The sequence below is a fragment of the Sprattus sprattus genome, assembly GCF_963457725.1.
Source record: "Sprattus sprattus genome assembly, chromosome: 11".
Classification (NCBI taxonomy): domain Eukaryota; kingdom Metazoa; phylum Chordata; class Actinopteri; order Clupeiformes; family Clupeidae; genus Sprattus; species Sprattus sprattus.
In genome coordinates this window covers 2,443,061-2,515,149 of record NC_137909.1, presented here as the reverse complement: position 1 = coordinate 2,515,149, position 72,089 = coordinate 2,443,061, and the positions used below count along the sequence as shown (strand labels likewise).

Here is a 72,089-nt window from a genome sequence, read left to right as displayed (position 1 = left end):
AGCATAACGTTAATCCACCATGCCTAGATTCCTCTCCACTGGCTGTCACAAAGTCACCTGTATGAAGTCTATTAAAAAGCCTATTACAACAACTGGTGGCTGCCTCAGAGTTATCCTTATTCCAAAGCAGCCTGGAAGTCAACCAGTCTCAACATCGAGTGCCTCACAGGCACCCAAAGCCAATTGGCTGCCTGAGAGTTACCCAGTGTTAGTAAGCAGCCTGGAAGTCAACCAGTCTCAACAAGTGCCTCAAAGGTATCTAAAACCAATTGGCTGCCTGACAGTTACCCTTATTCCAAAGCAGCCTGGAAGTCAACCAGTATCAACATCGAGTGCCTCACAGGCACCCAAAGCCAATTGGCTGCCTGAGAGTTACCCAGTGTTAGTAAGCAGCCTGGTAGTCAACCAGTCTCAACATCAAGTGCCTCACGGGTATCTAAAACCAATTGGCTGCCTGAGAGTTACCCTTATTCCAAAGCAGCTCAACGTCATTTGAAAGATAACCACTAACCATTAACAATCACTAAAATACATATCTACAGTAATTAATCACTTAAATACATATCTACAGTAATTAATCTTACTTTATAGGCTTACTGTTACCTAATGTTTTAACCAGATTTAGCTAGCTAGCAGGTTGAAATAACATTACCACAGCTAAAATTAGATTTAGCTAGCTAGCAGGTTGAAATGACATTACCACAGCTAAGATTAGCATAATCTATCTTTATGTTAACATATTGCATGGTAAAGATAGCATTAGCCGGCCCATTTTATACAGTGATTAATCTACAGTAATACATTTTACTTTGTAGGCTTACTGTAACCTAATGTTTTAACCAGATTGAGCTAGCTAGCAGGTTGAAAAGACATTACCACAGCTAAGATTAGCACGATCTATCTTTAAATATGGTTAACATATTGCATGCTAAACATAACATTAGCTGGCCCATCTTACATGTATAGCCCTGAAGCAAACACAATTAGCCATTTCATGTTTAAAATAGAAATATATTAGCTACATACTTTTGTAAAGTTGGAGCTTTCACTCGTTGCTGAGAGGTAGAATGAAGTTGGAGCTGGAATGAGAGCACTATACAGAAAGTTTGAATTTGGGCTCAAAGTGTTTGGATTGGACCAGAGGTTTGGGGGCGGAACCAGAGGTTTGGAAGTGGGAAGCACATTGATTGGATAAGAGTTTTGCGGGCGGAACCACCTTCCAGGCAGCCGCTGCCTGGCAGTCGAAGTTGAGGGCTCAAAACACCATTGAGCTTATCAGGAGGTTGATGTTTAGTGTAATGAAGCCTATGAGATGTATAGGTTTATGTCTATACTAGTTATTATCATTATGATAAACAGGAGGGAAATGTGAAAGAAATGTTCTTTATTAATTTTATCATAATGTGTTTTAAGGATTTAAATGGATTATCCATCTGTTTCTATGTTCTGTTAAGAGGAATGCTGAGTCTGTGAGAAAGCAAGGATTGTGAAACTTTATTACCTCAACAGAAAGCTCACAACCTGATAAGAAAGGGGGTTGCTTGAAGTCACCTGAGAACAGCATTGTTTAGCTGCAACTCCTAGGCTGAAGCACTGTGTGAACTGAAACTGATGTCATGTAATGTTTACTGAGATAGTGATTGATGATGCCATGTGGTCTGCGACATTTCTGTGACTGTTGGTTTTTAATCAAGTAAGCTAAGCAAGCTACTCAGAGGTTGAGTGAGGGGGGTTAAGCAAGGTTCCTTATCTTAGAAGGACAGAGGCCAGATGGCAACTCCGGACAGAGGAGGGGTTAAAATGTATTTTGTAAGCTATGCTGTGAATTCTAATAAAAAGTCTTGCGCCAGGAGCAAGAGCTCAGAGGTGATGCGAGACGGCATCAAATACCTCTCCGCTTAAAGGCCTAAGCGTAATAGATCTGTTATAAACTTTGCTCTGGTTTGTTGGTGTCATTTTATTCTAAGTTATTCTAACAACTTAGCAGAATTCAGGATTTTTTCCTGACGGTTATTTAGGGGTCTTTGTGTCTCCCCGGCTTCCCCCACTGACAACCCCGCATCAGTGAGGTGTACTAGTTTAAAGGAGGAGACCCTACAGAGTTTGAGCGCTGTCTTAGGTGGCAATATCTCTGCATGTGGCCTGGTTGACGGCATTGACTACAAATGGGCCTGCCATCGGAGGTGTATTGATGCAAATGCTGTGCTCGGGGCGCAAAAGACTCCTTGGCTGGGAATGAAGAGGTTGGTAAACTAGGCCGACGCTCTCTTTGGTAGTCATATGACTGGAAATGATGTCCAGTGGCACCTCTAGGGGCTAGTTTGATTTCTTCCCGGAGATCACTCACTATACCTTTTGTTAGTGACAAGGGCGTAGGTTTGGTCTCAGCATTGGTAGGGACACTGCCCGGCAGACCCCCCCACCCCCACCATAAATTAAACAATTTAGTTGATGTTATATTTAACAGGCAAACTTTATTAGAATATATTAACATTTGTGTACTAACTTGTGGAACTTGGAACTGATTTAAACATAATAAGAATAATAAACCCTTAGTTTAAATAAAAAACTAAATGTTCTCCACATTTCTTGACATCACATGTTTTTGTTGTCCTTTTTGGATATCCCAAACATGAGTAAGACCTCATCTGAAGCCCTGATGGTCCAGCTGCTTCTTCCTCAACCTGCACTACATCTGCACTGGATTTCTTAGTTTCCTGAATGCATTTCAAAATATTGCCTTAATGAACAAAATTACTTAATGAGAAGTGCAATGAAATCATGTATTCATCAATTACAGGGGCGGCGCCAGCTCCCCCTGGATTAGCCATAGCACCCCCAAAGCACCCCCAAGAAAATAATGGTTTATTTATAATTAGTATTTCATTTAAGTCTGCGTTGTTAATTTAATTAATTGTGTTATAATAATATTTAATTCACAAAAGAAAATAATAACAGATTGAAATGAACATAGTTCACGTAGCAGGACACAGACAGGTCGCGTGAGTGAACGTTGACGTTCACTGACGATAGAAGGAGAAAGAGAGCTAGTCCACGTCATTCAAGCGGTAGTATCAACAAATTCACAATAATGGAACCGTTTTTGATACCCAAAATGTCTTGAGTAGAAGAATCATGTGACGTTGAAGAACAAGAAGGAATGCAACAGGTATCTGCATTTTATTAGAAGAAGTGGGACGTCGTGATTAAAGAGATGGGCCTCGTTTCACGAACGCGCACTTAGCCTAAAAAGGACTTGAAATCGTTCGTAAGAGGAATCCTACGTTGCAGACCGGTTTCCCGACGCGGCACTTAGCTTAAGTTTATCTTTCGTTGAGAAGAATTCTACGTGTGGTCAGGACCAGTAGTAACTTCACACTTAGCGATGCAATCCAGTAGTAACTTCACACTTAGCGATGCAATCCACCAGGGGCGTCGTTCGGCCTATTATAGAAGAAATCCAAACGATGTTTCTCTGTATAGCACATCATGAGAATGTCATTGTTTCACCTGCCTATTCCCATCAAAATAGAAATAAAGAATATTGAGTATTTGAAAATAAAGATTAGGCTATACAAAACTAGTGCAGTGCCCGTAGGAATTATGCATTCTGTAGTGTTAGCAGACGTAGAGCTGTTGGGTAGTGTAATGGCAAGACATACAGCCGCGGAAAAAATTAAGAGACCACTTCAAAATTATCAGTTTCTCTGGTTTTACTATTTATTGGTATGTGTTAAAGTAAAATGTACATTTTTGTTTTATTCTATAACCTACTGGCAACATTCCTACCAAATTAACTAACTAACTAACTTAGGAAAAGTTCAGAAATCAATATTTGGTGGAATAACCTTGATTTAAAATCACAACTTTCATGTGTCTTGGCATGCTCTCCACCAGTCTTTCACATTGCCGTTGGGTGACTTTATGCTACTCCTGGCGCAAGAATTCAAGCAGCTCGGCTTCTTTTCATGGCTCGGATTGAACCAAAGCCAAAACCAAAGAGGTTCTTCTAAGTTCGTCTTCTCTGATGAGTCCAATTTTCAGCTTTGCCCAACACATGGTCGTCTGATGGTTTTATTTGAAATTTGGTAGGAATGTTGCCAGTAGGTTATAGAATAAAACAAAAATGTACATTTTACTTTAACACATACCAATAAAAAGTAAAACCAGAGAAACTGATCATTTTGAAGTGGTCTCTTAATTTTTTCCGCGGCTGTATATATTTATATGCAAAGTAGCGTAAATATTTGTGTGAATAAACTTGACTCACAAGCATTATAGTCTTGTTTTGGAGTAATTTGATTCGTGTGTTTTTCTGCCTGCGTGCTTGCCATAGACATGAATGAACGTTTATATGTCTATATGGTGCTTGCTTTGTGCAACGTTTCCGGTTTCCGGGAGGGCAAAGACCCACGCTGCCCCTAGACGTAAACTGCGTAATCTACGTAATATAGACTGGGATAATGCGAAACCTGCGAGAACTTAGCCCTGTATGTAAAAAAAAACATAGTCAAAGATCATATCAATCAGACAGACCATTACCAGTAACATTACTGCTGGTTAGCTATCGCTAGTTGTTGAGTATTTTGGAAGTGTTTTAATTCAGACTACAATGAATAATGTAGACTATTGGTTGAGGGTGCAATTTAATACATTTTCGTTGGAAGAGAAATTAGAAATTAAACGTTTTGGGCCAGTCAGACTGCAGCATGGTGAGAAAGTGACTTGAACTTTCGAGACGGAATGGTATGACAGAAAGACATGGCTAACTGCTAGCACATCAAAACGAGCACTGTTCTGTTTCCCATGCCGTCTGTTTGGAATTGGTACTAATGCAGACTCAGTTCGGACAACGGTTGGATTGAAAGGCCTGGAGCATCTGGCAGAAATCTGAAAAACCCATATCAATTGCTCCCTGAAATTTGGGCAGGTCAACATCATGGCACATAGTGCATATCAGCGGAACATTTTTGAACATAACAAACAGACGGAGGAGAATCGTTATGTACTGGGGAGGCTGATATTGTGCATAAAGCTCTGTGGGAAGTGCGAATTTTGAGAAGATGTGCGAGGGCGACACCAGGCTAAAAAGCGATTCTGTGAGTCAAACCTTCTTTTGTTTTGGAGCTGATGGAAAAGTTTTGTTCATTTAGCAGTATGTTTTGTTGCTGTTATCTGTTTCAGTTGTGCCTTTTGCTTCATATTGTATGCCACACGTGTGCCACAAGCTTAATAAATTATGCAAGTTATTTGAGCTATGTGTCTGTCTAATCTTTTTAATTTGTTGCAATCATTTTACTTTTATGCTGTATTATAGGCAACATCTTTGTGTCGCGCTGAGCGCTAAAGCATGTGAAATGTATTTCAAAATGTAGCCCATAGTTTATCTTACTGGTCTATATAGGCCTACTGCTTATAATAATCAGATACCTCTATTATTAAGACGATGACATGACGTCAAACTAATTTGCCCCACCAGAAATTTCAGGCTAAAATCGCCACTGACTGCTGCCATATCCATATTCAGATTCAATCAAAATAGCGCTTCCTGGTTAAGATGTGCTTTTATGAGGAAGAGAATTATCCCGCAAATTAGAGACGCACGCTCGCCAGGCAGTTTTAGTAAATACCACGGAACACATAATTGGGCGCACTTAACGCCTCTCTTTGCGGCACACACCCATGTTTCCTTATACCCTCCCACCTCTTTGCGGCTCACACCCACACAGCGGTAATATGCGCTTCTACTCAAATGCGCCTCCTTTGTGAATACCGTTTTATGTTTACACCCGCTATTTTACGCCTGAAATGGGCGCAATCCTGTTACTAAATCAGGCCCTAAGTTTATATATCTATCTATAAATCCAGAAATCTCTGTGTGTGTGTCCGTCTAGGGCGTATCTCCCTGACGGTAGTTACGTTAGTTATGAGATTTCGCATGTAGCTTACGCATGTCATGAACCTGTGCATCCTTGATTTTGAAGATTTTTGAATTCATAGTTCGCGAGGTATTTGTATTTTATCGTTTCCCGTAGGCACTATGGGTTATCGTTTCCCGTAGCAAGTCCCACTGACCGATTGTGCACCGAAATTACGTCACAATCAAACAATATACGCATAGCGGTATTAAACTATCCTGCCTTCACTAAAAGTTCAGAATAGCGTTGGATACGATAAGGAGGTCCGCATTCAAATTCTTCTTGGTAAACAGATACAGACTTTTGCTCAGGTAATCTTAACCCTTCCAACACGAAGGGGCCCCGTGGGGCACTTGGTGGTATTTTTATTAATAGAATTAAAAATCTCCGCGAGTTTTTGTCCTACAAACATAAAACTAACACCCACAGCAACCTTGAACCCTTGACTTTTTAAATATATACAGTTTGAAACTAAAGTTTAAATAATCACTTTGTAAGAAGAGTATAACTTATCCTTTGCACATTTCAGCATCTGAGTGAGGTTTTGACCCTCCCATTAGCAAATTACAACTATTCATATGATAAGGGGATGGTAATTCAGTGGTCACCATTGGTTCATGATGTGTCAAGAGAACCTGAAGGGGGTAGAGGGCCACAAAGACATTCCAGGGCCATTACGTGCTGGCCATTGTCTTTTGATCAAGGTGTCCCAGAATGTTCACACCTCTCTCATCAATATGCATAGTGGTCTAAGTGAAGAAAAGTGTCACTTTCTATATTACTTATAATAAGTATAGAAACCACACACACTTTTTGAATGCTAAACTCACCTTTTTGGAGCAAACACCTTTGTTTACAAGGTTCAGAGTAAAAAAGAAAACTTCCAAAATATTTACAATGTGTTTTTGTACAAAGTCTGAGCACCTCTAAAACTAGATTTCATTTTAGTGTCTTTATATTTCATTTTAATACAAAACTTTGTTTTACTACATTCCTTTTACTCTCATTGTATTATTGCTGAGTTGTTCTAGAATATAATCATAAATGCCATTTTTGCCTCATGGGTTTTAGTTAGATCAAATATACAAAAATATCAGGCATGTCAAACTACCTAACAGAGTCAAAAAAAGCCCTTGGGGTTGGAAGTGTTAAGACAGTGATTGATTTTACCTATTCGTTTATTTTTAAGCTTCTTTATATTAAGTTTCAAAGTAATGTCTAGAGTTGTACAGTCATCTAACAGACAAGGAATAATAATCCATCAAAATATTCATATTGTTTATTAGTATAGCGTATTTTTACAGTACATATCTGCACTTATTCGACTTACAACTTGGCAAACTCATTTCATAAGCATGGTATAAATGTAACTGTGATTACAGCACTTATTCATGGCATATGCAAAACGCATGAATTTTACTCTATACAACTCTCTCTCTGAATTCATAGTTCGCGAGATATTTCTATTTTATCGTTTGCTTTAGGCACTATGGGTTATCGTTTGAGTATACACCACTACAAATGGTAGCTTATTGATAAGCATCGGAGGCTTTCAGATTGTGATGTCATTTTGAAGATTTTTGAATTCATTGTTCGCGAGATATTTGTATTTTAAAACGATGCATTGTGATGTCATATTGTAACCATGAATTTGAAAATGGTCAACTCTGTCTATTAAGATCTTTAATGAAAAGGAAATTCAGAGAGAAAACAGTGTAACAGTGTAACCTGTACCTATGTGGAGTGCAAATATGTCTTGCTATTACACTACCCAACAGCTAGACCTACGTCTGCTAACACTACAGAATGCATGATTCCTATGGGCACTGCACTAGTACATATACGAGATACAGATACTTTTATCCAGTGATGAGCAAAATAATATATTGAGAAAACACCAATAATCGTAATAATAGTAAGCTTTCATTTTTTTTTTTTTTATTGTAATGGGGTGGGGGCTCACTATTAATGGAATATTAATAAGCACGCTAAAGTTGAAGAATGGACCGGAGGACGAAGTCATGTTTTTGGAGGTTTCATTTCAGCGTGGAGACCCCTCTCAGCTGTTGGTTCAAGAAAGGTCTGCCTGATAGCAGAAATGTGTTGGCATTTATACAGTTCAGGTTACATTACAAAGGGAGAGGGGAGGGCCACACCCTTTAGGTGACAGAAGGGGGGAGAACAGTGAGGGGTTCACCTGGGGGGGGGGGGGGGGGGGGGGGGGAGGGGGTTGATACCAAGTTACAGAGGGTTCTAGCAGGAAGAGGGGGAGGAGGGGGTCACATGTCATTTGCATTTGGACCTCAGTGAGAGACAGACCGAATACACATTTAGAGTGAGTTGCAGATACAGAGCAGTAACTGTTTACCTATAATAATAACAATTATTCCAGTTCCGTCAGTCCCCCATTTGAGCATATATATGCTCACACAACAACAAGGCAACAGCCAATCAGGGCAGGAAACATCGAAATATGTTACAGATAGGGATGATACAAATTAACAGTGGAATATCTATTTTGCAGTTCCATCAGTCGTTATCTTGTAAACACCCAGAGCCCACATGCAGAGTCTTTCTGCCATGTATTCTGGGTGGGTAGGCTCTACCATGACAAGAAGTGCTGAATCAGGAACACCAAGCACGTAGATGGCCAGTTGATGAGTTCAGGTTTCGATTGTGGTCACAGGGTTGTCAATAGTCCTTTTGTTTAGGCTGAGTGTGTGGATCTCTGAGGAGAGCTGGACAGTTCATTACCTCAGCCAGAGCCCAAAACGCCCCGGGACACAGGGAGGTGTTAGATAAGGTAATCTTCTCCTTGGAATTTAAGTGAATTGGGTGATTTCAGGGTCCTGAAATTCTTAGCTGCCATGAGGTGTTTGGAGAACATTCAAGCATTTGCATTTGACTGTGATATGGGGGAGGGGGAGGGGTGTTTGCTAAAAGGAAATGCGAGACTACTTCACGAGTGAAGGCACACGGCATGGTAAAATAAAATGGAAGGTTGGACCAAAGTCAAATAGCACAAGACTTTGACAAAATAAAATAAAAAGGGAATACAGGAAACAAAATAGCACAAGACTTTGACAAAATAAAATAAAAAGGAATACGGGTGGGACAAACAAAAGACAACATAAAATAGTGCAGATAAGTCACAACAAGCCTTCAAATCCCCTATATGATAGCTTGGAAGCTATCACCTTTGAAAAGTAAATACAAGTTAAAGCAAGGCATTGTCAGACTTAAATCATACCAGACAATAAACAAAACAGTCAAAAGTCATATACCAGACAATGAACTGTGGTCAAAATTACTTACAGACAACTGGAGTGGTACTGCAGATTTATTAACGATATCGGGAGCATTGTTACAAGCAATCCATGTTCATGAAATGACCCACAACAATGCCCATCAGTCTCTGGGCAAACTGAGCTCTTATACCTAAAACCCCTCCCTCGTACTCTTACACTGTGGCCACCTCGTCCTCCACTATAGATTAGAATATTTACCTAGGATCCCCTTACCCCAAGCATTGAGTAACTCTCTTAGCTCATCAAACCTTACCCAACAGGTCAGACAGAATACATGGCCACACTAAGTTACCAATTCAATTTATGTTATACTATGGAATCCTATACTAACCTACTTAATTAAATGTGAAACATATATTTTTTATCCCACAGAACAAAGCAGTCAAAAGTCATATAAACAAAACAGTCAAAAGTGGTCAGAAGTATGTCATGCTATATTCTCACTCAGTCAGTGAGTGGCATTGAGTCGTGTAAGTCCATTCATTCATCGGCTGGCCAGCCCACACACACGCACGCGCAGTTATTCGATCAGGACACCCGTTGACTGACTTGCGGGGAAACAAAGACAAAGGAAGTTAATAACCTGGTTGCAATATGTATGCATCACACAACACAGAGAGTTAGCAGATGTCTGCCTCCTTAACATTCACTGGCGTGATTTGACTTTCAGACAGGGACAGATCACTTGAACAGCGAGCTCATTTGTTTTTATTTAAAAGGGGCATTCCAACCTATTGTGGGCCCAGCTAATGTGTCTATACATTTACGTATGTTTTTCCGAAAAGGCATCTTATTCCCATGTACCTTAAACATACACAGCCAGGATGAAGGCTTTGTTAAAGGTCTTCACTCCTGCTTACTGGCAAAAGTTTGATAAATTTAGACAATGGGCCAGATAGTGCTGTTTTAGTATGCACAGTCGCTGCTGATCGTCAAAGTTGCCCATTTAACAACAAAAGACAACACAGATTGACGCACCTAGGCTTACACAATGAACATGAAACATGGGACAGACAAACATATAGCACGCTGAAACAAACAAACTGAAACTGACTCGTCCTGGTCCTTATAATGAATAGTATAAGTCAATTGTAGCGAACGGGACTTTTTCTATGTTTTATGTGAAGAGGTTTCTTTTGTTTGATGTGAGGTGAGATGGAGAGGGGAGGGCCACACCCTTTAGGTGACAGAAGGGGGGAGAACAGTGAGGCGTTCACCTAGGGGGGGGAGGGGGTTGATACCAAGTTACAGAGGGTTCTAGCAGGAAGAGGGGGAGGAGGGGGTCACATGTCATTTGCATTTGGACCTCAGTGAGAGACAGACCGAGTACACATTTAGAGTGAGTTGCGGATACAGAGCAGTAACTGTTTACCTATAATAATAACAATAATTCCAGTTCCATCACTATTTACTCAATTCAACCTAACCCTTTATTAAAATATATTAACATTTGTGTACTAACTTGTGGAACTCGGAACAGATTTAACCATAATAAGAATAATAAAACCTTATTTTAAATAAAAAACAAAACGTTCTCCACATTTTTTTTCTTCACTTGTTTTTGTTGTCCTTTTTGGATATCCCAAACATGAGTAAGACCTCATCTGAAGCCCTGATGGTCCAGCTGCTGCTTCCTTAGCCTGCACTACATTTATCAGTTTCAGTTCTGGATTTCAGTGCAATGAAATAATGTAATGAATTATATGCTGCATACATTTGTGCATCCCAAATACGAAACAAAGCTCCAAGATAACCCTGGGAACTTTCCCCTTCACAGCATATAAAAGCTACTTACAATGTAAGTTCAAAGAAAACAGCAGATGATCAGGCTACTGCCTCTTTCAGTGTGTAAAATGATGCCTTTTACATCATATATGATCTTGGAACTCATCTCATGACACAAGTCATTCTGCAGGTATTAAAACACATTATACCACAGCACCTCAGTCTCTCTCATTTCTATTTAAAATAAGCTGAGTAAAGACAATGACCTTCTATTAACCCCTTCAACAAAACCCCTGGTGAGTGGTCTTTGCGCCATGTTCTCTATCATGCGATTTACTGCCTTAACAACCCTGCCAGTACGTGTCCTGACTACCTGTCTAACAGGCCCTAGTGCTTGTGTAGGTATCTGACTAGTTATTATAACAGGTGAGTTGACATTAAGGGGCACTGTCTCTCCTAAATCAAGAGCCTCAGTTGGAGAGTCAGAGTCAGTCAAGTGTGAGTCAGGAGGAACACTGGAAACAATTAAGTCTCTCACAGGTGATTCGTTTTCCCCTTGACCTCGGACCTCATCAGACTGGTTTCTCGTGGGTGTCAGTTGGACAGAGTCACTGGACAAAGAATGGGGTATCATCTCATCCTCCACCTCGCACTCATCAGCATCAGATTACATGCTTAACAACGAGTAGGTACGGTCATCAGAAGCGTCTACTGCCAGGCCACTCAAAGCATCAACAGAGGGAGGCTGGAACTCACTGGCCACATCTGAGGCATCTTCATTCAGCTCCTCACTGCTTTGTTCTGGGACAGGTAAGAAGCTCACATCCAACATCAGGTTCCGATGGACGACTTTGCTTTTCCCACTCTCATCCCAGACTTTGTAAACGTGAGTCTGAGGGTTCCGGTCTATGATGGTATACATGGTGTGCTCCCACTTGTCCGCTAGCTTCCTCTTTCCCCTCTCCGTTTTATTGGCAAGCAGAACTCGGTCGCCAACGTTCAGGTGGGTTCCACGGACTCTCTTGTTGTAGCCATCAGCTTGATGCTGCTGTTCTTTCCTCGCATGCTGCTGAGCTATACCAGCAGCCACATGGAGGTTCCCCATCAACTTCTCTGCATAAGTCTTATAATTCACCACGACTGGATCCTTTAAGACTTGTTTGAAGACCATATCTACCGGGAGTCTGGGGACTCGACCGTACATCAAGTAGAATGGAGGATATCCATTCGTTTCATGCATGGTGGCATTGTAAGCAAAGGTCAAAGTTTGTATCTGTTGAGCCCAGTGTTGTTTGGCTGCTAGTGGTAAGGCATGCAACATACTGCCAAGCGTCCTATTGAACCTTTCGGTTTGTCCATTCCCCATGGGATGGTATGCTGTTGTGTGTGACTTGGTAATCCCTGTGAGGCTGAGGAGTTCGGCAATGGGCTTACTTTCAAAATTGGCTCCCTGATCGGAATGTATTCGCTCTGGAAAACCATAGATGCAGAACACGTTATCCCATAACTTCTTTGCTATTTGCTTTGCAGTCTGGTTGACACAGGGGAACGCATGGGCCAATTTTGTGAAGTGGTCTGTTATGACCAACACATCCACAGATTTTTGCTTACTGTCCTCAGCACTCCAAAAATCAATGCACACCAGTTCCATGGGTGCTGAAGTGCGAATGCTCTCCAAGGGGGCTCGGGCAGCTGGTTCAGGAGTCTTTGCAAGGATACAGCGTTGACAGCATTTCACATATTCCTTGATGTCTCTCCCCATTTGCGGCCAGAAGAAGCGCTGTCGGGCAAGGTGTGCTGTTCTAGCTTGTCCTTGATGCCCAGCGAGATCATGCACACCAGCAAGAGCCTTGGCCTTCAAGCTAACAGGCAGAACAAACTGATACCTCTTCTCTTTGCTTAATGGGTCTTTAGTCATCCTGTATAGGACTCCGTCCTGGACTTTCAGGTGATGCCACTGCTTGCACAGTGTCTGAGCCGTAGCTGTTAACTTACTTCTCCCTCGCCTAGGTGGTGGCTCACCCCTCAGAACGAATGGCAGAATCTCCCTGATAACTGGATCCGTTTCCTGGCTGTACCTTAGCTCGCCGATGGAGAGGGCTGGAGTTGTGTCTTGTTCTGAGGGCACCGCCTGAGGAAGAGCCTTGAAAAATTAAGTTGCTCTTATCTCTGCTCCCTTTTCCCACTCTACATGAGCTTCAAAAGCAGATCTCACATGTGAGGGTTCTTGACTACCAGCCAGTGTGTCTTCAGTGGTGTCCATGGTCAAGCTGCAGCCTGCATAATCTGTCCGGAGACACTGGACCTTGCAGCGGAAGATATCTTGGACTTTCTCCTCCTTTGTCCCCTCTGCTTCAGCACACAGACCTTCATACGGCTCGCTGATCAACCTTTGGCTCACTGACTTGGCAAAAGGATCTCTACTTAGGGCATCCGCCCGATGTTCTTTATCCCAGGGATGTGTTTGATACTGAATGTGTATGGGGAAAGCTTTGCCACCCACCTTTGTTCGTAAGCGTCAAGTTTAGGTTTTGTCATTATATAAGTTAAAGGATTATTGTCAGTCCACACTGTAAAAGTGTGGCCCTTCAACCAGTGGCTGAATTTTTCACAAACACTCCACTTGAGCGCCAAGAATTCTAGGCGGTGGGCAGGATACCTCTTTTGTGAGCCAGTAAGGTCTTGCTCGCAAAGGCGATCGGGCGTGCCTTCATTTCCCCCTCTGGTATCTGAGACAGAACTGCCCCAAGGCCATCAAGAGAAGCGTCGATGGACAAAACCAGTGGCTTAAAGAAGTCTAGATGGGTGAGAACCGCACAGTTCAGGAGCTTCTCCTTGAGGCTGGCGAAGGCGGAGTCGCAGTCAGGGGTCCAGTCTGCAGGTTTGAGCTTTCTGTAGACTCCTGGATTCTGAGTGTACTTTCCGGCCTTTCCTCTCCGTTTCTGGCCAGCTGTGAGGCCGAACAGGGGTTTTGCGATGGAGGAGCAATTTGGTATGAAGTGCTGGTAATAAAATACCATCCCCAGGAACGACTTCACTCAGCGGACTGAAGGAGTGCAGCAATCGTTTTCAATCAAGTCCCTCTTCGACATTTTAGCGATGACCTCAACTTTTTCGGGGTCAACAGCGACACCGTCACCGTCAACAATGTGTACGAGGAACTTCACGGACCTCCGCAACAGATGGCACTTTTTCGGACTCAACTTCAGGTTGTGCTCCTTCAGCCTCTGAAAAACAACCTCCAACCTGCTGAGGGCTAGCTGCTCAGAGGGGGCAAAAATCAAGAGATCGTCCAAGTAGCATAAAAGACTGCTGAAGTTTAGATTGCCAAAGATGCTCAACATCATCCTCATGAAGGATGCCGGACTGTTGCAAAGCCCCTGCGGCATTCTGTTATACTCATGCAGGCCTAGTGGTGATGTGAAGGCGGTGTATTTTTTGTCCTCCTCATGCATGGGCAGGTTATAAAAACCAGATGTAAGATCCATGGTGCTGAAGACAGTGTTACCGCCAAGGGCAGCCAAGCAGTCAGATTGATGGGGCAAAGGATGAGCATCCTTGATGGTTCTCGCGTTCAGCCATAGAAGGTCTGTGCATATACGAAGATCGCCATTTTTCTTCCAAACCATCACGAGTGGGGAAGCATATTCACTCATTGATTTCTGTATGATTCCCTGCTCTTCCATCTCAGTGAGAGTTTGACGCAGCTTTAGATAGTGGGCTGGTGGCACTATGCGATAGGGAAGACGGAAAGGACGTTCGTCAGTGAGGCGGACTCTATGCACACAGCCCTTGGCTTTCCCGCAGTCTAGATGGTGCTTTGAGAATACCTGATACTTCTCCAGCAATGTCACAAGTTGAAGCTTGGTGGAGGGGCTCGCTTCACAATGGTCAATGTCAACGTCTCCCAGACCACACTTCTGCAGCCTGTCTTTCAGATCAGTGTTGTCGTCCTGTTTCACATGAGTTACTACATCGTCAATCTGAGAGGAACCCTGGAACAGTGTGAAGTCTTCAGCCGCGACACATGGAGACACGTCTGCCAGCTTGCTGTTCTTTCTAAGAGTGAGTGGTTTGTCGGAGATGTTTGTGATTTTCATAGGGGTCCAGCCATCTCCCCACAGCGGCGTGACCACTCTCCCCACCATGATGCCCCGAGGCACACACCTGGAAGTGGTAGGCTCCACAATGACTGTGCTCCCAGGTGACTTGGGCACGTTACTTGGCAGTCTACCCCACAGTAGGTACTCTTGTTTGGGGAGGAGAGTCAGCGCCTGAGTAAGCTTCACTGTCCCAACTTTTTCTGGCACATCTTCACCCCTCCATCTCGTAAGGCTTGCCATCATCTCCAAAAACTGTTCGCCGTCTGAAGAGCCCTGTGTGTTGCGTGAAATAAGTGTCCAATAATTCTTCTCATTTTTCAGCTGATGTAGCACATATTTTAGCATGTTGGTGCCTACTATGATGTCATCTTTTTGACCAGTGACCACAAGGACTGGCACCATGCACTTCACCCCATACAGACTCAGTTCAATGTCGTACATGCACTTGGGGCTCACCTGTACTCCTCCACAGCCAACAAGGATGATGCGCTGCACGCAGAGCCGGTTCAGACCTCCATGGGGCCCTAGGCAAAATTCTGCCAAGGGGCCCTCCTAACTGAACCCCCAACATTTTCAACCGTCGCACCTGACACCCAGTGCTTCCACTCAACTGAGGCTGAGGCCTGTTCTTCCCCTGGGCTTTTGCTTGTGCCTGTGTCTGAGCCTGAGCCTGAGCCTGAGCCTGAGCCTGAGCCTGAGCCTGAGCCTGAGCCTGAGCCTGAGCCTGAGCCTGTGCCTGTGCCTGTGCTTGCACTGGATGGCTCATCTGTGTCTGTTCTATGGGAAGCTGGCTCTGTCCCTCCACTGGCTGACTGGCTGGAGTCTGTGCTGCTTCTAAGAAATGTAAGCATAGCACCTGTAAAATATGGATAAGGCTACTATTAATTCAGCTCCATCAAATCGGCTGCACTTGTTTTACTTTCATATACTTCAAAATAGGTGAATGTTTATATACTGTAATTATTTAATTATTATTATATGGCAACGACAGTTCCAACATTCTGGAGCAGAAAAGTGTGAACACTGAGTGAAAATATGCCAAGGTTCTCAGAAGAAGCAACTATTTGTTATAGAAAGACTACAAACTCTGAATCACTTGTGTTGGAATTAAAACCATTTTATTTAGCAGATCCATATTGTCCGTTTTCTGTTGAAGTGGTTGCTAGGCAAACAAATTGAGTCGTGAGAAGACTTGAGCTTAACAAAACGACATGTTTTCGATTTACAATGACCGTGTCTTTATAAAATGAAAGGAGAGTAAAATGCCATAATAAACAACGTACTAACCTCGAAACATCAAACTAATACTTCAAGCAACAGTTTGATATTTCTCTGTGTGATCTCACTCTATTAATAAGTGTTTATTATTTAGCACCATTGTCATAATATTTCACGAGTTGTATTTATTCACCAAGAATAAATCGTATCTGCGTCTTTATTTGCCTGTGGGCTATCCAAGCAAACAAACTTCAATCTTAGTCAATATGTATCCATTACTTTCCATTTTGTTAAGTGCAGTTGTAACTATACAAGGCTACAACTAAAATTATAGAAGCTAGCAAGACGCACACAGAGACCGGGGATCCCCAAGGGTCATCGCCCTGTAGGTCTAACACGGACTGTCCCTCCCTCTCTCCCACCAGGAGAGGAGAGTTAAAGGCTTTACCTGACTGCTGCTCCCTCAGTTCATTTTCAAGTTCCTTCCTCTTCCTTTTTTCATTCCCCGAGGGATAGCTCCGCTTCATCTTTCTACACTGATGATGCAATGATGCGCATGGGTAGCTATCTGACGTCCGCGACGGACAGTTACGTTGTCACGTTTCCCCCCCCCCCCCCCCCCCCCCCCCACGGGGCCTTTATTATAAATAATACATTTGTGGGGCCCTACATTGAAAGAACCGGTACTGGCTGCGCGAGTTCTTACTGTTGGGTCAGGACGCTACCTGATAGCAGCCGCTGCTCCGCCTCTTCACTCATCGTGCAAGCCATTGACCCTGTATCGAGGAGCCCTTGTAACTGAGTGCAGTCATTAACTGTCACTGGTGCGTGAAATAACTCACTGAATGATTCTACTTTGTGAATGTTCTGAACGATTACTGTACAATCATCTGCCATTACTTTACAAACATTTACATACATCTCCTTTAATTCTTCACCTTCTTCAAGGGTTGATGCATTAACACTCACACATCCCCTCTCCGTATGTGAGCCATCTAGTTTAAACCTGCTCCACCTTGCCCAGGCTGTGCTTGCGCTGACTGTGGCTGGGTGTTAAATCTTGGCCGGCACTGTTGGCACTCTCTCTTCCAGTGGCCGGGCTTGTAACAGCCCATACAGAGGTTTGCCTGTCTACAGTGTGCAGTAGTTGAGTGTTCAGCAGACTGACAGACTCTACATCTACTCTGAACAATGGCTACTGGACTCCTGTTCGGCGGCACGACTGCTGCTGTCTGGGCCTTCTGCTCCAGCACATGGTTCAGCAAGCCAATGAGGGACTGGATACAGACGCTCTCGGTCTGAGAAGAGGATGGGGACTCAATTGCCTTTGAGTATCAGATAGGGTCTGTGGTGTTATTGACAGTGACTGTCTCTCTTACTGATGTCTGAGCATGTGCACCAATGTTCTGTGGCCGGTAAGCTTTGGCTTGAGACATTGTTCTTACCTCTCTCTGATGTTCAATGAGGTGTTCCTGAATCTCATCCGCTGTCCACTTCTCTGCTATTTTGCACTTTAGGACACTTGCAAGAGCAGGGTCAGGACAGTGTTTCACCAACATCATTGTTACCTCGTGAGAGGGATCCTCAATGTTTCGCCCCTGCCTTCTCAGACACTCATCCGCGACATCCACAGCCTTATTCAAACGTATCCAGTAGTCCATAGGACTTTCTCTGGCCAGAGGAAGAGTGTTATAAAAATCTGCTAGAGGCATCGAAGAATAGGTTCTCACTGAAATGTTGTTTCAGAATATCAAAGACAAGCTTGGAGTCATCAGTTGGCCGCAGCGATGGCATGCTGCGCAGTGTGACTTTAACAATGTCTCTAGCCTTTCCCATTAGTCTTGACATTATCTCCTGGGACTGTTCTCGTGTGGACACACCCCTCTTATTCAAGTAGACGCTCATAATCTCTTCCCACTCATGCACTGTGTGTTTGTCCGTTCCATCACCCCTGAAGTACGGTGGCTCTTTGTCATCTGTCTTCATAACTAACTTTACTCCAGTCATGTTCAAATCAGTCTGTCCATGTCCTAAGTTCAGACTAGGTTTAGGAGTGGTTTGGCTATCTGCACTACTAACAGATCTCTTCAGCTGGCTAGCAAGATTCTCTCCTATTTCGTGAGCTAACTGTGTAATGAGACTCCCTAGGTCTGAGGAGCTCACATCTGGACTAAACACTGGCTGACGTGGAGAGTGCTCATCTGTGTGCGCTTGAGTGTATAAGAATACAGGGGGACCCACTGGACTAACACCACTCCCAATGTCTGAGACATACCCTAAACTACGTGTATGTGCATCAGTATGTACACGTGTGGACGAGAGCCCAGGTTTTCCCAGTGCACCAGCACCTCTAACCGGCGTGCTCTCATCCCTCATAAACTGGCCCCTACCTAGGCTTACTAAACCAACACCCCCCCAGCTCATTGGTGTCTTTACATCCTCACCATCAGCCATTTTTGCAAAAGTTGTGATGTACTAGGCTATGGCAATAATATATGAATTACTAGCAAATTCAAATATGAATAGAAAAAAATTAAATCACAATGTAAAATTATACTAGCTGAGATATAGGCAATTAAGAGTTACAATTTACACATTAACATTAGCTCGTGTACTTGTCAACGTCCTGAAGAGGTTCTTATTCGTCACAGCAACCACCGGCAATCATCCTGGCGATGATCTGAAGCGATGTCATCCGGGTCACGGCACCAATGTAGCCGGCGTGGTCTAACCTCGCCGACTACTGCGTTGTGTTCTGGTGCACAATATCTCACAGGACGCTGAAGTTCTTTCAAGCAGTTTTATTGCAACTTCCAGTTGGTAGAATGCCTTTTGTTGCATGGCAAAACATAGACAGACAAAAGAAAAGGACAACTGAAACATATACACTACACTACAAAACGACAGAAAAATGAAAACTAGCATACAATTAAATAGGTAACACACGAGGTAAGCTATATGTAAAAATATATCTTAAACCAGCAAATATATCCCCAAATCCCAAAACGAACTTACCAACCCTATATTCTTATCACAAAACATACTCATGAACCACCGTGTGCACCAACATGTACGCTAAAACACATATATTACTAACTAACATTATATTAATATGACCACACTATGAACACCTTTTGTTGCATGGCAAAACATAGACTGAGCCTGTCACGTAACTGCAGCCTATAGCCATTAAACCAGCCAGTAGAGGGCGCACCTACTCAACAAAATAACAATAAAATCCTAGCTATAATGAAAGAAATCAAGATTTTGGCGAAATAAAACTTATATACATAAAATACTAAATAAAAGATTGCCTACATATTAATGATATCTAAACCTGTTACAGCTACAACAAGACCAGCTGCTGCGAACACACTGAGGGATAGATTTAATGCAAGCGAAAGTTACATGCTCTACACACTAACAACTTTCAAAACATGTTTCCATTATATAATTGTGTAGCACTGTGTTGGTAGTTTTCCTACTAGCTAGCAAACTAACAACGACCTGGGCTTCTTGATAGCTGCTTACTCTCTGGGTGGAAAAAAACTTCTGACACCTCTCTTCTTTTTAAGCGTTTTTATTCCTATCTACAAAGCACAAAAGGGTCAAAATATCAATGCTGAGACCAAACGAAATACTGATATGAGGCTTTATTATTTCCTGGCGTATTTAGTAGCTTACCAATAGCAGCTCTCTTTCTACAAGTCAGAATTGTGTTTCTGACTGCCACTTCAGCCAATTAAATTACAGCATCTTGTCTCACAGGCTAGACGGCGCATTGGAAAACTTGGACATTTATTTTCACTCTTCTGGGCGACGAACATAGTATTGATAATAATACGAATGAGTTTGCAAATATATTGTGCAAAATATTTTTTTCTCAAATTAACTAAATATTGGTGGGGACTTTTTTGTCTTTCCCAAACTTTGGTTGTGACTAGTCCCTATGGACCCTATGCAAACCTACGCCATTGCATATGCATCAGTGAGCTGCTTATTTTACACAGCCTCGCAAATAGTTTAAAACCGCAAGATGTACACCTGAACAAGGTTATGACATTTTGAAAAAGAACATTACTTACAAGCAAAGCTTCTGCTAGGCTTAAGATGAACAGGTGCAAAGGATATAAGAGAAAAGGTATGTAAAGATTGGTTGCTACGGTGAAGTGGTTGCTATGCTAGTTGGTAGGGTAGTCATGTTGCTATGATTGCTATAATTGTGATTGTGGTTGCTAGGATGTTTCATTGAGTAACTGAATAATAGAAAGGGAAAAAGGGAAGAAGAGTGAACTAGAGTTGCTATGCATAAAGAGAGAGAGAAGAGAAAAGATGGAAAGGAGGAGAGAAAATGGAGTGATGCAGAGAATTGGAGTGTGAGAAAGAAGACTGAGAGGGATAGATAGAAAGATACAAAGGTAGAGAGATGGAAAGAAAAACGAGTAGAGTATGGAAGGTGTCTTATCTCCTAGTTGTACAGTTAGGCCTATATTGACAGGGACAGAAAAAGGGAGCCTTGACGTATATGTACAATTGATGTAGATGAGATTGAAACACAGGTGCAAGCCAGTTTTATTGCAGCGCAGGCAAAACAATAAACGGTGGCTTCTTCTTCTTCCTTCTTTTTATTACAGTGCATGCAAAGCCACAAAGTGAGTGGGTGGAGTTTGGCTGCCAATATGCCAAAATGTACTTTAAGAATATGGTGCTGAGGGACAATGTTTCCACAGCCATCAGCATTTGGGAGCAAAGGTCATGCTATAAGAAAGAGAAAATGTGATAAGTAAACATCAATGTGATGAATAGATAAAGAGATACATTTAGGTACAAAATAAACAGTAGGCAATCCAAAAGAGGGAGGGGAAAGGAGAAGGTGCCTGGCAAGGTGTATGGGAATTTTGTTTATGTTATTTTTGATGAGTTATGGTTTGCTGCCATGGTGCATGGGGATTTTTGGTTATGCAAGAATAGTAAAGGCCAAAATATGCTTCTACGACTGCGTTACTGTGTGGCCACGCTGTTGCTTTGAACATTTATAGTTCTCTGTCGGTTGGTGGGTGTCGCAAAGCAATACAAAAAAAGATGGCGGACCAAACTCGGTAGATGGTCATATTTATACATAATAGTTTGACTTTGTTTTGCCTAAATTTTTTAAAAGCTACAGAGAAATAGACACTTTGCAATGGAAAAAAACTGTTATTGTAAGTAAAACATACATCTGAGGGGATTTGCAAGGTGCATGCTAGCATGCTACTGCCTAAAAAATTGCAAAATACGTCTGAGGGGATTTTTCGAGGTGTCTGAGCCAGTTATCTAATGTTAGCATGCTACTTCATAAAACCGCATGGGTTGGACCAATCAAAGCCATCCGGTCTCTGTTGGTACTCCGTCGGCCAAGGAGAGGTGCTCGGAGAGGGTTTGCAGCAACAGACAGGGCTCTGCATGTCTGTGTAAAAGGCCGACCAAAAATCAGGCTTAAGGGTGGCAGGATATGATAGCCGGGCGCTGACAACAGCGGCAACATATGCTGTATGTGTACCTGGAATTCATAAAGTCACTCCTTCACGGTACAACATGTGCTGTCTGTAGCCCACTCCTGCTAAACACAACAACATGGCTACATCTGGACAGGAGAGCATTGCACTAGTGTCCAGTGTCCCGTCTCTTCCACAAACAACTTTTCTAGCCTTTCTAGATCTTCCACCAATATCTCAGTTTAGGCTTACAATAGGCCTACTGACTGTGTTACTCAAATAACGGTGGCCAGCCTCTTTCAATATTGCTTTTAGAAATGTGTTGTGATACAGCCATTTTGTTTATTGATTCTAGCATTTCTTTGGGTGTCCATGTTCCAGCATCAGTAATTCAAAATGCAACAGTATTCAATGGGACAGGACATAATAGTAAAATAATCTTCTTCAAAATGAACAGCTAATCAACATGTTATGATAGTGTATGATAGGTTACCCTATCACCGATAACACTTGCACTGTAAATTGCGCTGTTAAGTCAGATATTTACAAACGGTGCCTAACACTTCATCACATCCATTACATTATTTTGGTAATAATGCCTCAGTAACTTAGTAACTTTATTAGTGGCTCAGTGTGGCGTTTTACAAATTGTGCTGTGGAACGTACCTTCAGTGACAGTATTCATGTTCACCAGCTGTTCATTTAGATTACAAGAAGAAACCAACTTTTCTAACACAATCCTTAGAAGAAATAATCCCGTTCTGTGCACTGTAACGTTGTTCAGATTTTCGGTTTTGTACGAGGGCTTATGATGCATTTATCTTTCTCTCCTGATCTCCTGCCGTTAACCTCATATTAGCTAACGTTATAGGTAACTAGCTTGCTGGTTATAGTATCAAGCTAACATTATGCTAACACAAGGTATTGACCATCTTTCAGCCTTGACATTTTTGACAGTAAAAGTTCATAAAAATGTATATAATACAAATTAATATAATAAACCCCACAGTAAACTCAGACTCAGTTACTGACGTAATTAACTTTGTGTAAGGTGTTTTTAAACCTGTAAGTTATAGTGATTTGACAACAGACAAATGACCATTACAGTTGACCATACTGTAATGGATTATACAGGATAATATTACACAGAGTACATCAACTGCTAACATTTGCAAATAGTCAATTTGGTACAACTCAACACAGAATTATTGGATAAATAAATGCATGCTTGTCATGAATTTGCAAAAAAGTATTTAAATGTCACTGTCATCAACAATACTATACCACTGTTATCGGTATTGTATTCAAGCAATAAGGTTCGAGAGGCAGTACTGTATCGTCAATAATGAACTTGTTCGAGGGTGTTGTTAGGCCCAACGAGCAGTACTGACTCGAATACCTTATTGCTTTTATAACACGGTTTCCAGCGACATTATAAATATTAAGTAAAATGAAATTATAAATAGTAAGCTGCCTTTCAGCACAAAAACGAACAAGTACATTATTGACGATACAGTACTGACTCGAGTACCTTTTTGCTTTCATAACACGGTTGCCAGCGACATTATAAATATTAAGTAAAATGAAATTATAAATAGTAAGCTGCCTTTCAGCACAAAAACGAACAAGTACATTATTGACGATACAGTACTGACTCGAGTACCTTTTTGCTTTCATAACACGGTTGCCAGCGACATTATAAATATTAAGTAAAATTAAATTATAAATAGTAAGCTGCCTTTCAGCACAAAAAAGTTGTAGCCACCAACCATTGTGTATCGCATTTCAGTAGCCTAGAGAAAATAGTCCCCCTTTGTGTTGCTGTTGCTATGCCACAGACAAACAGCATTGGGAACATCACGTCTGTTAGCCTAGATTAAAGTTAGTTGATGATTAGCTAGGAGATCGACATTTATCTCGCACCATTTTATTCATTCACATTGCTCATTTTATAAAGTTGCCATTAAAATAACAAAAACGACAATGGGACACTTTCAACTTTGTTAATATTTGTTTATATTGATTTGGATATCGCCACTCTTAACTGCCTCAATGAGGGAGGCGTGTGAGAGCAACGTTATACTTATTAGCAGCGAGGCTAGCTAGCTACTATGTGTTTCAATGAATTTTCGGTTTAAGCGTTAGCATTAACCTACAAATAATATTCGAGACCTACAATATGCTGCAACATTCGTGTAGCACTTAAACAACTAACCAAGTCAATGTAGACATATTAAAAGTCGTGTAGATAGCTTAATTCACATAAAATATTTCCCACTAACAGGCTTCCAATGCCGCTATCTTGGTTCGATTTCGAATCTACTGTTATTTTTGAGTGCGCACTGATATGGAACACTCAGGTAAATGTAAACAGGTCGTACAGTACCTTTATCGGTGAATAAAGCACACCCCGTGATTCACTCTCAACCAATCAGAATGCTTGATTTCATCTACCCGTGTTATAATAGTGATTTAACGTCTATTCAGTTTAAGATTTCAACATCAACCAAAATGATGCTTAACACTCTAAGGTCCAAGGCCTTTTAGACTTTTCTAAGTTGTCTGACATGCCTTGATGTTCTTGTACATTTTGCTTAACTTAAAACATTGATGCACAAATGGAATATATGATTCTATTCTAGACGACCTCAGCAATAATATCATGTAAGTAAAAGGAATGTAGTAAAAAAAAGTTTAATTTAAATCAAATGTAAACATACCCTTGGAAAATCCTTGTTTCAGAGGTGCTCAGACTTTGTACATAAACACATTGTAAAGATTTATTCACAAGACTTTTTATTTCTGAGCCTTGTAAACATAGGTGTTGGCTAAACACATGTTAGTTTAGCATTCAGAAAGTATGTCTTGTTTCACTACCACATATTTATAATTTCAGAGTGTCCTGTACCATTCCTAAATCTGTGCCCCTACAAATGCATATTGATGAGTTGGTGTGAACAAACCTGTGACACCTCTCGCAAAGACAAAGGCCATATCCTAATGGCCCTAGAATGTCTTTGTGGCCCAAATCCCCTGGAGTGAATCTTGCCACATCATGACCCAATGGAGATCACTGAATCACCATCTCCTTATCATATGAATAGCTGTCATTTGCTAATGGGTGGGTCCTTAGCAGCAGAAACCCCACTCAGATACTAGAAAGTGCAACACATCAGTTCTATTCCCCTGACAAAGTGCTTATTTATTTTAAAATTTTGAACTGTATATATTATAAAAGAAAAGGGTTCAATGTTTCCGTGGTTGTTCTTTTTATGTCTCTAAGACGAAAACTTGCGGAGCTTTACATTTTTTTTGACAAAAAAATAAAAATATCCCGTACGAGGGATATAGACCTTAGACAGTTAAGATGGAAAATCAACAATACATCAATGTCATCTTGCTATCTGGGACATTCAATGACTCAGATCCAGACTCAGGTTATGGGGACTCAACTTTGACTCTTGGTGCCTCTGACTTGAACGCAGACTTGAACACTGGGGACAAGAGACTCGAGAGTGAGACTCCAGGTTTAGTGACTCGACTACAACCCTGGTGTGTTCTATTTAGTACTAGTTTTGATGATTACTATTTGTGATGTAAAGCACTTTGAGCTGCAATCTTTCTTTCTGAAATCAGAAGATCGTTTTCAATCTTTGGCTCCACCTCCTGGTAATTCACAGCCAGCTCAAATTCAACAAGCAAGTTTATTTATTCCCTGTATCACATATGTGTTGTCTGTTCAATTATGTAGAAATAACAGATATGACCCCTGTTAAGGCCCTCTGGCTCGTCTAAATCATAGACTCTGACTCAATGCTAAGTTGAGACCTAGAGTCTGCATTTCTATCCATTCTTGTATCTGTACTCCCCACTCCTTGGGAACATGTTCTCCCTATGTGTATGTGATTGATGTATTTATGTCTGAGTTGTATAAGTGTTTAAGCTACTGGATGACCTAAATTTCCCTAAGGATTAATAAAGTATCAATCTATCTATCTGTGACGGTCGTGGTGCGACCGCACATTAACTGCACACTTCTGCCCCATATTTGCAACCACAAGCGCACCCAACAGACAAGGTTTGCACACACACGCACACACAAAATCTCACACCACTGATTACAATTGGATCCACCTCATGAAAACAGCTAATTGCCTAGACTGGCAGGAGGGGAACTTACAATGGTCTGGGCCAGAACACCTAGACACGGTGGTTGGTTTGACATACATTTTGAGACATTATTTATTACATTGTGAATTATTTTGTTTATAATTGTGAGGAAATGCTATGTTCATGTCTCTGGGTCTGTCTTGTTATTGGGTATTGTTTAGTTTTTGTGTCCTCCCCTGTGTGTAGAAATGGTGCTGGCCGGCGCCGCCATATGTATATACAGCCGCGGAAAAAATTAAGAGACCACTTCAAAATTATCAGTTTCTCTGGTTTTACTATTTATTGGTATGTGTTAAAGTAAAATGTACATTTTTGTTTTATTCTATAACCTACTGGCAACATTCCTACCAAATTTCAAATAAAAATATTGTCATTTAGATAATTTATTTGCAGAAAAATGACAATTGGTCAAAATAGCCAAAAAGATGCAGTGTCTTCAGATCTCGAATAATGCAAAGAAAACAAGCTCATATTCATTTTTAAACTACACAATACTAATGCTTACACTTAGGAAGAGTTCAGAAATCAATATTTGGTGGAATAACCTTGATTTAAAATCACAACTTTCATGTGTCTTGGCATGCTCTCCACCAGTCTTTCACATTGCCGTTGGGTGACTTTATGCTACTCCTGGCACAAGAATTCAAGCAGCTCGGCTTCTTTTCATGGCTTGTGACCATCCATCTTCCTCTTGATCACATTTCAGAGGTTTTTTATGGGATTCAGGTCTCGAAATTGGGCTGGCCATGACAGGGTCCTGATCTGGTGGTACTCCATCCACACCTTTACTGGCCTGGCTGTGTGGCATGGAGCATTGCCCTGCTGGAAAAAACACTTCTCAGAGTTGGGGAACATTGTCAGAGCAAAAGGAAGCAAGTTTTTCTTCCGGGACAACGTTGTACTTTGCCTGGCTGAGGTTTGTAAAAGACCATAAGGATTGAAAAAAGCGGACTGGAGGGTCTTCTAGTTCGTCTTCTCTGATGAGTCCAATTTTCAGCTTTGCCCAACACATGGTCGTCTGATGGTTAGACGGAGACCTGGAGAGGCCTACAAGCCAGAGAGTCTTGCACCTACTGTGAAATCGGACTCATCAGAGAAGACGAACTTAGAAGAACCTCCAGTCCGCTTTTTCAATTCTTATGGTCTTTTACAAACCTCAGCCAGGCAAAGTACAACGTTGTCCCGGAAGAAAAACTTGCTTCCTTTTGCTCTGACAATGTTCCCCAACTCTGAGAAGTGTTTTTTCCAGCAGGGCAATGCTCCATGCCACACAGCCAGGCCAGTAAAGGTGTGGATGGAGTACCACCAGATCAGGACCCTGTCATGGCCAGCCCAATTTCGAGACCTGAATCCCATAAAAAAAACTCTGAAATGTGATCAAGAGGAAGATGGATGGTCACAAGCCATGAAAAGAAGCCGAGCTGCTTGAATTCTTGCACCAGGAGTAGCATAAAGTCACCCAACGGCAATGTGAAAGACTGGTGGAGAGCATGCCAAGACACATGAAAGTTGTGATTTTAAATCAAGGTTATTCCACCAAATATTGATTTCTGAACTCTTCCTAAGTGTAAGCATTAGTATTGTGTAGTTTAAAAATGAATATGAGCTTGTTTTCTTTGCATTATTCGAGATCTGAAGACACTGCATCATTTTTGCTATTTTGACCAATTGTCATTTTTCTGCAAATAAATGATCTAAATGACAATATTTTTAAGGAATGTTGCCAGTAGGTTATAGAATAAAACAAAAATGTACATTTTACTTTAACACATACCAATAAATAGTAAAACCAGATAAACTGATAATTTTGAAGTGGTCTCTTAATTTTTTCCGCGGCTGTATGTTCCTTGGTTTGTCTTGTCAGGTATGTGCCAGTATGTTGGCCTTTGGTTTGACTGCTGATTTTTGTCCTCTGCATCATTTAGAGGCTAAGCAGGAATTTTTAATATAGCTTTTCTACTGCTGCATGTTGTCCTCTACCCGATTTAGAGGCTGAGCAGGTGATCTTCATGGAGACTGTTGGTTGTTGTCCTCTGCCTATAATAATAAACCTTATATTTTAACTCTCACTCTGTCTCTGAGCTTTTTGGTCCAAACCCACACATTTCGAACGGCAACTGAGGCTCGGTTCGTCACACTATCTCATCTTGGTAAATGATCAGACATCATAAAACTATAAAATGTGGCATATAACATCCAATAAGGATGTAAAGTATGCAGACTAAGTGGCACCTAATATTCTAGTTACACACACGCACAGAAAAGTCGTGCTCCTGCTTTCATAAGCACATGATTCATACAAGGAATATATTAAAGCAGTGTGGAATAAAAAATATATGTTTCACATTTAATTAAGTAGGTTAGTATAGGATTCCATAGTATAACATAAATTGAATTGGTAACTGAGTGTGGCCATGTATTCTGTCTGACCTGTTGGGTAAGGTTTGATGAGCTAAGAGAGTTAGTCAAGACTTGGGGTAAGGGGATCCTATGTCAATAGTCTTATCTATAGTGGAGGACAAGGTGGCCACAGTGTATTAGTCCGAGGGAGGGGTTTTAGGTATAAGAGCTCAGTTTGCCCAGAGACTGATGGGCATTGTTGTGGGACATTTCATGAACATGGATTGCTTGTAACAATGCTCCCGATATCGTTAATAAATCTGCAGTACCACTCCAGTTGTCTGTAAGTAATTTTGACCACGGATCAATAGCTATTCGCTAACGGTATGCTAGCAGCTAAAACTAACGAAATCTCTTGAAATGTGCTGACTTTGACATTATGACAAACTAGTTACTCAACGACTGTCCTTACACAGTCAAACATCAAGCAAGTGCAACATAAGACAAAGCAAGACGGCAAATAAGCTACTTACTAGCTCGACAGACAGTAAACGAGTCGGGCTGCGGCAGGCAAAACTACATAACGAAGTTATATGCCTATGGACCCTGGTAAGGCAATGGCACGGAGGCGATTCTCCATAGTAAAAGTCATTGTAGCGCCCCAATTTTTTTCAAGCAGTTTTTTTTAAGGTAAAACTGCGTATCCTAACCCTAATCCTGAAGTATAGTTGTTGCATAGTGTTACTTTAATACAAAGTCCTTGATAATTATATTCTTAAGTCAACAGTGTTTGGAAATAATCTCCATCAGACTTAACTTTTGTGGGAGTACAAAAATGGGCCCAACCCCCACCTGTCAAACTAATGTTAGAAGTGTATCCTCACTATGAAAGATGTTCAAATTTGCCTGCTCTGTGCTCTGTGGAAAGGGCATAGGCAAATATTTCATCCCCACCACCATGAAGTTTTACTACAGAAAGCTTCTCTTTGTTTCAGTTCATTATGTTAGTTATGTTAGCTGTCCATTTAAACTGCAAATTTTCTCTCAAATGTCAAAAAAGTTATCCGCAGCACATGAGGGGGGGCGGGCATCTGCTTGGAGCCGGCCAGCCAGAGAGGTAGAGATAGAAAAAGGCTGGGGGGGACAGAGGGTGGGGAGAGAATCAGAAACCTGGCAAATTCATTTATACTAGGGCTGTCAGCGTTAACGCGCTAATCTATGAGATTAATGTGACCGCGATTAACGCGTTAAGATATTTTAATGCCGTTAACGCAAGTTTACTTCCGGTGTGCGGAATTAATCACCATAATACAGATAGTGCCGCAACAGCTAATGGCCGGTTCACGCTACACGATTTCAGCCCGATTTTGCCCCGATTTCTTCATCGCCGACAAATTTGCAGGATCGGGCCCGATTTTGAAAAGTCTGCGACGAGGTGAGGTCTTGTAGTGTGACATGCTTGCGACCTGCGATGTTTTCGTCTGCGACGTTCGAAAACCCCACGACGAAAAGTCTGGCATGTCAGAATCGCAATGACGTATCCATTGTTGACATAGCGTAAACCTAGAATTAACCTCACTCTGGCAAGTATAACGAATGTCCAGCCTGATAAACTGTTATTATTGTAAATGTAGGTTACAAAATGTTGGTTTTAAAGTAGTCTATTTCCAGTCTTACCCGGAAATTTACGTTTGATAGCCTACCTCAAAAGTGTACGTAGCCTATCAAAAGTAGCTAGCTGTTACCTAGGCAATTAGATACAAAGATTCATGATCTTGTAGTGTGGCCAGTCTTCCGACCAAGACGAAGCCCGAAGTCGTGGCTCTGTGATCGCATAGTGTGACATGTTAAATCGTGAAGGAATGTTCGACAATCGTGTAGTGTGAACCGGCCATAACTCCCGATTGTACAATCAACACTTTGTATTTTCCTGCACCACTATCCATGGAGATGGATTGATTTTGTGTTCAGAGCCTGGGAGTGACTGACATGTTAAGTGAAATGCAGCACGTTACTACAATCGTGAACAATTGCTGTGCCTTATCAGAGCTAAACTCTCCTGACTAAGCTAGTGTGCTAATAGTTAGCATGCAGAAATAATAATTATAATAGAGCTATCTGTTGACATTACACTGTATGAATATATACTCATTTTTAAGAATCAAGATTCAACACAGCAAAACTGACACCTAGCTGGCTCCATGCACCATCGAATTACCTTTAAAAAGCCCAGATTTAAGAAATTTTCACTTACATGAGAGAAACCAGAGCATTAAGCATTACATGTATATAGCTGGATTCAAATATACTGGCGGCGGCAGTCTTTATTTAAAATTCGCCGTGCATATGTAAACTATAGCGTTTTTGCCGGTTTTCAGGGTCAAATTCAAAACTGTCACCTAGCTGGCTCCATGCACCATCGAATTACCTTTAAAAAGAGCCCAGATTTAAGAAATGTTCACTTACATGAGAGAAACCAGAGCATTAAGCATTACATGTATATCGCTGAATTCAAATATACTGGCGGCGCCGTCTTTATTTAAAATTCGCCGTGCATATGTAAACTATAGTGTTTTTGCCGGTTTTCAGGGTCAAACACTAATAATTTAATCGCGATTAATCTAGATTAATGAATTTCAAAATGTGAAATTAATTAGTTAATTTTTTTTTATCTATTGACAGCCCTAATTTGTACACATATCAGGATAAGCACACATGTGGCAAACGTAGACGATACATACAAAGATAGGATGGTATATATATATTCAATTCAATTTTATTTGTATAGCGCCATAACAATACAATTGTCTCAAAGCACTTTACAGAGCCCAGAGCCTAGACCCCCTTAGTGCAAGCCAAATGGCAGCAGGGGCAAGGAAGAACTAGCAGAACCCCTGCACAGAAGGGGGGACCCATCTGCTTGAGGTCGACTGGGTGGAGATTGAGGAGGGTTGTGTGGCAGAAGGTGAGGGAAACAACAAGTGTTGTACACAGCCTGCATTTATATATTCAGACATCCGGTGGTATATACATGATACATACTAGACCAGTTTAGTGGTGGCAATAATATACATCATATACAAATGCTAGCATAGGGTATGGGGTAGAGTAAGTGTACGGCAGTACTGTGGTGGTGGGTGCAGTTGGCAGAGGATTTCTACAGGTAGATCGGGCGGAGAGACTACAGTACAGCAGCGTCCCATGGCGAAGATAGTCTAGATTAGGAGATATACATGATTCATTCAACATAAATAATGTATAAGATGAGGAGAGAGCATTCAAGTCTTATACAATATATATGTGGGTATGCAGTGTTCTCGTAAGGCTACTATTACGAGGTAAAGTAGAGTGATGAAAAAGAAAATGATGTCAATGGTGGCAATCATTTACATTACGAGTAAATAGGCTAACCCAGAGGGTGTAGATCGGATGGAATTAATGCATGACAGTGTGGTGAGGATGATTAAATGTACACAATCTCACAATAAACACGAATCCTCACCCTCGGACACTGATAATAACACTACAATCCCTGGATTCGACTTATTCCCCTCCCGGCCATTTTGAAAACGAAAACGAGGCTTGGCTTGGTAAACCCGACCAGATGCCATCCTCTACTATAGGAAGAGTAATGATGGATGGAGAATGGACCACAACCTGTCCTTGCCCCCTATAACCGCGGTATTAATAGATAATTTTATGCAACTCACCGTCAGCATCATGTTTATTTACTTGACTGTTATGAAATGCACCAAACATGGAATGTGAGTGCCAAAATACTGCTCAGAACGTGAGCAACCTTTTAACAGCCTCTGAACGTAAGGAACTCTAATACTTTAAAGTAACAGTATTGCGCAATTGACCTGTCGCTAAGCGCCGCCCATACGCCCGACTCACATTGCTGCGTTGGAAGGCGTTGATTCGTCAGGGCTAACGCATCCCCATTCACTTTGCATGGGGTGACGTCATCCTTTGCCGAACTGAATTGTGGCTCCGTTTGGTTAGCGTGCGTTGCGTTACATGCTTTGCTCTCGACAAAAGTTGAAGGAGGTTCAACTTTTCGACAGGCAATGCATGCGTCAGCCAATCATATTGCCTTTCATGCATAACTGACAGCACAGGCACTAGCCAATCATATCCCGTATATGCTCACGTCTACAGAGCGGCAAACTCAAAAAAAAAAACATGGCTGCCAAACTCCGTAGATGGTCGTATTTGTACCTACAAGTTGGTTGTTTGACTTTTTTTTGGTTAGATTTTTAAAAAGTTACCGAGAAATAGACACTGTACAATGTAAAAACCCCTTTATTGTAACTGAGAAATACGTATCATAGGATTTGCGAGGTGTCTGAGCACACTGTCTAATGATGGGTTAGGGTTAGCATGCTACTACTCACAGGGTAAAATCTTACTAGTGACGTGATTGGTTTGTTGACCTGTCAATATCACTATGACGTCTCCGTTATCAACAGAACCCCATGCGCCAAACTCCTCCTCCACCGTCCGTTGCATCAACGCCTTCCAACGCAACAATGTGAGTCGGGCGATACGCCCGACTCACATTGTTGCGTTGGAAGGCGTTGATGCGTCAGGGTTAACGCATCCCCATTCACTTTGAATGGGGTGACGTCATCCTTTGCCGAACTGAATTGTGGCTCCGTTTGGTTTGCGTGCGTTGCGTTCCCTGCTTTGCATGCGGCAAGAGTTGAAGAATGTTGAACTTTTCGAGAGGCAAAGCATGCGTCAGCCAATCAAATTCCCTTTCATGCATAACTGACAGCACAGGCGCTAGCCAATCATATCCCGTATATGCTCACGTCTACACAGCGGCAAGCTCAAAAAAAAAAAATGGCTGACCAAACTCCGTAGATGGTCGTATTTGTACCTACAAGTTGGTTGTTTGACTTTTTTTTTGGTTAGATTTTTTTAAAGTTACCGAGAAATAGACACTGTACAATGTAAAACCCCCTTTATTGTACCTTAAAAATACGTATCATAGGATTTGCGAGGTGTCTTAGCACCCTATCTAATAATAGCATGCTACTACTCACAGGGTAAAGCTTGCTAGTGACACAACGTGAATGGTTTGTTGACCTGTCCATCTCGCTATAACGTCTCCGGTATCAGCAGAACCCCATGCGCCAGACTCCTCCTCCACCGTCCGTTGGATCAACGCCTTCCAACGCAACAATGTGAGTCGGGCGTTAGAACGCAGATGAACCAATGACATTCCAGCCTAAACTGGACTCGGACATCAGCTCCGATAACTCATTTGAAAACAACAGGGAGGAGACCTTTTTCAATAATTTAATGATCGATTGATGTTGCTTATGAAAAAAAAACAAAAAAAACATGGTCAAACCATGTGCTTGGGGTACATGTAACACCGACAGATGAGTCTTGACATTTTTGCCACCTTTATGATTAGTACAGTAGGCCTACTTTTGATATGACTTACTTGATCACAATGAATTTATCAATCTGCCCTGAACTTGTAATCTTAATAGTGATATACCAACACACAATTAAGGGTTCAAATAAATACATTTAATAACAAACATTGATTTAATAATACACTTTTTATTGATGAGATCCTTCCTTCTTTGAAATCCTTTGGATCCCTCCTTTGATCAATCAGTTCTGCTCCTATAAAAATAACAGAAATTGTTTTATTATTTTGTTTTGCTTGCTCAAAATAACTTCATCATAAGAACATGTGTTTGTAAACAAGAGATTACGACATTTGTAATATTGTAAAAAAAAAAAACTTACAATGTCAGATAATTCAGACTCAGATTCACTCGATGGAGGATGTGTTGTAGGATGCACCTGCCTCTCTAAATTGAGGAAAGAAATTCAAGTTAAATACTTAATATTTCACCACTGTGATAAGTCAGCAATATAAGCATACAGGCAATTCAAAATATTAGTTTGATTGGTTGTTGAATCTGTACCCTTTTCCGATCTTCTCTTCCTTCCTCCATTTCGGTCACCGCTGTATTTCAGCCATGTTTTTATTCTTTCTTCAGCCTCCATTAAGGTGGCCCCTTGTCTTTTGGCAGCATCTGCCGTGGTGAATTTGGAGGAATGGAGAGTGACGGTTAATATTTTGTGAAAGACAAACAGGAAGATATTATTTATTCCATCACCTCTTGAAATCAGTTTTAGAAACCACTGATTTAGAACATGACATAAGTGTTGTTGTGTGGGGTAGATAATATAATGAATGTGTAGGCTACCAACCTTTCAGCTAAATCATTGCTAAGAGTTTCTGGCATTATCCTGTTCACGATGTCCTTTGTGGTTGTCCAACCCAAACTCATGAGATGTTTTGCCTATGAAAAGAAATAGTTGTGCATACATGATTAAGCTTGTCAAAAGGTGGAAAATAACAACACTATACACTCCCATCATTATGAAGTGGAGTGTGAGTTCAAGAGGTGATTTCAAGAGCTATTTGTTTGGACACTATATTTAAAACTATTCATTCTATGTATGCGTGTATTCCTATTTATTAATGTATTTATTCAATGGCTTATGTATGGTATTTATTGATCAGCAACTTGCATTTTATCTTAACCTTATTTCTTAACCTAGTTTCACATAACCTAACACATTTGCACAGGTTACAAGTTTACAGTAACTTCTCTTTTACAATAAATACATTCAAATATCCAATCTATATGTTCAATGTTCAAAAAGCAAAGTTCATTCCATTTCTTTTTAAAATAAAAACATGTAAAGTCTTACGGGTTCCGTGGGTCTTCAGCTATGAAGCTAACAAACTGACACTTGTGATGTAGAATTTGGTTCTCTCTAGTTCGGTGGGAAGCTCGCCATCCAGTTGTCGTCTTAGTTCAAGGGGTATTAAGTCATAGGGCTGGGCGATATGGGTAAAAAATTATCACGAGCGATATTTATATTTTCGTTCGATAACGATATAAGACGATATAAATTAGGACTAGGAAAAAAAATGTTGTGTTTCCTGTTTCCCAACCGACCCTAAAAAAACATGCCGACTCTAGCCTTTTTTTGGGGGTGGGCCGCGGACATAAATGAAAAAAGCCAGCGGGCTGAACTTAAAATTGACATGAGAACCGTTGAGACTCAACTGAAAGAGCTCTCTGTTCCTCTCTTCCGTGATGGACTCGCTTGTGTTTTCTCCACACGCATTTTGTAACAAAATGTGACTAACGAAACAAAATGTACGAATATGAAGATGTCGGTTGCAAAGTTCACGGCTTGCACTCTAAAGCAAACGTAAATCACCTCGCAATTTTTCCCTTTCCGTGTTTAAACGAAGAGACGAGTGTATAAGTGACAGGGGCGTCGTGGTAACCCATATTTAATTTCTGGGGAAAACTCATCCAAAAATACTTATAAAATCACATGGCATTTGCAACTCGGTGAGCAATAGAACAAACCACACTACAACAAATACCACTTCTAAATGAAATTTAAGACCAAACTTACGATGGAAAAACAAATCAAAAGTGGAAATATACAGTTATCTTTCCAAGTAAACACACTGATGTCTGATAATAATCGGCGTGGTGTATCGTGTGGAAATAGCACTGACAGCCAGGACTAGAGAGCTAATTAACAGGCTAGCCAGCTAGTAGGCTATCTAGTCACTTGTAGACGCTTTAGCTGCGCAGTAGTCTACGCTCTGACCTAACCATAGACAACGCAGCGATTTAAGACTTTTTAATGCCCCGCGGCCACCCTGATACCATTTCTCTGCAACTTCCTGCTGCATCACAGAAATTAAATGGATTGCTGTTCCTAATTATTCTCTATCGACATTATCGATATTATTGAAAATGAATTAATGTTACGATAGCTTTATCGAGGGAAGTCATTATCGCGATAATTATTTTTATCGTTTTATCGCCCAGCCCTATTAAGTCAGTCGGTAAGTCAGTAATAATTCAGTGTTGATAACTACACAAGGACAATCCTCGTCTCGATGTTCAAGGGTACGATATTCAAAACAAACATCCTTGTACAGACATCAAGCAGATCCTCTGTAGTTTCACTGTAGCTAGCTGGCTAGGCTACTCGTTAGCACTCCATTAGCATAACATAAATCATAAATTACAACTTGTTACTACAACTGTACGCTTTCAATAAACTCATATAAAACAATTCAACTTCTAAATATCATCAAACTGATTTTTCTAACTAATTGGGTCATCAAGACGCTAACTGTTGTGAGTTGAAAAAGTTGTGACCATAAGCTTTTTGAAACCGTTTTTCTCTGAGAGTCAACGTCTCTTTTTTCCTTCTTTCAAAATAAAAGTTGCGCGTGCTATTAGGCACGCACTACGTCCTGTAGAGGGCGCTCCAATATTACATTTCATTTAATTCATTACAATTCATTCATTAAAACAATATGCTAAATTCCTAAAGTACTTATAAATATATACTAATCAGTCCAATACAAAATGTATTTTATTATTAGACTTTTATTTACTATTTATTCATATTTACATTATCTAAAATATGTTTTGTTTAACCTTGGTTACAAATACTTCGAATATCTTCGCAGTCTAAAATTAATGATTTAAAGCGACAGGCACCCTTTTCAGTTAGCCACACATCATGGCCTCCATCAAGGGTAGTCGTACCCTAACTATAGGCTAAAACTGCCTTGTAATTATTCAGATCATAGTATTGTAATTCAAAGCAACCAATCATGGACAAATTAACACATTTTCAGATCATAATAGTGTATATTAAAGCAATCAATCAATGAACAAATGAACACATTTTCTAAAATCCAGGATTGGATGTGAACGTTGGGCGTACGTCACATAGGTGAACAAAAAGTGGCCAACATGATCAACCCAAACACAACCAACTCTACCAACGTTGGGCATACGTTGTGTGGGTCAGCCAAACACAGCCAACTCTACCAACGTTGGCCCAACGTTGGGCATACGTTGTATGGGTCAGCCAAACACAGCCAACTCTACCAACGGTGGCCCAACGTTGTACAGGTCAGCCAAAAATGGCCAACTGTACCAACATTGGCCCAACGTTACATAGGTCAGCCCAACCTAGCCAACCAAACCCAACGTTGGCCCAACGTCAGATACTGGGGCTACCTGGGGTAGTTTCAACATAAATGGCCAAAGGATGTGCATGGGGTAGATACAACACTGATACGAGTTATCGTGAGAAGATAGGCAATGGGGCATATTGTATCTCATTTCCTAAACGAAAACAAGACCGGTCCAAAATATCTCCAGTGGATTAAGCTGTGTGACAGACCACTCAGTGAACGCTACGTTCATTAGCTTTCTGCCATACTCTTGTTAGAATTTCCCTTTGCTAAAGCAATCAACTAAGCCTACATGATAAAAGGCATAGGCCTACTCATTATTCACAGTACCTGCTTACTTTCACCACTGATGTTATGCTAGGCTTAGGCAAGTTATCTCTGGTTCAAATTAGAGCGTTAACGTCAATTATTCAATAGCTGCGCTAGCGTAACTTTGTCAGTTATGGGACAGTTTATTAAAAATCGGCCATTCTATTAAACAAACGATAGGTTTAATAATGGATTAACATGACAACGTGAACGAAACACACGCATGCCGGTAATTAACAAGGTTACATTAACAAGCTAGACGGTTAGGACCATAGCCTAGGACACTGTCCTGTCAGGGGCAGGTTCCTGCTAGTTAATAAACGTAGGTGTAGGCTACGGTGCCTTCCAAATTAGTTAAATTAACTGACTGTGAATTCATTGTATCTTCCCCATGCGGTGCATGAACAATGCTGGTATTGGATGTATTTATCTGCAATTGCGATGACCGTGAGTTGAGGCTTCTCCCTCTTGCATTGAGCTCTGTAAATTCTCGCCTCAAATTTAAGCTTGTTATCCACCATATCGAGTTTTAAATTTTATACATATCCCTCCATTGCATAATAAAGTCCCTTTTGAAGGCTTCTAGGCGAAATCAGGTCCTTTTGTCTCCAAAAGTTGTCTAGAGCCTCTTGGGATATAGTTTTGTCACTGATAGCTGCCATTGTAAACTCCAGTCAGCTCTGATAAAGTGTCCGATTTAGCAACTGTCACAATGGGGGGCGGGGCTTAGCGATAGGTCAATTGTACTTAAGGGTTAGGGTAAGGATTGGCAATCTAACCTTAAAATAACAGCTTAAATGCGCTACAATAAAGTTTAATATGGAGAATGGGCTCTGAACTATTGCCATATCAGGGTCTGTAGGCATATTACTGCGTTATGTATGTTTGCCTTAAGACTCCCGGTTACTACTGTCTGTCGAAGTAGCTTATTTGCCGTTTTGTGTTACACGTGCTTGATGTTTGACTGTGTCAGGAAAGTCTTTGACTCAGTAGTTTGTCATAGTGTCAAAGTAAGGGAATTTCAACTGGCTTCGCTAGGCTAGTTTAAGACGCTAATATCTCGTTAGCGATGTAGCAATTCCTCCCATCTGTTGCATCTTTAGCTACCTTGACCATGTAGGGGATCTCATTCTTTCTCATGCCCTTATTCTCATACTTGCCCTGTCTCTCTCTCTCTTTCTGACTGCAAAAGCATTGTTATTCACAAGATCATCCCGGTTAGAGAAATGTCAACAGGCTTAGCCGCGAACATCTCGTTAGCGATTTAGCAATTCCACCCATCTGTTGCATCTAACTTAGCTAGCTACCTTGACCATGTAGGGGATCTCATTCTTTCTCATGGAGGAAAATGCTATCTCTCTCTCTTTCTGACTGCAAAAGCAATGTTATTTACAAGATCATCAAGGTTAGATAAAAAAGATGCCAAGAATCACCTGCCATTTTAGATATTCTTGACTTATTCATGCAAGCAATTCTGACAGTATAACTTAGCTGACATTTGCTAGCTAACCAAGTAAATAAACATGATTCTGACGGTGAGTTGCAAAAAATATTCTATTAATGCCGCGGTTATAAGGGGCAAGGGCAGAAGATATGAGGTCCATTAATAACAAACTTTTAATGCCGCGATAATAAGGGGCAAGGGCAGAAGATATGTGCTCCATTTTCAGTCCATCATTACTCTTCGTATCGTAGAGAATGACCTCAGGTTGGGTTACCCATAGACATATAGAATGCAGGGGTTAGGGCTAAGGTTAGCATATGTGTAGCGAGCGCACAACAGAGAGGGATTTAGAGACTGTGCATGAGGCAGTGTGTATGTGTGCCTCAGGAGCATCCTGATTGGCCTGGATTGGTAAATCAACCAATCAATTTACAGTGTAGGCGGGCTTTTATCTCTTCTCCCGAACCAAATTAATCAGTTCAGTGAATTTTTATATACATTACATTGTATGTAATGTTCTGCATCTATGGTAACTTGGCCATTTTGAGTAATTTGGCCTTACTTTACGAGTCAACATACTGGTCCTTCACAAGCCTCAGAATGATCCATTTCTACCTCAAATTTTCAAAAGCTCCACACCATCCCCGGTCGCTACGCTCCCTCGCCATTGATGTTTTCCCTTTTGTGAATTTTTTCTAGAAAAAACCCTGGAATGTATATCTATGGGGTTACCCAGCCAAGTCTCGTTTTCGTTTCAAAATGGCGTTGCAGGGGAATAAGGCGAATTAGATATCTGTAACACAAGAACGTATCATATTGTGTCAAGAAATGATGTTTACTGACTGCAGAGTTCTGTGTCCGCTGGCCATGCATTGACAGAGACTACACTTGTTTTAAGCATATTAAGAACACTTATTTTTAGCATGTGTATGACATTTCTGTACAATCCCAGTTACCTATGACATGTTATTCATTTATTTTTGTTTACACTCTCATAAAAGTTGAGGCTGACAATGCACTATAGGCCAATGACAGGTTCACATATAACATACCGTATATTATATGACATAGGGCCTCATTTATAAAACGTACTTACGCACAGAATTGATCTTAGACTGTGCGTGCGATCAAATCCACGTCTAAGTACAGATTTATAAAAACCGTCTGAGACGTAGAAAAGGACGTATCTCTACGTCTGGTTTTAGTTCGTGTCAGTACATTTCCTTGTGGCAATACTGGAGTACTGCAGGAATTTAGAACTCAAAGCGCCGACACGCAGTTTCATTATCATCATCGTGCACCACCGTCACCATTAGGGCGAATGTTTCGCTCAATAAAATCAATTAAACTATTAGAACAATTCACACATGAATGAGATTCACGTCTAATAGGTATTCCGTTTTTATTTCACAAGTGTAAAACATTTCGCTCAATCTATAGCCTATAGAAAATCTAATAGTGGCTTAGTTTTCATTAGGAGATATAGCTGCATTGGCGTTGTTAGAGGATATTGCCAACTGCGCAATAAGGAGAGAAAGGGTTTTTTCGTGATCGCGCACACTTTTTGACACAGGATGATGTATGGCTGATAAGCAGGTAGGCCTACAGCTTGTCGAGAGCGTTGTGCCCAAATAGCCTCTCGTCTACAGAGGCGCACCAGATGCAACCAGGCCATACACGTTCAGGTTTTGTCTGTTCTTGAATTCCTGGCTACAGGAACGTTCCGATGAGAAATTGGAATTCATTTAGCAGAATTTTGCCCGATGTTCTTCGCAGTATTATCACTTTATATGCCCGTAATGTATTAGATTTCCATACAGTGCCCAGGAAAAGCAATATGTGTAAGAGGATTTCCTGCATAAAACAGGGTTCCCAATGTATTTTCATCCAGATTGCGCACACTCAAACAGCCTAGGAAGACCACTTTAATACAGCACATGCCCGTGCGCGGTTGGTAGTGGAGCACAGCAAAGGCATGCCTAAGGGAAGGTGGCGATGGCCAGCGAGACTCCGATGCTGGAGCAGCAGTGCGACAGTTGCGGCCGCTGGTGCTTCGGAGACGTGCCTTCTACATGTCAAATACTTTGCTTTTGCCATTACGCCACCAGACAGGCTTTTCTAACGATGTTTTGGCCCGCATCTGCTGTTCCATCAGCAGAACGTCGATGTCAGCCTCACTTTAATGCTTCTGTTTACATGTTTCTTTCCTGCTTGCCACTGTCACAGAGAGTTTGTGCATTGAGGATGCGCTCTGTTTGTGCATTGATAATATGCTGATTAGATTAAATAGGGGCGTTTTGAGGGCGGAGATTCAGTTGCGCACAATTTCACGACCATTTGTGATTTATAACCGAAGGATTGGCGTACACGTGTTTTTTGTGTGTACGTCTGTTTACTGTGGATCTCACTTACGCTCATTTCAGGAAATGTCTTAGACAAAATGTAGGATGGTTTCTACGCAACGTTTTATAAATGAGGCCCATAAATATATATTGTATGACATGTAAAGCCCCATACCACGCCCATGGGAAGGGGGTGCACTCAGGGTTTGCTGTGAAAAGCTTGTGTGTTTGCATTATGGTGATGTGTTCACTGTCTCCTCCTGTTGAGGTGCCTTGTGTGTTTGCATTAGGGTGATGTGTTCACTGTCTCCTTGCTGTGGGGGTGCCTCGTGTGTTTGCATTATGGTGATGTGTTCCATGTCTCCTGCTGTTGAGGTGACTTGTGTGTTTGCATTATGGTGATGTGTTCATTGTCTCCTTGCTGTGGATGTGTGTCACGTTTTTGCATTATGGTTTCAATCAGTGGTGGTCCGTCAGGGCCTTCAAGGCCTTCTCTGCTGGCCTAAACATCATCAGAAAATAAATGTAATAAAATAAATTTAATTTTAACATTTTCTTTTCATAAATATGTATTAAATGATTCCCCATAGTCCATTATCTTCATTTCATGCTTCCAGCGTTGTTCATTTATGTTAGAGCTTTCATCCAATCATATTTCCGCTATCATGTGTTGCCACGCTCCTTGAAATCTTCCCCGAGAACAGAAATCTTCCCTGAGGCCTTCAGAATTCACATTGAAGGCCCGTATACATCTGATTGGTTATCACAACTGGCTGTTTCAGTTCATTTAAGTTGAATGAACTGAAACAGACAGTTGTGACAACCAATCAGATTTCGAGTTGGCGACACTGGGCCTTCTAGAAGGCCCGGAAGATTTCTTTCTTCGCGTTGAACGTGACACGTAAACGTCCTTTGATTGGATACTGAGGCAGACCGGTGCAGTGCTTCAGTGCTCAGTTTAGATGGCTAAAACGACGTACATCGGTTTCAATGCTTATTCTTCTAGTTGTTTCAATTGGTAAGACTAAATATAATTACATTAACCAACTCAAATAAATTAGTTTACACAAACTTGATATTTCCAGTTTTTGATACAATTACAACGCCATTTTCAAGACGGAACTTTCAAGAAAAACTAGATATCGTGAGGATGGGAAGTTTAATGAAACTGCTTTGCAGGTGGGACAATGCGATGTTACTTGTTAAACTTGTTAAAGCTCACATTGAGTCACATAGGCTACTTTTGGTGGACTTAATAAAACTTTGTAGACTAATCCCTGAAAATCGCCTTTTATTTTTAAGTTGTGACAGTAATATCCAAGCGATCATATAACTTAGAGTTTACTACTCTTAGGGCCTGATTTACTAACAGGATTGCGCCCATTTCTGGCGTAAAATAGCGGTCGTTAACATAAAACGGTATTTACTAAGAGGCCGCAGCGCATATTAACGCCTGTGGGTGTGAACAGGAGAGGTAACGTGGAGGTGGGTGGTAACGTAGGCGTGTGAGGCGCAATTTACATGGGAGGAGACAAGGTAAGTGCGCCTAATGATGTCATGCGTGGTATTTACTAAACTGCCTGTCGAGCGCACGTCTCCAATTTGCAGGATAATTCTCCGCCTCATAAAAGCACGTCTTAACAAGGAAGCGCATTTCCACTGAGTCTGAATACGTTGATATGGCAGCAGTAATAAGAGCAAGGCGAAGACATAGACAGAGGCAGCGCACAGAAATATTTTTTTCAACTCGTATAACACTTTTTCAATTAAGCGAACCAGAAATCATTAGACGGTACAGGTTAACCAGCCACGCAATACTCAATTACTGGACCAGATCAGAGACGACATCTAACCCTCCAACCGGAGATCACATTCCATTCAATCAGTTGGTAAACATTGCAAATATTGGCACCGATAATTTCAAACAGTTATAGTATCAGCAGTTGATATATCTCAGCCTTCACAAATATTCACACAGGTACTCGAAGCATTGCTATGGCGCACTGGTCAATACATTTCCCCGGTGCCACAGCTGAAATTATAGACATCAAACAGGACTTTTTTTGAAATCGCAAACTTTCCGAACGTAATATGAACCATAGATTGCACCAGGCACGTGCAGAGGGGGGGGCTAAGGGGGCTTGAGCACCTGCCCCTTTTGCCCTTGATGCCCAAAGTGCCCTTTTGTCAGAGTGTTTTTTTATTATTATTATTATAATTCATTTTTAATTTGTGTGTGAAAAGTCCGTCTGTGCGGCCCAAAATAATAATACATTTAACGAAATGATAATAATTTAGATCTACCTTGGTCGGTCACATGATCCACAACGTGCCCTCTCTCTGCCCTGACGTGCCCTGCTGACCGACGCCTCGGATAAGTTTCTCTACAGCTCCCGTTTTCTAGGTTAGCCGAGTAGCCTTGTGATGCCAAATGTGCCATGATGACTCGGGAATAACTCGGTGTAAAGTTTGCTATAGGGGCTTATATGCCTCTCTCTTGTACGTCGCTTTGAACAAAAGCGTCTGCTAAATGACTGCATGCAAATATGAGCCAAAAATAGTTGATTAACTCCCGTAAATAAACTTGTCAACGTATGAAGTTTGTATCGTTTAATATAGAGCGTGGTCTTTAAAGCTGAGAGCATTTTCGTTCATTTCACGTCATGATTTTGTATTGGTTGGTGAATTTTGGTAACGTTATTTTCTTATCAATCAGAGAGAGAGAGAGAGAGGGCCAGATAGCGAGAGCGAGCAGAAGTCTTTGAGCAGAACGAGTGCGAGAACTTAAAATGAAACACAGGGAATTTCTGATAGCAACAGTGTATTTGAGTGCGACAACTTAAACTGAAACACGGCAATTTTGCAAGCAACAGTGTATTTGAGTGCAGACAATCCGTTTTGAGCAGGATCTCTCCCCCCCCCTCTCTCTCTCTCCATCCGTCTCATTCCCTCTCTCACTATCTCCATCTCTCACTCCCTCCCTCTCTCTCCATCCATCTCACTCATTGAAAATTGTATGTTGAAATGGACCCATATTGACTATAAACATTGCACCCTTTTGACAACTTTCATACTCACAGTGAAACACAGCTGTCTACAGTAGGCTACTTGCTGCCTGTAAAAATTATAGTTTAAAGGCCTTGTTCCCATATAGTTCCCCCGCTCATTTAAAACCTAATGAGTATGCACCTGTTTGTGAAATGGATGTATGTGTGTGTGTTTGTGTGTGTGTGTGTGTGTGTGTGTGTGTGTGTGTGTGTGTGTGTGTGTGTGTGTGTGTGTGTGTGTGTTGGCAGCTGTGGAGACACTGTAATGTGTCTGGGGGTACCAACCCCTTGTGATAACACTGTCCTATAGTGTGAAATGAACTCAGCGTCACACTGGTGGAAATGACCGTCACACCAGTGGACATAGGCTATAGAAAAGGCCTAGATAAATACATTTTTACAAATCCGTGCTACATGTGCCCCCTTTTTAACTTTGAGCACCTGCCCCTCCAAAGGTCTCTGCACGGCCCTGGATTGCACCCACGTCCATATATATTGTAGTGAACCCATGTCCCTTGTAGAAATAATTTATCTCGCCATGTACACATCTATATTGTTATAATAGACAGTTTATGCATTAATGCCACCAATAGCATATTCTTTATAATCGTGTTCTTTTAAACATCTTGCTGTAGCTGATGGCGGGCAGAACAACAATATAGCAGCACATTGAATCAGGTTCAGTGATTGAGCGAACGTGAACCAATATATCGCTGAAGCTTCATTTTCTCTTCCTAAATAAATACCACGGAAAATGCGGAAAAACACCGTGCGTTAATGTGCGAACGCAGTTTAAGCAGCGGTCGCAATGTTAGTAAATCAGGCCCTATATAGGGCGGAGTAAACACAGTTTGCCCAGCGCAGTTCTGGTTTGATAAATACAAAGTAAAATGCGCAAAAACACCGTGCGTTAATTTGCGAACGCAGTTTAAGAAGCGCTCGCATATTAGTAAATCAGGCCCTTAATGTATTGTTAATACGGGTGTATTGATTTGAAATGCTCCGGAAATATTAATAAAGTCTGTTGTACTCGACTATGTTAAGGTGATGCAATGCTCACTTATACTGCCTTTCTGTATAAAATATACTGGTTCGAGAGCAATGGCGTCATAATGATGGTATTAGGAGGTGGATTCACTCAGTTTAACATCGTGTAGGACATCGCTGAAGGCCTAGTCGTGAAATGCACGGACCGCCACTGGTTTCAATCCATTTCTTCACTTCCTCTTGGGGGTTGCCTGTCTTCTTTGTCCTCTGTGTGTGATGTTATTCAAACGTTTTTCAACTGTAGACGTTTCTTCACCCCATCAAAACTGCTTCCGTTGTTCGTTGTGCACCACCGTGGAGACACCACTTTGTCATAATTAAAGAGATTTTAAATAACTGGATGTACACCATTTTCTACAGCAGCAGTACGATTTAAAATATTACTTTAATTGTGATTGTACTTTAAAGCAGCAATAAGGAGTTATGTTCCAAAACTACCAAGTTATCTAAAAAGGCATTCAAAAACCTTGCAAACCCCTCCAACCAGGTAAGGCCAAAGCTGGGAATTGGTACAATTCGCATGTGCGAGAGTCGCCATTCGCTTCAGAATTGGTACAATTCGCATGTGCGAGAGTCGCCATTCGCTTCACGCGAATCAGGCACAATTCGAGTGGGCGAGAGTCGACACTTTGGGCGCATATGAGACGTTGAGACTCTTATTAAAGATTTTACTCATTCTCGTGGTTGAAAGTCGGTACAGAGTTGCACAGAGACGGGCACATATGAGATATATGGGCCATTCTACCGAATTGGTGCAAAGTCAGGTCGGAAATATTTTGATTTTTTTTATGTTTTATTCCCAAAACTTTGTCCGTATGTATATTGTACCATATCTAAAGTACACTTATCTAGTAAAAGAACAGTCCATTTTTATATTGTATTTTCAGAATGTGTTGGAATGTTTTTCCTCTTCCAAAAATTGTCACTACCGAAACATCACATTTACTATAGTAAAAAAGTATTATTATTGACCTGTTCAGATTGTGTTTCCTTCCCTTCTCTGAAGAGTATTTTTACAAATATTTCTTGAAGGTTTTCACAATGAAATCCATAAAAATGAATTTTTTACCAAATTTTCAAGTTCAATTTATACAATTCATCAAAATCTAAGTGCAATATTTCTTTGTAAAATGCAAAATACTGATCATATTGATTCCAGAGTTGTTGATTGATGAAATTGAACATACATTAATCCAATCAGTATCATAACATTTTAGTTGATTACTCAATATACTTAATTTTTTACAAAACATCCTGTGTTTCGGTAGTGCTGCACTGTTTCGGTAGTGACATCCAGTGTTTCGGTAGTGACTGCACTGTTGGATGGATGTTCATTTCTCTCCCAAAATCTTCCAAAAGGTGCTCTGGGCCACCCTTTAGTCCACACAACACATTTATTTAAAAAATTATCGGATTGAACTACTTACCATTTCATTTTGTCACTACTGAAATCATCAGGTCACTACCATATGTTTCGGTAGTGACTGTTTCGGTAGTGACAATTCTAGCTAATTTTAAGCATAAATAAAGAATTCTAACAAGCACACTGCATGCAAAGACATCTTTGAAGAGGTGAACACACATACAAACATAAGATTTTCCATGAAACCCCAAAAGGTTTACTTAATTGAAGAAAACATGCGTTTCGGTAGTGACAATTCTTAAGGTTACACGTCGATTTTCAGACTTTGGAACACATTTATATAAAAACTATGGGATTTAGCTACTTACCATTCAACCATGAGGGTCAGAGATGCAGTGTCACTGCATGGTCAAAAATGCAGAGTCGTGGCTAAAACACAGGCTCAGCCAATGGACTAAAACTCTTGTGTTTCGGTAGTGACATGAAAACTAGGGACATGATTTTTTGAGTATAGAAAATTGATTTAAAAATTAAACCCACAATAGATCTAAATATTCCAAGTTCTATTTCAACCCAATCATAAAGATCTTTGAAATTAAATAATTTAAAAAAATCTAAAAAAATTGAAAAGTGTTATTTAAAGGCATTGAAATTTAGATGTCAGGGTTGGGGACAGCTACTTCCCAATAGAAAGTACCCTATAAATGATGATTTTGTATATATTTAGCTTATCACTATCTCATGTAATGCATTGGGTTTATATAGACCATATCATTTTCTAATTAAATATCTATGCCTAAATACCTAATTGTTTTGTAAATAGTTTTTATTGTTGAGGGACTGCATATTACACGAATTCGGTAGAATGGCCCATATACGTTGTTGACTAACAAAGACAAAACAAATAGCTACACGTAGCCTATAAACGTTGTTGAGACTCTTATTAAAGATTTTACTCGTTCTCATGGTTGAAAGTCGGTAACAAAACAGAGACAAATAGGTACACGTTCAAGCAATGTCATTTCATGTCATTTATTTCAAAAACAAACAATCAGAGTGTAAGAGCTCTGGTTCCAAGACACAAAAAAGCCAGGAACCAGGTCTGATGGCCCATCAACCTAAACAATAGGCCAGGAGCCGCCTTGATGGTTGTAACCTGGTGCTGTGTAAACTAGCTTGTGGGTGTTGAATTGGTATTTTTTTTGTTCAGCCACTTAACATTCTATAGTGTATTCATATCTATTTATGTCATATCATGCCTCATGACTCTTACCTCATATTCATTGTACTTATATATCTTATCATGTCTTACCTCATTCATAACCTCTATTGCTACCTTCACCTGTACCTGTATCATATCTGCACTAATGACCAACTATTGCTGCCAATGTTACTACTGCTCATACCCCATATATCTTGTACTGTCATATCATACTGTATACATCCCATCTATTTATTTTTATATTACCACTATGCAGAATACTCTGCACTCTTCTGCTATGGTTCCTTTGGTTAGATTCCGTTGCATTGTACTTATATCATATCAACATCAGACAGCAATGATCTCACCTGGTCTGCCCACACTGACAAGGTGGTCAAAGCTGCCCGAAAACGCCTCTTCTTCCTGAGGAGACTCAGGAAGTTTGGCATGAATCCAGACATCCTCACCAACTTCTATAGATGCACTATAGAAAGCATCTTGACTGTTAGCATCTCAGTGTGGTTTGGAAGCTGCACAGCCATGGACCGTAAGGCCCTACGCAGTGTGGTCAGATCCGTTGAGTTCATCATCGGCAGGAAACTCCCATCCCTTCAGGACATCTACCTTAAAAGATGCCTCCGAAGAGCTGGCAGGATCCTAAAAGACTGTCATCACCCATCCTTCAGACTGTTCACCCTGCTGCCTTCTGGTAGGCGGTTCCGAAGTGTCCGGTCTCGCACCCGCAGACTGGAGAACAGTTTCTACCCTAAGGCCATCAGACTCCTAAATGAAGAATAATGCACTCCTCACTTTACACTTGCCACTTTACTCTTCACTGGCTCACTTTTACTGCTGTTTGCACTACTTTCTCAGTCCAGCTCATGTTCAGTTTAGCTCATGTAGGTTGTTTATCTGTTTAGTATCTGTTTAATATGTGTATTTATGTTTAGTATCTATGGTAGTGTGGTATGGTGTCCTGTCTTAAGCATTTCAGTGCCCAGTCCAACTCTGTTGTTCTGTGTATCTGACAATAAAAGAGTTGACTTGACTTGACTTGACTTGTACCTGTATCATATCTGCGCTAATGACCAACTATTGCTGCCAATGTTACAACTACTCATACCCCATATATCTTGCGCTGCCATATCATACTGAATACAAATGCTATACAATACATTATCTGTAAGGTTGTGAGTGTGCAGTGGTAATGTAAGTTTATATTGATTATGTTTTTATTCAGTCACACACAGTAACAACAAACAAGTTCAACACAAATAATAATACATTCAAAGTGACTGAAAAGGCACAAGCTGAAGAATAATGCTTGTATTTAAGCCTGTCCTGTTTGACCAATTTAAGCTACCCATCAACATATGCATTTTTATTTTATTTTAAGTAATACATGTAATGGAAATAAAAAAACAAACAAAAGAATTGCCTCCAAAAAGTTAGTCACAAGAAGAGCAATGAAGCAAGATCTCAAATAAACAGCACAAAATCCTGCCTACATTATGGACACTTGTAGCCCTCAAAAATTGCTTTAGCTACCATCCCTTTGAAAACAAAAAATGTCTTACACTTTCTTAAGATTATGTTAGCATCATTCCATAATGAAATTCCAACAACAGATATACATCTCCTTTTAATTATTTTTTTGGCATTTGGTACACTAAATTTACAGACATCTCTGAGATTATATTTTGTCTCTTGAAATGAAAAAAACCTTTGTATGCTGACTGGGAGTTGGTTTGATTTAGCTCGATACATTATTTGCATTATTTTATAATATACCAGATCATTAAATTTCATAACAAATTATTTCATAAACAATGGGTTAGTGGGTGCATAATAATCAACCTTATTTATTATCCTTATGGCTCGTTTTTGTAAAATAATGATTTCATTGACAGTTGTTTTATATGTCAATCTCCAGACTTCCACACAATATGATATGTAGGGAAGTATAAGTGAACAGTAAATAATATGTAAGGCCTTATAGTTTAACATGCTTCTTGATTTGTACAAAATTGCTATCATCTTAGAGATCTTTCCTTTGATATAATAAACATGTGGTTTCCATGTTAATTTATGGTCAATGACCACTCCTAGAAATGTTATCTCGGTCACTCGTTCAGCATCACTTATTTTTAATTGAATGTCCTTACCTATTTCCTTTTTCGATTTCCAAAGACCATGAATTAGTTTTTTATTTTTCTATTGAGTGACAATCTATTAACATCAAACCAGGTTTTGAGGATTTCAAAATCTCTTTCAATAGAAGTCAAGAGTTGCTGTAGATTACTACCCGAACAGTAGACTACATGTTTGTATCAGTTGGATTCGTAGAACGTAATAAATTACATTGCTTGACCGTGTGGCTTTTTTGGCTGTTTTGTTATTGTTATCTTTAATAAAAGTCTCAACAACGTTTATAGGTTACGTGTAGCTATTTGTTTGTAGTTCGCGTCCTAAGTGAAGCGCGCTTCATTCACAAAGTGGCGACTCTCGCGTGAAGCGAATTGTGCCAAGCGAATGGCGACTCTCGCACATGCGAAATGTACCCATTCGCAGACAAGACCTTAGCTCCTCCAACAGCCCAGTTGACACTCAGTGCGGGCACATGATGGCAGCACTCCGATCCTATCCGATTCTCTCCATGGGGTCTCCATGGGGGGTTAACTGCTCTATCTCAAAGCACATGGAAGTGACAAAACTAGATCAGTTCAAATCAAATGCAGAATGTTTACATCTGCTACCGTTGATTATACAGTAAATACGTTGTGAAATGAAACAAAACCGTTGATTATACAGTAAATACGTTGTGAAATGAAACAAAAACACACCACAGTTAAAGTTGTATTAGTATTGATTGATTCACATCCATATGAATGGATTACATGACTAACAACGGGTGGAAAAGTAATATGAAAATATTTGTTCACTGAATTAGCGCGTTCTGTCCCAAACAGTTGCGTTCCAGTTTCTAAGTTTCACTTTCGCTTTCAGTATTTCAACGTGAATGAGAGGGAGCACAAGAACTGAGCGTCTAGCAGCGTTTATCATATCATATACATTATATACAGTACTGTGCAAAAGTTTTAGGCAGGTGTGAAAAAATGCTGTAAACTAAGAATGCTTTCAAAAATGGAAGTGTTAACAGTTTATTTTCATCAATTCCTCATAAATTGACAAAATGCAGTGAAGGAACAGAAGAAAATTCTAAATTAAATCAATATTTGGTGTGACCACCCTTTGCCTTCAAAAAAGCATCAATTCTTCCAGATACACTTGCGCAGTTTTTGAAGGAACACGGCTGGTAAATTGTTCCAAACATCTTAGAGAACTAACCACAGATCTTCTGTGGATGTAGGCTTCCTAAAATTCTTCTGTCTCTTCATGTAAACCCAGACAGACTCGATGATGTAGAGATTAGGGCTCTGTGGGGGTCATACCATCACTTGCAGGACTTTCTGTTCTTCTTTAAGCAGAAGATAGTTGTTAATGACATTGGCTGTATGTTTGGGGTTATGTTCCTGCTGCAGAATACATTTGGTGCCAATCATACGCCTCCCTGATGGTATTGCATGATGGATTAGTATCTGCCTGTATTTCTCAGCATTGAGGACACCATTCATCCTGACCAAATCTCCAACTCCACTTGCAGAAATGCAGCCCCAAACTGGAAAGGAACCTCTACCATGCTTCACTGTTGCCTGCAGACTCTCATTATTGTACCTCTCTCCAGCCTCCAGCGAACAAACTGCCTTCTTCTACAGCCAAATATTTCTAATTTTGACTCATCAGTCCAGAGCACCTTCTGCCATGTTTCTGCACCCTAGTTTCTATGTTTACGTGCTTAGTTCAGTCACTTGGCCTTGTTTCCTTGTCGGGGTAGAGCTTTTTGGCTGCAACTCTTCCATGAAGACCACTTCTGGCCAGACTTCCCCGGACAGTAAATGTCTGTACCTGGGTACCACTGGTTTCTGCCAGTTCTGAGCTGATGCCACTGCTTGAAATCTTCCGATTTCGAAGGTAAATAAGCTTGATGGGTTTTTCATCAGCTGCATTAAGTTTCCTTGGCTGAACACTGCGTCTACGATCCTCAACGTCTTCTTCAAAAGAGCTGGAACTGCACATTTTGAAACCCCTGTCTGCTTTGAAATCTTTGTCTGGGAGAGACCCTGCTGATGCAGTATAACTACGTTGTGTCTTGTTGCTGTGCTCAGTCTTACCATGTAAATGGATAAAAAATAAACATTTATTGTTTACATTTTTCAAAGCATTCTTAGTTCATAGCATTTTTTCACACCTGCCTAAAACTTTTGCACAGTACTGTATATGATGCATGTATATGTCTGTGGGCACGATCTCAAGCACGTGCAAAAGTTGTTGTTGTCCAATTTGAATCAGATACGAGAGACACATGCGCGCCCAGTCCAATTACCAGCGGAATCGAATCGTGTGTCCAGGGGTTTACATCGGAGTCCAGTCGGACTCAAGTCGGACACAATGAATCTAGTTCTGGGGAGACACATGTGTCCAATATCCAATTTAAATCGGACTGAAATCGGAAATTGGACACATGTGTCCACACTGACTGATAGAAGCTTGCCAACACACTAACTGGTGTCTTTTGGCAGTATACGGTAGCTGGCAATTTTAGGCTGTTAAAGCTTTTCTTACATTTTTGCAGAGTATACCAGCTCGTAACACAGAACTACATAGGGCATGTCCTGGATGGCTAGTGGGGAAGACACAGGTGTTTATCTGTCCTTCACATGACCATATGCTATCCAAATTAATTTGAGGATGGTACCAAAGCTAGTTGCCTATAAAACCATATCTCAAAAAGTGTCAAATTGGTACAATGTTTTTTATTCTGCTAATGCAAACATGTTTATAGAAGTGAGATGTTAGATGTTTATATAAATTAGATTTCTACTAGAAAGGCAATGCTTTACCTGATAACATGTTCCTTAAACAGCTCCCACTATGCAGTGCTGGGTGAAGTGTTTCACCCTCTCCTATTTCTTGCCCTCATGGGCCTCCAGGGATATTGAAACATGTATGATTACCTTAGTCTTTACATAACTTAATTAGTCTCAACATAACTTAATTAGTCTTTTCATTACTTAGTTAGTCTTAACATAACTTAATTAGTCTTTACATACCTTAATTAGTCTCATCATAACTTAATTCGTCTTAACATAACTGAATTAGTCTTTACATAACTTAATTTGTCTTAACATAACTTAATTCGTCTTAACATAACTTCATTAGTCTTAACATAACTTAATTCAGATTTAATCCATTTGAACCTGTGACATTCAGATGAATGTAATACTCATTTGATAGCAATAGCACCATACACATCACACTTTGCATTCTAATTTCCACATTTCCAAAACGGCTCACTGTTCTGATGCCAGCACTAAGAATATAAAAGACATTGGTCCAAAGTTTCCCTTTTTGTTTCAGATAACATGCCTGCATTTCAAGAATCTAAAGCTGTGTGCTATATTCAGTGATGTTTTGGTGACCTGCCAGCAACTGCGCTTCAAAGGCCAACCCCTCTTGTTCCCTTCATAATTGAGTGTTTGTAACAGAAAGGGTATATTTCACCCCCTCGCCCAGATGGCAATGCCAGATTTTGACAAAGATGATGATTGATTAACGTTGGTGATTTGCTTTAACATTTCAATGTATTCAGTCACTCACAGTATTCATACTGATGGTGTGATCTGAGACATGTATGGACACACTCACTAAAATGCAGAACAATAATCAAGTTTGGGAATCAAACTTTGCAGTCTGCATGATTTTCTCTAATTTTTCATTATACTGATTAATTTACTAATTAATTTAATTCACACTAAATGGTCCCTTCCTTTTGCTTAAAAGGAACATTCTTGAAAACAAACTGATGCAGGAATGAGTTTGTGTTAAGTCATATTTTATTCATCTGATGTAAGGAATTATGTAATCTGATGCAAAAAATAATATTACATTATTTTCATTTACCAATATCTCTCTCTTGGTTACTATGAACATTATCTACCTTTGCATATAACACACTTAACAAATTCTTATGGAAGAGAATATATTTTGATAATTTTGTTAATAATTTCCATTCATGTAGCATAAAAAAACGTGCTAGAATTACAATACAGAACATAAGTACAGTACAGAGTTACTGGTTCAAAATCAAACCTCTCAAAACTTCAACATTAACTATAATAACTGCCACATATTGCTTCAATTCACAAGCATTAAAAAGCCTGATGAGCTATCCTGGGTGGCCCCCCAAAAGCAAGCAATCTGAAGTCAGGGAAAAGGGTATTCTCAAACTTAGAAAATAAGAAAGGAAACAGAGCGAAAGAGTGGCCTATACTTCTATAAATGAAAGAGAGAGAGTAATATATGGGGAGAAGAGGACCACTTCCACTCAAGTCCCTTTGTTCTTCTCGTCTTTGATTGGCACAATGGGGGAGGGGGAGTATGCTGTACCCCCCAGCCAGTCCCAGTGGGAAAAGAAGGGGGCGAAGTTTTTGCCAGGCTTTTGGTGGTGGGCATCATGCTTCAGCACCCCTCCCCACAGCCCAAATGGCACTAGGTTATGCATGGCCCAAGGGAAGTCGTATCCACAGTGGTCCTCCGTGGACACCCACACATTGAACACCATGAAGGCCCAGGTAGTCAAACAATGGCACTGGAGAAGTAAAGGGTTTACCGTGGTCCACAAACCCACACTGAAGAGCTCCCAGCAGACACATACTGCGTGACTAGACTAAATGTGTCATTGTATTGGTGGTGCACAGCATGAAAGGTGCGGTAGAGCCAGCCTATGCGGTGGTGCAGCATGTGCCAAAGGTAGTACTGGAAGTCAAAAATTACTGTACATCCCAGAACTCCCATGAGGAACGCAGCAAGAGAAGGTGCCTTCAGGGGGAGTGGAATGGGTGGACGCCACAGCCACTGTGCCACTGCTGCTGGGAAGATAAACACCAGGTGGTTGAAGGTAGTGAGGAAGAGTGTCCTCCAGATGTTGGGCCACACCACATGGCGCTCCTGGTGGATGCGGTACTGGTTGATCTTGGGCCAGGAGGGAGCCAGCAGGTCCAAAGTGGTGTACAATGCTATCAGAAGGAGATAGGTGGAGACGGAGAGCAGGACTGGGAAGAGAGGCGAGCGGAGGCTGCTCTGGTAGTGCTGTTGGAGAAAGTCCCATGTTGGCTGCAGAAGGGAGTCCTCTGGCAGACGCAGACTCACACTAGTCAGATCAAATAACCACTGCATTGCACAACCTACACGTGTGCTATAACAACTCTCCAGATCTGATCGTTGCTAAGGAAGTCTAATAAGGTTCAGCAGAGGCTGGCAGTCAGGAATCACAAATAAAGCGGTTTGACCACCACAGCCTTCATCTGCAAATCATCTGGGCATGCGGGTTTTTTTGTGTGCTCCTGATGTATGTGGAAACACCCCCTCCTCTGGATGTTTAAGAGTAGAACAGCCTCTCTCTCTCTCTCTGTCTCTCTCTCTCTCTCTCTCTCATTCTTTGTGTGTGTGTGTGTGTGTGTGTGTGTGTGTGTGTGTGTGTGGGGGGGGGGGGGTCTGTTCATCAGTTGCAGTTATAAAAATACAGCCAGCAGAGAAAGTTTTAGCCATATTAGTTAACGTGTCCAATGCAAAGTTGAGGATAAATGTAAAGGTAAAAAAGATAAGCATAGACTGAAATAAAGAGAAAGACTGGAGATGGAGGAAACTATTTCACAAAGACTTACATTGCAAAATCTTATCCTTCCCTGTTCTAACTGAATTCGTTGTGTAATATGTCCACAGTCTTGACTTACAGTGCCCTCCACAGTTATTGGCACCCTTAGTGAATGTGACCTAAACAGGCTATGAAAAAATATGTCTTTGCTGTTTATCCTCTTGGTCTTTCCCTGAAAATATTCACAAAAATCTTACCTTCTCATTGAAGTCAAATTATTGAAATAATGTATTTAGTTTGACATTAAATAAAATAATTTTCTCCAAAACATGGGTGCCACAATTATTGGCACCCCTAGAAAATCTTATAATTAAAATCTAACTTAACCCTCTATACCCTAATAGAATTCTAGAACACTGCAGCAAAAGCCAACGAAAAACAGAGAATTCCTTCATTTTGTTGTTGTTCTGTAAACAAACAGTTACAGTTAGAAAACAAAAGAAAAATTACCATTACAAGTTTGTTTTGTTTGAAAGGGCTTCAATTGTTTGTCAATATGATATAAAATATGTATAAGTGACTTCTACAAATATTAAAATACAAAGCATTACATACACCCTAAAGTTTTGAACCGTACAGCAGACGTAGTTATTATATTTAATATATTCTTAATGTATTTAATTAGTATTTGTTATATATTTTGTAAATAAATGAATACATATTAAAATATTAACACTACTTAACCATACAGATTACCAACATTTTTGCTAATTTGCTGGAAAACACCAAACTCTATGCCTCTTCAAAAGCATCCTGGTGCAATACATTTGTGGAGGAGGTGAAGGTGTTTGTGAAGATAAACATCCTCATGGGTATCCATCATTTACCCTCTTTTCTTGACTACTGTTCATCTGATCCAGCCTTATAAGTGTCCTATGTGGCAGACACCAATGCCATGAAATAAGTATGAGGAGTTATGCAGATACCTACCCTGTTCAAACCCAGGGAAAGCAGACTCTGGTGACAAGCTTCAGAAAGTGAGACCATTACAGTTTTTTTTCCAATCATTTTCACACTTGGTTAAATACCATTCTCATCCAGCAGTGGACTAACTAAATGGGATACTTTTCCATTGCTTAGATACAAAAAGTCAGAAAAAAAAGAAAGAGTAGTAGACCTACTAGATTAACAATAAATATACAATATAGATACTAAACATAAATACACACATACTAAACATAAATACATATACTAAACAGATACTAAACAGATAAACATACCTACATGATATTTTTAGCTATACTGAACATATTATCGGAACCTTCTACCAGAAGGCAGCAGGGTGAACAGTCTGAATGATGGGTGGTGACAGTCTTTTAGGATCCTGCCAGCTCTTCGGAGGCATCTTGTGAGGTAGATGTCCTGAAGGGAAGGGAGTTTCCTGCCGATGATAAACTCAGCGGATCTGACCACACTGCGTAGGGCCTTACGGTCCATGGCTGTGCAGCTCCCAAACCACACTGAGATGCTACCAGTCAAGATGCTTTCTATAGTGCATCTATAGAAGTTGGTGAGGATGTCTGGATTCATGCCAAACTTCCTGAGTCTCCTCAGGAAGAAGAGGCGTTTCCGGGCAGCTTTGACCACCTTATCAGTGTGGGCAGACCAGGTGAAATCATTGCTGATGTTGACCCCGAGGAACTTGAAGCAGCTGACCTTTTCCACTTCAGATCCGTTGATGTGAAGGGGTGTATGCTCTACCCCCTGCCGTCTCCTAAAGTCCACAATCATCTCCTTGGTTTTACTGATGTTGAGAGAGAGGTTATTTTCCTGACACCAAGTTGTTAAGGTGTCAACCTCCTCTCTGTAGGCTGACTCATCATTGTTAGTGATGAGGCCTACGATGGTTGTGTCATCAGCAAACTTCACGATGAGGTTGGAGCTGTGCATTGCCGCACAGTCGTGGGTGAACAAGGAGAACAGGAGAGGGCTAAGCACACAGCCCTGGGGGGCGCCAGTGTTTGTGATCATTGTGGCTGACGTGCGGTCACCGAGTCTCACCACCTGTGGCCTCCCCGTCAGGAAGCTGTAGATCCATTTGCAGAGTTAAGTGTTTAGTCCCAGGTCCACAAGCTTAAAGACGAGTCTGGAGGGGATGATGGTGTTGAATGCCGAACTGTACTCAATGAACAGCATCCTCTCAATGAACAGAGTTCCCCTTTTCCAGGTGGGAGAGGGCGGTGTGCACTGTCAGGGCGATGGCGTCGTCTGTAGACCTGTTTGATCGATATGCGAATACAATAGGGTCCAGGGTGGGTGGCAGTGAGGAGCAGATGAATGATTTGACCAGCCGCTCAAAGCACTTCATGATGACAGAGGTCAGTGCTATCGGGCGATAGTCATTCATGCTGCTGGCCTTGGTTTCTTAGGCACAGGGACGATGGTTGTCCTCTTGAAGCAGGTGGGGAGTACAGACAGGCTGAGGGAGAGGTTGAAGATGTCACTGAAGACCCCTGCTAGCTGGTCAGCACAGCCCCTGAGGGCCCTACCTGATATGCCAATACCATGTACACATTGCCAAAACACTAAACCCATCGAGCATACCAGTAGACTATGTGAACCAAACTGTGGATACTTGCCCCTATGCTTATATACAAATGCAGTCAGTGACCACTTCTTCCGAAATTCATGGACATCTGTCTCAGTCAATGTTCACTACAAGCAAAACGCTGTGCAACAGCATTTTTTTGCCGATGTTTAGATACTCTGCTCAAATCAGTTAACTTTCAGTTCAAAACCTAATTTACAGTAATTTAGATTACTGTAGATGTAAAGAAAATGAAGACAAATGAAGTTATATGCTTGAATTAGACAAAGTATTCTTACTTTAGCAGAAAGTTTATTTAGATTATTTTGGCTTGCAGACTTCTTGCAGACTTCTTACTATCTTGGCAAGCATAGATGTAGCTGTCCCTGAAGAGTTGTTTCCACTATTACAGTACTGTTCTAAATGTTAATAATGGGCTACCAGTGAAAGACAGTGATTGAAGAATGCAATTACATTTTTTGTGAGAAGCAAACTAACATATGAACACGGTCTTCGGATACTTGGCTTGGATTGATGTACTTCCAAGATGCAATGTAACATGTTATACTGTATGCAATTAGCAATGCTTCAAGTTATTTATGTTTTTTAGGTCATTGTAATCTGAGAGAGAACATTTGCTAAAGTTACGGCAGCATGTCTCACTTTTGGGTGGAGTATGAAGTGTTTTGGCATTTTGCACCAAAAGTTAACTGATATGCTGAGGTGTGCGTCTGTTAAGACCACTGTGTGAAGAGTTTGGAAAAAGTGAACATGGTATTGACACAAGTTTAAAAGTGATCGAAAAAAACTGCAATGTGTGTCCTCCAGGAGAACGTCCTTTAACTTCTTTGACCATGTCAAAATCTTTCAGTGGGTGAGGCCATGATTCAATTTGACGGCATGTTACTTTGGAAACAGTATATGCCTAAGAAACCTGTCAGATGGGGTATTAAGATTTGGTGTCTCTGTGACTCCCTGAAAGGATACTGTTTAGCATTCAATGTATAAACAGGCATAGAGGGGTGTGTGGCAGATGATCTTGGTTTGGGATAGAGGGTAGTAATGGATCTAATGTCAGACTACTATAGACTACAGACTCTAATGTCAGACTACCTATACAAACACCACCACTTGTAAGCTGACAACTTTTCATCTTCAATTCTGTCAGTGAGAAACCTACTCTGTCCTACTGAAGCTTCCTTACGCTCATCAGGCCTCTCGCTGTTCCTCTCCCCCCATGTCCTCACTTCTCTTTGCTGCCACAGCACCCTCACTCACTTCTCTACCCTCAGATGAGCTGGAACAACCGATATCCTGACACATAAAAGAAAAAAACTATCCTATTATTGTAAGCCATCACAGTGGAAGTCATTAGTGTTTCATCCATTTTTATGTCAATTGTTTTATGTCACAACGTCATCAGCTCAATATCCCAGTGTGTACTACATACGGACAAGCTATATCACATCTACTATGTATTTTATGTAGTAGTGATGTCCTATACCTTGGTCCTGATTTCATTGTGATTAGCTTTCTACAGCATAAAAGCTGTACAAGCTTAAAATGTAACATCACAACATATTACTAGTTGGCTGTTGAATAACCTGCTGAATGCCATTTCAATATGAGGTTTTCAATATTCAATTCAATTCAATTCAATTCAATTCAATTTTATTTGTATAGCGCCATAACAATACAATTGCCTCTCGGCGCTTAACAGAGCCCAGAGCCTGAACCCCCTTAGTGCAACAGGGGCAAGAAAAAACTCCCTGTTAGGCAGGAAGAAACCTTGAGCAGAACCACGGCACATAAGGGGGGACCCATCTGCTTGAGGTCGGCCGGGTGGAGACAGGAAGGTGGGACGGGGGGAAGGGGGGAAGGGGAAGGGTAGTGTGGCAGAAGGGGAAAGGAAGCAACAGGGGCAATACACAGCCAGCATTTGGTCACTGGACATATGTGTACATACATCTGGTGGTAAATACATGATACAGACAAGACCAGATTACTGTGGCAATAGGGTTACTGTTACAGGGGTAGGGGATGTAGGGACAGAGAAACATTTCGGTGGAGGCAATAATGTATATTGTACATAAATGCTAGCATAGGGTATTGGGTAGAGTAGGTGTACGGCAATGCAGTGGCAGTGGGTGCGGTTGGCCGAGGGTTTCTCTAGGTAGACCAGGTAGAGAGACTACGTGCAGAGTGGTGGGGGTGGGGAGGGAAAGTTCCACATCCATCAGCGATTGGAACACGCCTGGCTCCGGGGAGGCAGTGGACCTTGCAGGGGCCGCTTGTTGAAGGGGGGGGTGTGGACATCTCGGACCATGGAGCTGCCGATGACCAGGGTGGGGGTCGTCACATCCAGCGGGAATATTCAATGATGACCTTGCTATTGATTGTATTTAGCTACTGTTGTTACCATAAGCTTACAGCTCAAAACAAAGGAGGGATTTGAAATACTAGTAGAGACGAACGAAGAATAAGAAGTGAGAATTAAACAAAGTGACCCTTTTTTCAGATTTTTACTAAACATGTTATTGATCTAAATCTGATCAGTTTAGTAAGTGATGAGGCTGAGTCAATAGCTGCTTTGAACCAACTCCAGACGAAATCCTCAGACTAACGTTACCTCAGACATTGTAGATAGTTAGCAAGTTAGCTGGCAAACTGGTCATGGAAATTGAGATGACGATACAAATTTTAAGACATTTCTCCTGAAAAACAGAAAACTCAGCCGATTACCCACATCGTTTATATGTGCACATAATACGTTATCTCAGTACTTGTACTCTGTATAATGACAATAAAGTTGAATCTAATCTAATCTAATCTAATCTAATAGCTCTCACCCACAGACGCGAAAGTCACAAATTGACCGCCATTTCCACAAGTGAGGTAACGTGAAAATTAGCTTTACTGAACTTCCCTCAAAGACCAATTATTAAATGTTACACATCTCGGCAAATAAAAGTGTCATGGGTTTACAATCCATTCAAATATCACTGATCTAGCTATGACTTTTGTTTATGTCTTCGATGAGGCTGGTGCTAGTTGTAAACCAACACTTCTCAGTGACCGCAATAAGAAGACGTTACTAGCGAGTAAGCTAGTCAGAAATAAACAGGGGATACTTATTTTTCTATTTTGAATACGTTTTTTTTATTTTTGACTTCTCAAACAGGAGTCAAGTATAATCTTCTAATTTTCCCAACTCTGGCTCTCATTCTAGAGCGGGATTTCAAGGTCTCAGGAGCTGACTTGCACTTCTCCGTATGTCCCTTTCTCAAGCCTGTCTCATCAATCACAGCCTGGGTAGCTTTTTCCAGAGCCTCTTTAGCCCAACCAGACTGTCTGCTCGTCAACCGGAGAGCAGTTTTGGATAGGTCACCTTCGTTACCTGACAGCGCCAGAATCCTAGCTTGCCAGCGAAGTTTCCTCCCTACTCCAAACACCCTGTGGACCAGAGGTAGCTCTTTATCCAGTTCCTAAACAGCCACAGTCATGGGACTATCCAAACTAGCCATTATAATCGGGGTTACCACCCGTTTCCTCCTCTTATCATACCTGTTGATAGAGCTCCGCTTACTCCTGACCTGAGTGGAGGTTCTGTTCTCCAGCATGTCAGCGATGAGAACATTTTTGTTTTTGACGACCCTTAAGGACTTGTCTAGCTCTATCAGTCTCTCGGTTTCTTCCGCAGACCATGAAAACCTTTGACTCCCTCCTGCCACACGTCTTGGTTTATGAATGAATGCTTTTTGTACCGTCCTAGGTTGCGGAAGCCTAGGACTACCTATCGACATGGGCTTCTTGGGAGTTGTAGCGCAACCAGCACTCAACATAGGTGACTCTGTACAATCAAGGATGTGGTTATGGAATTCCCACCTGGTCTTCCAGGAGGTTCCACATATACAACAATCAATAAAGAAGTTCATTCCCGTGTGGGAACGACCTTTATGTCGTCTAGCAGATGCTAACGAACTGAGTGACACTCCGCAACGATCACACACGTGTCTCGGTGAGGGCATAGAGACCCTCATAGTGTCCACCATTTTAGCCCTCACAATGGGCATAACATGAGACGGCTGGTCACCATCATTATCTGACTCATTTTCCCTTGCACTTGGGCTCTTAGGCCCATGAAAAAGTCTCCTAGGTGTCAGATTGCTTTGAGGGTGCACCAATCCCAAGAAGGGCGAATCGGACCCACTACGCCCGCCCGAACGTAGTTTCGTGTGAGTTTTTATGCCTGGTTTCCACCACCAAGCAACGACAACTGTCGGAATCTTTATAAGAGTATTGTGAGAATTTTACAACTGAATTCACTACGCTCAGTAAACGGCCTGTCTGGGTAGGGGGCGACCGAATTTCCCTACCCCTGAGACAACTCATACAGAGGCACCAACTCTGTTAGGGGGTTATAGACTCCCTTAGTCTCTTTTTATTATAAACGTATCAAACGCTTGATAAGTTGCTTCACGCCCCACAATTTCAGCTTTGTCCGCAACAATGTATCATAAGGGAGTCGTGATTTTTGCGAACGGAGGCCCCACGTTCGACTTAGAGGAGATTACTCCTCATTGAAGTATAATGCTACCCATTATACAGGTATAGTGACAAGAGTACTCGTCATCGGGTAACTTTACCCGTCAGAGGTAGAGCACCTCTTCCCTGAATGTGTGCATCAGTTATTTGCCACACACTGGGCAGGTACACATTTTTTTTGGTTGTGTCAACGTGAGTTTCATTCTTGCTGAGATATAATGAGGTCAAACACAAGAGAATTCATTAAAACTTTTTTTTTTATTTGATAACTCTCTCTCAGCTCTTTCTGTTGCCCGCCTCAGCCTTCGGGCCATCAGCCTGCCCTGCCTCCTTACGTTACGCAGCTCCTGTTCTAGCTGCCTGACCTTTACTTTGAGCCGCCGGTTCCTGGCCCTAAGAACTGCGCAACGAAGGCACCGGTCCCTCTCTTCCCCAACCGGCATCTCCTCCTCCTCTCTTTGGTCTAGGGTTGTAGCCATTGGCTCCCTTGGGTGAGTTGCCCGGAGCTCTGCTAGGAGACTCACCCCCTTTCTGTGCTTGATGTCACACATAAAGTGCAGTGCCCTGTTGGGGGTGAGCTCTGCATGGCCATTAAATAGGTGTTTGTCCAGCCGGCTGCTGTGGTAGGCACAGCCTGGCACTGGACAGGGCTCTTTTCGGATGCATACCCGGCCAGAGCCCATTTTGAGAAGAATCAGGATTGCTAGGGGTGGGGGATAGCTCTCCTAATTGCCTGCCTCAGCCTTCGGGCCATCAGCCTGCCCTGCCTCCTATTGTTACGCAGCTCCTGCTCTAGTTGCCTGACCTTTTTCTTCAGCTGCCGGCTCCTGTCCCTAAGCACGGCGCACTCAAGGCACCGGTCCCCCTCTTCCCCAACCGGCACCTCCTCCTCCTCTCTTTGATCCGTGTCGAGACTTGTGGACATTGGCAGATTTTGGTTAGTGGCCCGGAGCTGTGCGAGGAGACTCACCCCCTTCTTGTGCTTTACGTCGCACATAAGGTGCAGTACCCTGGTGGGGGTGAGCTCCGCATGGCCATTAATGAGGTGTTTGTCCAGCCGGCTGCTGTGATAAGAGCAGCCTGCCACTGGACAGGGCTCTGTTTGTATGAGCACCCGGCCGGTGCCCATGCTCAGGAGAATTTGTCTCTCTCGGGCGTTGGCCACCCCGTGTCCCCTCTTCAGGTGATAGGCCAGTGCGGTCAGAAATTTGCTACACACTGGGCAGGTACACTTTTTTTTTGGTTGTGTCATCGTGAGTTTCTTTCTTGCTGAGATATAATGAGGTCAAACACAAGAGAATTCATTAAAACTTTTGTTTTTATTTGAACAACAAACACACGGAACAACACACACATGAACAACACACACACAGAACTTTGTGTAACTTTGTCTAACACACACATGGAACAACACACACAGAACTTTTTAAAATAAAAACAAGGAACAATACCAACAAAAAAAAACAACAAAACTATCGGGTTACCCAAACTCGGCGGGCTCGGCAGGTCTTTTTTACGTGCCATGCGCACGAGTCACATCTTCCCAACGTTACTGTGCACATGTGATGAGCCCCTATCACTCATCAGCGGTAGTGACTTTACCACAGTCTGTCAAACAGGGGGTACGGCGGGGCTTACCGGGTCTTAATCCGTTCACCACCCTCGCCCCTGCTCTGACTAAAAATCACATGCCGTACCTGCCCTGAGATCGATATATCCCCCGCCAGATTATGGTACTTACCTCCTTCGTTACCTAAGCCAGAGGTATCGGACGCCCAACAGAGATCACCATTCGGTTTGTTTCGAGGTTCTCTTTGTTCCGCCTCAAGCCCTCGGTCGAACAGACATACGAGTCCAGGCTGGAACTGGGGACAGCGTCTATCTCACTGGCTAGTTTATATTTATTGATAGCCCTTGTCGTCTCTACGCATGTGGATTGAACGGCGCATCTGTCCCTGTCCTATTCAGATAAGCGTTGCCATTATACACATACGCCAGCGTCCTTTTCTAGCTTAATCAGTTTCCTGAAACAGAAGACAGACGTCCAACAGAATTTTCCATTCTTTATATGAGGATTATTCTGTTCCCATTCTCTGTCTTCAGTCCATGGGTGGCCTTTTTTACCAGAGGACCTGTTACTTATGTAGGTTTGCTTACCTTCATCTCTTTTCCGCTCATACCTCACCTTGTCCTCTCATTTAGAGTGTTATTCTTCTATTAGATAAGCGTCGCCATTATACACATACGCCAGCGTCCTTTTCTAGCTTAATCCGTTCTCTGAACTAAAAGACAGACGTCCAACAGAATTTTCCATTCTTTATACGAGGATTATTCTGTTCCCATTCTCTGTCTTTAGTCCATGGGCGGCCTTTTTACCAGAGGACCTGTTACTAATGCCGGCTTGCTTACCTTCATTTCTTTTCCGCTCATACCTCACCTTGTCCTCTCGTTTAGATTATTATCTGTCGTTTTTACAGTTTTCAACCCCTGGTGCACCAGGTGCAACCCACCTAGGCTAAGTGTATTTAATATAAAAAATGTGTATGCAGGAAATAAATACTATAGAAAAGCCCTGCAATTCTTTTAAATTACTTATACTTTCTTATGAAAACTAACAAATTCCTATTCATATAAAAGTTATGAAGGATATTTAAGGACCAACCGAGAACCTTGTAACAGGTTGTTTTGGCCCACTCCCTAGCTGAGGCTCCTCGGGAGCCAATAGAATTAAGCAGTTTGTAGTTACCAGTGAACCACAATCCCCTCGCACCAATTGGGAATCCATAAACCTCAACAGAGGTAACTTTCAACTCCTTTCTCACTTCACTTATTATCTCTTTGTATTTTCTGATCTTACTTTCATTAAACCCTTTGAGAGAAGCCCAATTGCTCTCGTATCTTATCGTCGCATCAACCACGAGCGCTCTTCCCTTATTCACTAGCACAAGATCCGGCCTTCTCGCCCCACCTTTTGTCATGAATGTTTTCTCCTTATACACCCTCCATTTGTGCTTCACAGCCAGTCTCTGAATTCTTTTGCAAAGGTTGTTACTGTCATACAAACGTGATTAGTCGTGATTAGTCGTCGTCATTGGTGCACAAAAATATGATTTCTAAAACTGATTGTTCGAATCCTTGATTGTGATTGGCTAAAAGCCGTTGTAAAATCCAGCATTACCTTACAATTTGACCTCATAACATTCTATGATAACATTCCATATTACTGCGCAGCGAATGGCAAGGCAAGGCTGTGTATTCATATAGCGCATTTCATACCCAGTGTTCCATCTGGCTGTTGCGTTGCTTCAAGGGTTGCGTGGTAACGATTTATTTAGGAACTATATTTTTTAGTGGCGGAAGAATGACGGTTTATCATTAAACTATTGTTTCTTAAATTGGATTGTCTTTATTTATGACACCATATCAAATATTTGTAGTAACAGTTTTAGAAAAGCAATAAGCCCCGCGAGTCCGTGGTTTGCGGTGATTTTAGAACAGGTCGGGACGTTTAGTTAACAAATACTTCAGAAAAGCTAATTAATGTTGTAGTATAAACACTATGTCTTTAAAAGTTACAGCTGGCCGTGGCCGCTATGGGAGAATACAAGCAGGCCGTCAGCGGCCGCTATGGGATCCAGAGGGTTAAGTTTATTACCAGTCATGTTTTACATTTTTAAGTTCACCTGTTTGATTAGGAACTCTTAAGTGGTCAACCATGACTTCCTGTTTCACTGGGGTGTAAATATGAGGTGTCAAAGGCCAAATACCCTTAGTCATCCATCGAGATGGGAAAGACAAAAGAACTCAGTGTCGAAGTGCGACAAAAAGTTGTTGAGCTGCAGAAATCCAGAAAAGGATATAAGAAAATATCTAAACAGTTGAAAATACCCATTTCCACAATCAGGGCAATCGTTAAGAAGTTCAAAGCGACAGGAGATGTAAGGAATCAGACTGGACGAGAGCCTGTCTGTAAATTGACCCCACGCACCGTGAGGAGGATGGTTCGACTGGCAAAAGAATCTCCAAGGATCACAGCTGGAGAATTGCAGAGGTAAGTTGAGTCCTGGGGCCAGAAAGTCTCCAGAACTATCATCAGACGGCACCTACATCACCACAAGTTGTTTTGGAGGGTTGCCATAAAAAAGCCTCTGCTGTCAATCAACATCAAACTAAATCGCCTACAGATTGCCAAATGTAAGTCAGACTTTCAATGGGATGAGTTATATGGTAAGATGAGAACAAATTAAAGCTTCTTGGCACCAAACATCAAAGGTGGGTTTGGCGTAGAAAGAAAGATAGCCATACAGAAAAGCACCCCATACCCACTGTGAAGTATAGTGGCCGATTTTTTTAATGTTGTGGGGCTGTTTTTTTCCAAAGGCCCTCGACAACTTGAAAGGATACAAGGTATCACGGACTCCATCACATACCAGCAGATATTAAATGAAAACCTAACAGCTCCCTGTAGGAAGCTCAAAATGGGCCGTGGTTGGACCTTCCAGCAGGACAATGATCCAAAGCACACCTCAAAATCAACACAAAAATTGTTCACCGACCACAGAATAAAAGGTTTAGCCATGGCCATCACAGTCCCATCACAGTTTAATATACAGCCGCGGAAAAAATTAAGAGACCACTTAAAAATGATCAGTTTCTCTGGTATTTCTTTTTATTGGTATGTGTTAAAGTCAAACATTTTGTTTTGTTTTATTCTATAAGCTACTGACAACATTCCTACCAATTTTCAAATACAAATATTGTCAAAATAGCAAAAAATATGAATCTTTGCGCCAGAAGTAGTATAAAGTCACCCAACGGCAATGTGGAAGACTGGTGGAAAGCATGCCAAGACACATGAAAGCTGTGGTTGTAAAGGTTATTCAACCAAATATTGATTAAAACATTAGTATTGTGTTGTTTAAAAATGAATATGAACTTGTTTTCTTTGCATTATTCGAGTTCTGAAAAAACTGCATATTTTTTGCTATTTTGACCAATTGTCATTTCTCTGCAAATAAATGGTCTAAATGACAATATTTGTATTTGAAATTATGTAGGAATGTTGTCAGTAGTTTAAAGAATAAAACAAACATGCTCATTTGACTTCAACACATGCCAATAAATAGTAAAACCATAGAAACTGAAAATGTTGAAGTGGTAATTTTTTCCGCGCCTGTATATAAAAAAAATGTTTTCTTTCAATAATTTTAATTCAATAAAAAGGTACGATTTTTGTGAATATTTTGAGAGAAAGACCAAGAGGATAAACAGCAAACACATATTTTTTCATAGCCTGTTTTGGTCACATTCACTAAGGGTGGCAGTAATTGTGGAGGGCACTGTACCTTGAAATTATTGTATAACCCCAAATCTGACAGAGTTTGGACAGTATGGAAAATGCAAATAAAAAAATTAAAGCAGTGATTCATACATTAACCTTCACTTGTATTTCATTCAGTATGAACACAAGATATTTCATGTTTTGTCTGGTCAACTTCATTTGATTTGTAAATATACAAATGTAGCCTGTGGAACTAGTTGGTTGAGGGCACTCTCTGTTTGGACATTTCTCTTTCCTTTCTTGCTCTTGTACCTGGTTACGTCATCATTAGGGCCTGGGAGGGGGGGAGTAATTGAGACGGGCATATTTACAAATACCTGGGGTCCTTAGCCAGGTAGCTCTTCCATGCTGTTAGATCCGGTGTTTGTGTGAGGCAGCGTTGTGCGTTCCGTGGCTCGTTGTAAGTTTGGGAGCCAATGCAGATGTGGCCGTGGATCATGGTCCTAAGGGATGTTCTGATCAGAAGTGAGCTAGTCTGACTGCACTTATACTGCACAGACTGACGCAGCTTCACGGTGTGCTAAGCTGCTGTTCTTTTAATATTGTTTGTATGTGTGTGTGAGAGTTTGCTACTCAGAGTGACTTGGTTTGATTTCCCCTCTAGCCTGGGGACTGTTTGTACACTACCGTTCAAAAGTTTAGGGTCACCCAGACAATTTCATGTTTTCAAAGAAAACTCACACTTGTATTTATCAAATGAGTTGCAAAATGAATAGAAAATAAAGTCAAGACATTGACAAGGTTGGAAATAATGATTTTTATTCGAAAAATTATTTTGTTCTTCAAACTTTGCTTTCGTCAAAAAAGGGTCAATTTGCAGCAAATACAGCATTGGAGACCTTTGGCATTCTAGCTGTTAATTTGTTGAGGTAATCTGTAGAAATTTCACCCCACGCTTCCTGAAGCACCTCCCACAAGTTGGATTGGCTTGATGGGCACTTCTTTCGTACCATACGGCCAAGCTGCTCCCACAACAGCTCAATGAGGTTGAGATCTGGTGACTGCGCTGGCCACTCCATTACAGTCAGCATACGAGCTGCCTGTTTCTCCCCTATATAGTTCTTGCATAATTTGGAGGTGTGGTTTGGGTCATTGTCCTGTTGTAGGAGGAAATTGGCAAGCGCTGTCCACTGGGTAGGGCATGGCGTTGCAAAATGGAGTGATAGCCTTCCCTATTTAAAATCCCTTTTACCTTGTACAAAACTCCCACTTTACCAGCACCAAAGCAGCTACAGACCATCACATTACCTCCACCATGCTTGACAGATGGCTTCAGGCACTCTTCCAGCATCTTTTCATCTGTTCTGGGTCTCACAAATGTTCTTCTGTATGATCCAAACACCTCAAACTTTAAATTCTTTTTCCCAATCTTCCTCTGTCCAATGTCTGTGTTGTTTTGCCCATATTAATTTTTTCTTTTTATTGACCAGCTTCAGATATAGCTTTTTCTTTGCTACTCTGCCTATAAGGCCAGCATCCCAGAGTCGCCTCTTCACTGTAGAAGGTGACACTGGCGTTTTGCGGGTACCATTTAAAAAGCTGCCAGTTAGGTGTCTATTTCTTAAACTAGCCACTCTAATATATTTGTCTTCTTGCTGAGTTGTTCACCGGGGCCTCCCACTTCTCTTTCTACTTTGGTTATAGCCCGTTTCTGCTGGGAGTAGTACACACCGTTGGGAAGGGAGTAGTGCACACCGTTGTAGGAAAAGTTCAGTTTCTTCGCAATTTCTCACATGGAATAGCCTTAATTTCTAAGAACAAGGATAGACTGGCGAATTTCACATGAAAGTTTTTCGAGCCATTTTGAAAGCATAACCGAACCCACAAATGTGATGCTCCAGATACTCAACTAGCTCACATGAAGGCCAGTTTTATAGCTTCTCTCATCAGCAAAACAGTTTTAATAAGGGTTGTCAAGGGTTTTCTAGTCATCCATGATTCTTCTAAGGCGATCAGCAAACACAATGTACCATTTGAACACCGGAGTAGGGCTGAAACTATTACTCGAGTAACTCGAGTAACTCGATTACAAAAAAAACTTGAGGCAAGTGATTTGCCTCGAGGCTTCGTTTAATTCATATTATTTACGATGGTGCGATGGCGGAGAATCAAAAGACCAGCCGTAAAATGCCTTTCCGCATGGTAACTGTATGAGAGACACTCTGTTGATAGTGACGTTGCCTAGCAACGCTATGCTCTAGGACAAGTTTAGTAAGTTGCAAATTCAGTGGCAAAGTAGTGGTTCCTATGTTGTTCCTATTACGTTTCGAGTGCTCATCATTGTTCGACATGTATGTGAGGCATTGTGTGCTTACCTAATGAAAGTAAGGGTTTTCATAAAGTTACTACTGTGATAATCGTGTATTTGAGCTTCATGCGAGTACACATTGCTATTAAGTGCGATTAGCATGCTAAGCGGAGATTTAGTTATGATTCTTATGTTGAGTCGACGTTATAAGGATGGGTTCATCCTGTTCAGATTTCGACTGGATGAGATATGAATGAGATCCATGCTGCCTAGTGTAATGTACACTTTTATATGTATTTAGTTATATTCGTTGTGTAATTGTTATCGTGAAGCAATAACTCCTGTTAATGTGATTCAGTGCAGTGCTGATAAGTCCGTATTCTCATTGCAGACAACACACACATACTGTATGTACGATCACAGGCATCGTCATGTAATGGAAATTGATGAATGCACATTAAAGGGAGATAAAGAATACTGCTTTGGTGATCGTGGGTGTTTTAACAGACTAGAACCAGCAAATACATTCACAGGTCACTCTTCAATGTAACGTAAAAGTTGACGCTAGCGGATATATGATTGCTAACTAATATGGACACTAGCGCTTGTTAGAACGTACATTATTTGTGATTATTTTTAGCCTATGATATGAGTTTATAGTGATGACTAGGCATCTTGTTAAGTAGCAAGTAAGCAAACAATTCTCCAAGAGCTCATGTCATGTACTCTTCATTTCTCCCTATCGCAAGTGTGGTCACACACATACACACAGCTGTATGGTTTATCTGCATTAGTATAAAAGCTAATGAACACATACGTTATCAATAACCTTCTCACGCAGACTAAGCGATCTCCAATCGTCTGTCTAAATGATTTCCCCATATATCGGAACGTCAGCATTTAACGTGTAAAAGCTGGCAACCGTTCATATTAACCCATTTAGGCCTAAAGCGCCTGGAAAAAATGCCTGTAAAACCTATAGGCGATTTCAGAAAAGCCCCCAAAACCTGAAGTTTTTCTAGAAATTCAGCAATTGTGTCAACGCCTACTACATTACTGATTTCTCAGCCCCTGTAACAGATAGGAACACAATTCAAAAAGTATTTGAGAGCTTACACCTGTGGCTTTCATGGGAATTTGAATTTGTATTTACAAATATTTACAATATTTACATACACCCTCTCAAAAGTAAACAAAATATGTAAAAGTGCAGGATCAGCACAAAACAGTAGAAAAAAAATGTAATAAGCTATATGACAAAGTATATAACAAAGTGAAATAAAGTATATAACTATATAATTATAAATATATAATTCTTATAGGGAAAGTTTTAACTTTTGAGTTGTTTACTTGTTTTATTATGAGCAGAAGGGAATACGATTAACATCTATTTTGTTGTCCGTTTAGTTTTTACATACCAGGGATATTTAATGCTCATTTGGACACTATGGATGGAGAATGGACCTGACAGTGTCAACCTTTGAGTTGTTTACTTGTTGTATTATGAGCAGAAGGGAATAAGATTTTGATCAACAATTATAACTATTTTGTTGTCCATGTAGTTTTTACATACCAGTG

The 72,089-nt window shown here is 41.1% G+C and overlaps 1 protein-coding gene across 1 annotated transcript; it reads right to left on the bottom strand.

The window, feature by feature from the left end:
• Positions 1-54,521: 54,521 nt before the first annotated feature.
• ch25hl2 (cholesterol 25-hydroxylase like 2) lies at positions 54,522-55,372 on the bottom strand (the record flags this gene model as incomplete). The annotated part of the gene is given in 2 exon segments (XM_080848212.1): positions 54,522-54,841; positions 54,844-55,372. Coding segments are annotated over 2 exon segments (849 nt in total).
• Between the last annotated feature and the right edge of the window lie 16,717 nt (positions 55,373-72,089).